Below are 72,089 nucleotides of genomic sequence, written 5' to 3'. Positions count from 1 at the left end.
AAGAACAGATGCCCTCAGGCGACCTACACACAGATGCGGGTCCAAATACAAAGCTGAACCCTGGGAGCTGTACAACAAAGAAGAGAAAGGGAAATTTCCCCCAGCAGCCTCAGAAGCAGTGGATTAAACCTCCACAAACAAATTGATGTACCTGCATCTGTTGATACCTGAATAGACAACGAATCATCCCAAATTCAGGAGGTGGACTTTGGCAGCAGGATATATTAATTTTTCCCCTTTCCCTTTTTTTGTGAGTGTATATGTGAATGCTTCTGGGTGAAATTTTGTGTGTATAGCTTTGCTTTCACCATTTGTCCTAGGATTCGGTCCGTCTGTTTTTTTTTTTTTTTTACTTAAAAAATTTTTTTTCTTAATAAATTTTTTCTTAATAATTTTTTCCTTATTTTTTATTTTAAAAAGTTTTTTCTTAATAACTTTTTTCTTATGTTTTATTTAAAAATTTTTTCTTAATAATTTTTTTCTTAATAATTTTTTTCTTATTTTTATTATAAAAAATTAATAAATTTATTTTTTAAAATTAAAAAAATTTCCTCATAAATTTTTTCTTAATTTTAAAAAATTTTTCATTATAATAGCTTTATTTTATTTTATTTTATTTTATTTTATCCGCTTTCTTTCTTTCTTTCTTTTTTTTTCTCCCTTTTATTCTGAGCCGTGTGGATGAAAGGCTCTTGGTGCTCCAGCCAGGCACCAGGGCTGTGCCTTTGAGGTGGGAGAGCAAACTTTAGGATACTGGTCCACAAGAGACTTCCCAGCACCACATAATACCAAACAGCGAAAATCTCTCAGAGATCTCCATCTCAACATCAAGACCCAGCTTCACTCAACGACCAGCAAGCTACAGTGCTGGACACCCTATGCCAAACAACTAGCAAGACAGGAACACAGCCCCATCCATTAGCAGAGAGGCTGACTAAAATCATAATAAGGCCACAGACACCCCAAAACACACCACCAGACGTGGACAAGCCCACCAGAAAGACAAGATCCAGCCTCATCCACCAGAACACAGGCACTAGTCCCCTCCACCAGGAAGCCTACACAACACACTGAACCAACCTCAGCAACTGGGGAGAGATACCAAAAACAACGGGAACTACGAACCTGCAGCCTGTGAAAAGGAGACCCAAAACACAGTAAAATAAGCAAAATGAGAAGACAGAAAAACACACAGCACATGAAGGAGCAGGGTCAAAACACACCAGAAGTAACAAATGAAGAGGAAATAGGCAGTCTACCTGAGAAAGAATTCAGAATAATGATAGAAAACATGATCCAAAATCTTGGATATAGATTGACAAAATGCAAGAAACATTTAACAAGGACGTAGAAGAACTAAAGAGGAACCAAGCAATGATGAAAAACACAATAAATGAAATTAAAAATACTCTACAAGGGATCAATAGCAGAATAACTGAGGCAGAAGAATGGGTAAGTGACCGGAAGATAAAATAGTGGAAATAACTACTGCAGAGCAGAATAAAGAAAAAAGAATGAAAAGAACTGAGGACAGTCTCGGAGACCTCTGGGACAACATTAAATGCACCAACATTCGAATTATAGGGGTCCCAGAAGAAGAAGAGAAAAAGAAAGGGACTGAGAAAATATTTGAAGAGATTATAGTTGAAAACTTCCCTAATATGGGAAAGGAAATAGTTAATCAAGTCCTGGAAGCACAGAGAGTCCCATACAGGATAAATCCAAGGAGAAACACGCCAAGACACATATTAATCAAACTATCAAAAATTGAATATAAAGAAAACATATTAAAAGCAGCAAGGGAAAAACAACAAATAACACACAAGGGAATCCCCATAAGGTTAACATCTGATCTTTCAGCAGAAACTCTGCAAGCCAGAAGGGAGTGGCAGGATATACTTAAAGTGATGAAGGAGAAAAACCTACAACCAAGGTTACTCTACCCAGCAAGGATCTCATTCAGATTTGATGGAGAAATTAAAACCTTTACAGACAAGCAAAAGCTGAGAGAGTTCAGCACCACCAAACCAGCTTTACAACAAATGCTAAAGGAACTTCTCTAGGCAAGAAACACAAGAGAAGGAAAACACCTACAATAACAAACCCAAAACATTTAAGAAAATGGGAATAGGAACATACATATCGATAATTACCTTGAATGTAAATGGATTAAATGCTCCCACCAAAAGACACAGACTGGCTGAATGGATACAAAAACAAGATCCGTATACATGCTGTCTACAAGAGACCCACTTCAGACTTAGGGACACATACAGACTGAAAGTGAGGGGATGGAAAAAGATATTCCATGCAAATGGAAATCAAAAGAAAGCTGGAGTAGCAATTCTCATATCAGACAAAATAGACTTTAAAATAAAGACTATTACAAGAGACAAAGAAGGACACTATACAATGATCAAGGGATCTATGCAAGAAGAAGGTATAACAATTGTAAATATTTATGCACCCAACATAGGAGCACATCAATACATAAGGCAAATACTAACAACCATAAAACAGGACATCGACAGCAACACAATCATAGTAGGGGACTTTAACACCCCACTTTCACCAATGGACAGATCATCCAAAATGAAAATAAATAAGGAAACACAAGCTTTAAATGATACATTAAACAAGATGGACTTAATTGATATTTATAGGACATTCCACCCAAAAACAACAGAATACACATTTTTCTCAAGCACTCATGGAACATTCTCCAGGATAGATCATATCTTGGGTCACAAGTCAAGCCTTGGTAAATTTAAGAAAATTGAAATCATATTAAGTATCTTTTCTGACCACAACGCTATGAGACTAGATATCAATTACAGGGAAAGATCTGTAAAAAATACAAACACATGGAAGGTACACAATACACTACTTAATAATGAAGTGATCACTGAAGAAATCAAAGAGGAAATCAAAAAATACCTAGAAACAAATGACAATGGAGACACGATGACCCAAAACCTACGGGATGCAGCAAAAGCAGTTCAAAGAGGGAAGTTTATAGCAGTACAAGCTTACCTCAAGAAACAGGAAACATCTCAAATAAACAACCTAACCTTGCACCTAAAGCAATTAGAGAAAGAAGAACAAAAAAACCCCAAAGCTAGCAGAAGGAAAGAAATCATAAATATTAGATCAGAAATAAATGAAAAAGAAATGAAGGAGACAATAGGAAAGATCAATAAAACTAAAAGCTGGTTCTTTGAGAAGATAAACAAAATTGATAAACCATTAGCTAGACTCATCAAGAGACACAGGAAGAAGACTCAAATCAATAGATTTAGAAATGAAAAAGGAGAAGTAACCACTGACACTGCAGAAATACAAACGATCATGAGAGATTACTACGAGCAACTCTATGCCAATAAAATGGACAACCTGGAAGAAATGGACAAATTCTTAGAAATGCACAACCTGCCAAGACTGAACCAGGAAGAAATAGAAAATATGAACAGACCAATCACAAGCACTGAAATTGAAACTGTGATTAAAAATCTTCCAACAAACAAAAGCCCAGGACCAGATGGCTTCACAGGCGAATTGTATCAAACATTTAGAGAAGAGCTAACACCTATCCTTCTCAAACTCTTCCAAAATATTGCAGAGGCAGAACACTCCCCAACTCCTTTTACGAGGCCACCACCACCCTGATACCAAAACCAGAAAAAGATGTCACAAAGAAAGAAAACTACGGCCAATATCACTGATGAACATAGATGCAAAAATCCTCAACAAAATACTAGCAAACAGAATCCAACAGCACATTAAAAGGATCATACACCATGATCAAGTGGGGTTTATCCCAGGAATGCAAGGATTCTTCAATATACGCAAATCAATCAATGTGATACACCATATTAACAAATTGAAGGAGAAAAACCATATGATCATCTCAATAGATGCAGAGAAAGCTTTTGACAAAATTGAACACCCATTTATTATAAAAGCCCTGCAGAAAGTAGGCATAGAGGGAACTTTCCTCAACATAATAAAGGCCATATATGACAAACCCACAGCCAACATTGTCCTCAATGGTGAAAAACTGAAACCATTTCCACTAAGATCAGGAACAAGACAAGGTTGCCCACTCTCACCACTATTATTCAACATAGTTATGGAAGTGTTAGCCACAGCAATCAGAGAAGACAAAGAAATAAAAGGAATCCAACTCGGAAAAGAAGAAGTAAAGCTGTCACTATTTGCAGATGACATGATACTATACATAGAGAATCCTAAAGATGCTACCAGAAAACTCCTAGAGCTAATCAATGAATTTGGTAAAGTAGCAGGATACAAAATTAATGCACAGAAATCTCTTGCATTCCTATATACTAATGATGAAAAATCTGAAAGTGAAACTAAGAAAACACTCCCGTTTACCATTGCAACAAAAAGAATAAAATATCTAGGAATAAACCTACCTAAGGAGACAAAAGACCTGTATGCAGAAACTTATAAGACACTGATGAAAGAAATTAAAGATGATACAAAGAGATGGAGAGATATACCATGTTCTTGGATTGGAAGAATCAACATTGTGAAAATGACTCTACTACCCAAAGCAATCTACATATGCAATGCAATCCCTATCAAACTACCACTGGCATTTTTCACAGAACTAGAACAAAAAATTTCACAATTTGTATGGAAACACAAAAGACCCCGAATAGCCAAAGCAATCTTGAGAACGAAAAATGGAGCTGGAGGAATCAGGCTCCCTGACTTCAGACTATATTACAAAGCTACAGTAATCAAGACAGTTTGGTACTGGCACAAAAACAGAAACATAGATCAATGGAACAGGATAGAAAGCCCAGAGATAAACCCACGCACATATGGTCACCTTATCTTTGATAAAGGAGGCAAGAATATACAGTGGAGAAAAGACTGCCTCTTCAATAAGTGGTGCTGGGAAAATTGGACAGCTACATGTAAAAGAATGAAATTAGAACACTCCCTAACACCATACACAAAAACAAACTCAAAATGGATTAAAGACCTAAATGTAAGGTCAGACAGTATCAAACTCTTAGAGGAAAACATAGGCAGAACACTCTGTGACATAAATCACAGCAAGATCCTTTTTGACCCAACTCCTAGAGAAATGGAAATAAAAACAAAAATAAACAAATGGGACCTAATTAAACTTAAAAGCTTTTGCACAGCAAAGGAAACCATAAACAAGACCAAAAGACAACCATCAGAATGGGAGAAAATATTTGCAAATGAAGCAACTGACAAAGGATTAATCTCCAAGATTTACAAGCAGCTCATGCAGCTCAATAACAAAAAAACAAACAACCCAATCCAAAAATGGGCAGAAGACCTAAATAGACATTTCTCCCAAGAAGATATACAGATTGCCAACAGACACATGAAAGAATGCTCAACATCATTAATCATTAGAGAAATGCAAATCAAAACTACAATGAGATATCATCTCACACCGGTCAGAATGGCCATCATCAAAAAATCTAGAAACAATAAATGCTGGAGAGGGTGTGGAGAAAAGGGAACACTCTTGCACTGTTGGTGGGAATGTAAATTGATACAGCCACTATGGAGAACAGTATGGAGGTTCCTTAAAAAACCTAAAATAGAATTACCATATGACCCAGCAATCCCACTACTGGGCATATACCCGGAGAAAACCATAATTCAAAAAGAGTCATGTACCAAAATGTTCATTGCAGCTCTATTTACAATAGCCAGGACATGGAAGCAACCTAAGTGTCCATATTCAGATGAATGGATAAAGAAGATGTGGCACATATATACAATGGACTATTACTCAGCCATAAAAAGAAATGAAATGGAGGTATTTGTAGTGAGATGGATGGAGTTAGAGTCTGCCATACAGAGTGAAGTAAGTCAGAAAGAGAAAAACAAATACAGTATGCTAACACCTATATATGGAATCTAAGGGAAAAAAAAAGGTCATGAAGAACCTAGTGGCAAGATGGGAATAAAGACACAGACCTACTAGAGAATGGACTTGAGGATATGGGGAGGGGGATGGGTAAGATGTGGCAGGGTGAGTGTCATGGACATATATACACTACCAAATGTAAAATAGATAGCTAGTGGGAAGCAGCTGCATAGCACAGGGAGATCAGCTCGGTGCTTTGTGACCACCTAGAAGGGTGGGATAGGGAGGGTGGGAGGGAGGGAGATGCCAGAAGGAAGAGATATGGGAACATATGTATATGTATAACTGATTCACTTTGTTATAAAGCAGAAACTAACACACCATTGTAAAGCAATTATACTCCAATAAAGATGTTAAAAAAAAAAAAAGAACAGTGCTAGGTTATCTCATATTCTTTATCAGTCAAGACTTACCATTTTACATATGTGAAAAGCGAAGTTAAAAGTGTTTTAGTATGGCTTCCCTGGTGGCGCAGTGGTTGAGAGTCTGCTTGCCAGTGCAGGGGACAAGGGTTTGAGCCCTGGTCCGGAAAGATCCACATGCCACGGAGCAACTAAGACCATGAGCCACAACTACTGAGCCTGCGCTCTAGAGCCCGTGAACCACAACTACTGAAGCCCACACACCTAGACCCCGTGCTCAGCAGCAAAGAGAAGCCACCACAATGAGAAGCCCAGCACGGTAACAAACAGTAGCCTCGCTCACCGCAACTAGAGAAAGCCCGTGCATAGCAAGGAAGACCCAACGCAGCCAAAAATAAATAAATAAATCTATTAAAAAAAAAAGAATAAAGATGTTAATCTGAGATCACAAAACGATCTTTTTGTTAAAGCTAAAAGCAATTTTGCTTTGATTAGTTGCAAATGCAAATATTACCCAACTTCTTTCTCCTTCTTTGATAGTTGTATAGAAATAAAACTAACATAAGAATGTAAGCCAAACCCACTACAAATGAAACTGCACTAGAGGCCCAGTATCTTCAGTGATTTCTAGATGATTTCTATGCTCAAACCTTCATTCTATCCTCTCTTCCTAAACAGAATTATTTTTGTTTTGTTTTGGTTTTTGGTTTTGAGTCACTTTTATTACACAAGGGATTCATATTCTTTATAGAGAAATCAAGTAATCAAATAATCCAAAAATAGATTAAAAAGCAGACATAATTCCACCTCTCAGATATATTATCACTGTATCTATTTTATAGCTTTCATATATATTTTTTTAACATCTTCATTGGAGTATAATTGCTTTACAATGTTGTGTTAGTCTCTGCTGTATAACAATGTATCAGCTATACGTATATATATGTCCCCATATCCCCTCCTTTTTGCATCTCCCTCCCACCCTCCCTATCCCACCCCTCTAGGTGGTCACAAAGCCCCAAGCTGATCTCCCTGTGCTATTTGGATGCTTCCCACTAGCTATCTAGTTTACATTTGGTACTGTATATATGTCCATGCCACTCTCTCACTTCGTCCCAGCTTCCCCTTCCCCCTCCCCATGTCCCTGAACAGAATTTTAAGAAGATAGCCAAGATAAAATGAGAAACTGATTTAGACTTAGGTCCCAAATTTACAGCTTCAATGATTTAGGAAAATTTCTTGACAGCTATACTGAGCCTCAGTTTTCACATTTGTAAAAGGGTGAGGATTAAAAAAACTGATACTTCTGGAAATGCCTGTCATTCTGATTGGATATTTTTAAAATGTTAACTGAAATTTAAATGTATAAATTATAAAAAGAAGATGACAAAAAGGCCTATTATCATTTTATTACCCAGATAAACCCTGGTGGTCCACTGATAGGAGAAGGGGCTTCTCTAAGTAGTTTTCTTCATCCTGATTTCTGGACACTCCCTTCTTTAATCTGCTTTTGGAGGCAGCGGGTGACATTTTGGCAAGTTTTATTCAATTTCTTTATGCCTTGATTTTAGGAAAGAAGAATGGTAGCTGTGCTGAGCTCTGCGAGGTCAGATAGAATTTTGGAGTATTCTTTATCTCTCTTGTAGACAGCCACTGTCATTTGGTAAGCCATAAGCCTTCCTTTGCTTTGAGTGTGGTTAGTGTGTTTGCTGGATTTCTAAAATATATTTTTAGTGTTTACTTGTTTAGATTGAAAAGATTGGGCTATATTTTCAAAAGTGTATCCCTTCATTTTGGAAGGCCTTTTAAGTTGTGATATTGCATGCAAGAGAGCTAACGGACTTCTGGACTCCATATTTTCATTTTTACCTTTTTTTTTTTTTCCTCAGACTTTGAACCAACAATGGCTAAGAATGAAAGGAACTCAGACCCAAATATTTTTTCCCTTGTAAAGCACAAAGAATATGGGAAAAAATGAATTGTTTTGCTCTCTTCCTCCTCCTTGTTGGTCAGTTACCTTAGTCGTCCACCTCACTTTGTATTTCTAGCCTGGCTTCAGAAAGACCTGAATTTGATGAACTACACACTGTTGGAGTAGTAGATTGCTAGAAGGAACCAAGATCCAGACAACCTTAAATGGCGGCTTCATGGAATTATATTCAAGAAGGATGGTCCAGCCAATTTCCTCACTTCCATTGTGAAAGGAGTTCCCTATTCCTAAGAAAATGGACCTATATCCGACTGACACAGAAGATGGAGATTTACCCCAGTGCATTTATACATGTATATATATTAAAATTATGTATATATATGTATATATATTTATATATATATAATGCCTAATGGAAATATCTCAGATGGTCTATTTTGTGTTTTTTCTTTAATTTTACTTATAAAATTGTGACCATTTTTTAACTCAAAATAGGAGAACCTTAAAAATTAATTAAAAAGACATTCTCAGTAGTCTAAGTGACTTGGCAGAGAAAATTGCTGAATGGTTAGATAACGGTGCTGGTATGCTTGGCTATTGTTACACTTTACATTTGAGTTTCTCTTCCTTGAAATTACAAGAACTATATGACTCAAGAGAAAGATTGATAATTAGGAATATTCTGCTTGCTTTTTATATAGCTGATTGAAGAACATTTTGATTAATTATTTGGAGGTCATAAGAAGGAACCTTCATGATCTAACTTTTGAACAAGCAGTGTTGCAACACAAAGCTATGGCTTCAAATTAAAAAGGAAATTTGAAATGACCTATTTCTTTTGGCATCTCAATCCAGATATCTGTCAGTAAAATGAGTCACTTTTCAGTCAAATGGGTGGTCAGCAATATAATTTTTTATTGGGAAGCTGAAAGACACCATTGCCAAACAGAGCATCTGCAGTGTTAACATCTATATTTGAGCATCTTTCGTTTTCCCAAGGGGTGCAGATGAGAAGAAGGAAGGCAGAGAAATGCACTTGAATAAAGCTTTTCAAGATGGATAGAACAGAGAGCATTCCCAGAGGCAGGTCAAGTTCAACCCAAGAACAACTCTCTCAGTGCTTTCACAACTAGTTAAAATACAAGACCAGTAGTAACTCAGCTCTCAAATCAGTGCTGAAATCAAGCAGAAGGTTGTTAACATTGATATGGTTAACATACATCAAATAGGATTACTGAATTTTCTGAATCCAAAAGTTCTCCACAGTGTTGACATTTCCTTACTGAACTCCCAAGATTGTTTGGTTTCAAAGGCTGTTGGGCTCAAGACGCATTTTGTTTTAAATTAAAAGTTCAGCTTTCAGTCTAATATGATTGAAACCCAGCTTGAGTGTGTTTTATAATGCACTGAACTGGAAAGACTATGGGCATTGTATGTGGGGAGGAGGTGATCAAAGAAATCAGTGAGACTTGATATGTCTTGTAATCTCATTTTATTTACCTTTTAGAACTCTTCCAAATATCAGAGGAAAGAAATCAATATCAATTTTCACCTGTCACGTTCCACACTTCAATTATTAATGAATGTCAAATTTGACCACAGTTTTCTGTACCACCTGCTCTGCAATAATATTTCTGAGCCTTTATTAAAAATGTAAAATTGTCATTGAATTTCCAAATATGATTCTGCAGTGGCTAATTCAGCTTGTTTTATTAATAAGCAAGTTCTGATGAGTAATACTAATTTAATACGCCTGCATGTAAGGTTAAAGTGTAAATTATTCCTGCCGAAGGTGATGAGATATGACTGCAATGTGGTGGTATGGCACTCACCTTCCTGAATGAAACCTGCGAGCACACAGTTCTTGGGAGAAACCAGTACTTCATATAGTAGCAAATCTGATATTATTTTGCATGTCTCCTGTAGCAGTGGAACGCACGCACACACACACACACACATGCACAAACATGATCATGGGTGAAAAAACACACATGCGCATCTTTGATGCTTACATTAATTTCTGAATATAGTTCTCCAGAAAGAAAAAGCTTTACTGATGATTTGTATTTTTATAGTTTATTATTTTATCCATACTAAAACACTTCATGAAATCACTTACTGTTTTGTTGTCCATGGAATCCTTTCAATTTTGAGATGCTAAATATAAATCGAAATAATTATTATAGTCATTGGCCATGAAAGACTAAGTTACAGAGAACCCGGTGACTGGAGGTCAGAGCTTCCCCGCAATTATTCTCTGCTCCAGAGGCCATTAGAATATCACTGTGTACCCACTTAAAGATACAATGCTGCTATTGAGAAACTAGCTCTCTTTTATTTCTACTAAAGGGAGAGAACAGTAGGGGACCTTGGCTGTGTGAGTGTATGAGACTTTCTCCGTTTTGTACAATAAGCCAAAAACTATACATGAAATAGCCTCGGGCCTTTTGTCTTTTGTACCCAGCTCTTTCCTGTATTGCTCCTGATCAATTTCATTAAAATCAACAAGAGTTGCTTGAACATTTTGACAGTTATGTTCCCCATACCCTGAAGCATTTTTAAAGGGTTACTGAGATAAAGCTATTTCAAAAAATACTCCCTCCAAATTTTTTCAGGGTGGCATCAATGAAAGTAACTTAGAGGAAAGAAACTAGACCTTGAGTTCCTGGCCTACGACGCTAAGGCCAGGCAAGCATAAACCTTCATAGCAAAACCTAAGTTTGCTCCCAGTTGAGAATTTGGTTTCCATGGTCTTATATAAAAAGTATATGGAGACTTTAATTCCCTATAAGCACTTTCCAAAGAGTAAATACAGTTCATCATTCATAAGAGATGATGAAAATTACAATTTTGTTGAATAGGTGGAATATATATTATATGTAATATATATATTTATTTTTAATATATATATAAAATATATAAATTTACTATTCAGAGTCCTAAAACATGGATTTTTCTTACTTACCAAGAATGAACAGTAACTTGATCTCTAAACACAATAAAGCACCTGGTCATAGCAGAATCATAACAGATATTTGATATCAGAATGAATTCACTATTCAGGTGTAAAGAGGGAATACCTTCAGTTCTCCTCTTTCTTGTACCCCATTATTGCATCCTGGACAGAGGGGATTTTCTTGATTTTAATCTAAAGGAGAAATGTTCACTTTTGTTAAGATGGAAATTGACAACCTCAGTAGGCAGAGGCACTGTTTTTATTTGGCTGAATTCAAGTTTCTAGAGATAATTCAAGGTGTAATAGGGTTTTCTCTGCCACTCCAAAATCTGAAAATGATAAGTATCTCACCCGAGTTTCAGGAAGGCCCATTACCTATTCTCTGGAAAGGATATTCAAAATACCATGCTTCATCAGTGTCTTCTTTGACTTATTCATCAATGGACAACTACTGAGTTAAGACAGTGTCTTATCCTTGCTTCAAAAAAATAAAAACAAAAAAACCCCACAAACACAAAAAAACTGTTAATGATGAAAAATTATTATGCCAGGCCTTGGTATGGCCTGACTTGGAAATTTAGTTTCAGAGGCTTTTGTGAACATACCAATGAAAGAGGACCTAGGTGTGTCTTGTTCCCACAGGCCGCCAATAAATATTTGCTTAATGGAGAAAAAATTAATATATAGTACAGGAGAGAACCTGACAGATGCTTAACATTATTGAGTGATAGCAATGCCCAAACTCATCTGTGATCAAACACTATGAAAGTATCTTCCTAAGGATTAACTTATTACAAATAAGAAGTGAAAATTCAATTATCGAGATACTTTCAGTTTCAGCTTTGATACGCAAAAAGCTTAGAAGTTGTCACTGTATCTTGTCCTTAAAGATAATACTGTACAAAATGATAATCAATGACTTTTCTCAGATGTGATTAATAAAACATGTAACTATGAAAGCATTTTAAAACTGTAATTATGTATGTGTATATATGTGTCTCTGAAATATCTGTGTCAAAGAAAACTGAGGCTATCAGTATAAACTCATTTAACTTCTATCTCTTCTTACCTTTATTTCCTCACAAACTTACCAGTATCCATCCAACTCGAAGGATACAAGTGATTTTTATATACTGTGCAAGGTTTTTTTTCTTATTCATATGTCCATGTTTCCCCAGTTCTCTAAATTATTATCTACATCTTCAGGATCTCCTTTATCGGTTCCTTCATTTCAACATATAAAATATGTCTTTCTCATTCTAAAAAATTCTTTTTTGCTAATTATTTTCTCTTTTCATCCAAACTCCTTCAGAGCAGCCTATTCCCACTGTCTTCAATAGCCCCGCCTGGCCCTCACAGGCAGCCCTACACCCTCAATTTATCGCCATCTGGCTTTCTTGTCCACCACTTCACTTAGCTGCTCTAAGGTCACTGGAGACCTAACTGCTCAAATCCAATGGACACTTACATTCTCTGAAGGATGACACTGTCATTTACTTCCTCCTTCTTGAAACTCTATCACCTCTCTCCTTCCCAGAATTCTTTCTCTGCTTATTACTTAAACGTTGTCAGTACTCACAATTCTCTGAAATCTCATCCATTTTCATGATTTTAATGACTGCTAAGTGCTGATGACATTCAAATTTTTATCTTTCCATGTCTTCACGTGCAGTTCCAGTTATCTACCAGTTAGTCTCCTGAATTCTACAGGTGCTTTAAAATTCAACATGTCCAGAACTAAAGTCTTTTCCCCAATTCAGTTCTTTATCCCCTATTTCCAATCTCAGTGATACCACCACGCAAACTTAGTCACACAGATGGGGGTTCAGCCTCTGCCTCCTACTTCTTCCTTACTTCCCAAGATCAAGTCTTGCTTGTAATTTCCTAAATACAATTAGAACTTATTTCCTCCCTTCATCTATTCCTTATTTCAGACTCCTTTCTTCTTGTTATTACCTGGTCTAGAAGTTACCAAATTGCTGTTTGCTGGAACCAGTTGTTACACACTTCTATTAAAAAAGGACTCTAGAATCAAATAGCTTTGAGGATGGCTGTGTACCATACGCCTGCTGTGACGATCCAGAATGAACATTAGCCTACAGCAGCCCCGAGAAGCTGTACAGTAAAGAAAGCTGATTACCTTTACTTAAGCTAAGTTTCCCCTTCTGCCAGCCTACAAACCTTTCAGTAGGTACAGGAGAGGATGTGGCAGTGTGAAAGTCCCACTCGAAAATAAAAAACACTGCTCCTCAGAAGAGTGGGGCATAATTGTCTCCAGGCTTCTTCAAATTCCTCATCCATACTGACGTCAGTGGTCTAAAATGCCACCTGAACTTGTCCTTTCCATTCTTAGCTATTTTCTGAGGAAACCAGCTCCACGCACATGGATGGCTAAGACCCGCTCTCCTCCTCCTCGCTGCCTCCTTTAGGGGCGCTTGCCACTGCCTGGTGACACTGCACTGATGCTCCAGAGCCTGTGCCTGTGGCCCCGTAACACACCCCTCGCACACTCACGGCTCTGGACTTCCGGTGTCCTCTCTGCCTTGAGTGTCCTTGCCCTTCACCAGCTGACTCACCAGTTTTTCACGAGTCCTTTAAGACTTAGCTTAGGGACTGCCTCTTTTGATAACTTTTCTTTGCCTCACAGCTCCCCCTCTTCTTCCACAAACACTGACGAAACGCCCTGAATATGCCCGTCACAGCATGTCACGTGCAGGATGAGACATCTGCTGTGCGTCTTCCCCTCTCACTCCACTGCTAAAGGGCCAACGCTACATCTTGCTCATTGTTTCGCTCCTCTAACACTCAATCCATGACTAACGAACTAACTAGTACTCTAGCAGTCCTCTTAGTAACAATCAGGCAGGACCTTTTAGAAGAAATCTGACACTCTAGCTTTTCTCTGATCTCACCTTTCAGTCTGATTGAACTAAAGACTTATCTGTACATTTTACCAGGGAGACATAATTTAATCCAGAGATATGTCATCACATACTCTTACATACTCTGCCATTTAAAAATTCTGCTCAGATGGGGGAAGGAGACAGGTGTGCTTTCTGACAGCCCCACTGTTGTGCACTTCTACTGCTCACTGCTCACTGGCTTCTCTCTCGGTGCCTTCCTTAAACCCTTCTTCTCTTAACAAGGAAACAGGATAACAAAGTAATTAAGAGCCTGGGTTCTGCCTATCTGTGAAACAGAAACATAACCAAGGACATAGAGAATAGACTGGTGGTTGCCAAGGGGGAGGGGGTGGGAGAAGGTTGGATTGGGAGTTTAGGATTAGCAGATGCAAATTCGTGTATATACAGGATGGATAAACAAAAAGGTCCTACATGGGACTTCCCTGGTGGTGCAGTGGTTAAGAATACGCCTGCCAATGCAGGAGACACGGGTTCGAGCCCTGGTCCGGGAAGATCCCACATGCCGCAGAGCAACTAAGCCCGTGTGCCACAACTACTGAGCCTGCGCTCTACAGCCTGTGAGTCACAATTACTGAAGCCCGTGTGCCACAACTACTGAAGTCCATGCACCTAGAGCCCGTGCTCCGCAACAAGAGAAGCCACCACAATGAGAAGCCCGCGCACCGCAAAGAAGAGTAGCCTCTGCTCACCGCAACTAGAGAAAGCCCGCATGTAACAACAAAGACCCAAAGCAGCCAAAAATAAAAAAAAATAAATGAATACATTTATTTTTTTTAAAGTGGATGTATTTTAAAAAACCCAAAAAGGTCCTACTGTAGAGCGCAGGGAACTATATTCAATATCCTGTCATAAACTGTAATGGAAAAGAATATGAAAAAGAATGTATATAAATGTATAACTGAGTCACTTTCCTGTACAGCAGTAATTAACACAACACTGTAATTCTACTATATGTCACTAGAAAATAAAATTGAAAAAAACTGCCGTAAAAATCATCACATAAAGGGGACTTCCCTGGTGGTCCAGTGGTTAAGACTTCACCTTCCAATGGATGGGGTGAGGGTTCGATCCCTGGTCGGAGAGCTAATTTCCCACATGCCTTGCGGCCAAAAAACCAAAACATAAAACAGAAGCAATACTGTAACAAATTCGATAAAGACTTTAAAAATAGTCAACATCAAAAAAAACTTAAAATAAAAATCACAAAAATCAGAAACAAATGAAACATAATAAAGTCCATACATTAAAAACAAGAGCATGGGTTCTGGTCACATCCCAGGTTACCACTTACTTATAGCTGTGTAATTTTGGGTAACTCACATAATGTCTCCTCATACTCCTCATCTATAAAATGGGGATGGTAATAGTTCCCTACCTCGTAGTGTTGCTGTAATCCATAAACACGGTTAAGTGCCTTGGTAAATGTTTGATGCTCTCTGGTTATTGTGAATTAAAATATGTCCATGGCTCCTGGACATACGATTTATAATAGTTTGACATTTAACCAAATGGTAAAACTATTCCATTTATTATTCCCATCTCTTTTTACCCCTTACACTGTTTTGTTGTTTATGTTTTCTCCCACCACAGAGTGTTAGGTCCAGGAGAGCAAAGGCTTTATTTTGTTCACTGCTGAAAGCAATAGCACCCAGAAAAGTACGGTACATATGAAACCCTCAGTAAACACTAGCTGAATGAATGGTGCAAAGTGTCACAAGGAAAAATACACCAAAACTTTCAATTTAATAAAAAGTATAGATAAATCTTTCTCTAATGGCTTCCAGTCAAGTATTTTAAAACACCATATGCTATAATAAAAACATAAGTCATTTATTAAAATTTGAAGGCAAACACATAATTTTAAAAGATTTTAAAAGATTTAGACCAATGTTAGGCGTGATGGAGTATGGGTGCTTTCTGGAAATTCACAATCAGATCCAAGAGTATCACTTTCAGAATGTTCTAGTAGATTGAGTTTACTTTTAGTTGTCTTTGATGAAACAGTCACTATTCTACTCTCTTTCTTAACAGAAATGTGTTTTTTCGAAGGCTCACTTCTAATTGGTTCATTAAGCAAAGAATTATTTTGCCCACTTCCTTTGCTTTTCTGCTTTACAGGTGAGTCAGAGCAGGAATGCAGGTCTTTCCCAGGTTGTTTCTTAGCAGAGTATTTTTTGGTTTATTCACCTGCTTTGCTTATTTTCTCTGAAGAAGACCTGCTATTTCTAGATAATTCCTCTTCTTTTCTTTGACTCCCAGTTCCAGAAATGACGTCTTCTGAAGGAAAACATGTTCTAGCAATGAAATCTTCAAAAGACTCCTGCCGCTGCTCTGTGACTGGGACCCCCAGGTTGTCTTTGGAAGTTTCTAAGGCCTCCTGAGTAGAGACTGGGACATGGAAGGATTTGAAGGCAAAGGAATCCCAGCATCACCTGTAATTTTCTGAAACTGGAGGGAAAGACAAAAGACAAGACAAAAATTCAGTGATGAACAAAGCCAACCATTAAAAAGTAGAGTTCAAAAAGTCAATGTTACTCTGTGATCTTATTATTAACACAGTCAATTGATTATTCAGAAGATTTCAGAGCCAGTTTTTTTCTAATTCTATCTTGCCAAGTGATTCTCAACTTAACCTAGCTATATCCAAGGCTATGTCCGCTACATTTTCAGACTTTGGTGATTGGGGTAATTATTACCCATTTCCTTTCCCTCACTAAAAATGAAACCCTACTCTGTAAGAAAATTAGTTTCTTTTCTATCCTCCAGGCGCATGTAAACAGTATATAGTTTGTGACCAGACTGTGTTCTCAAGCTGTCAGTTCCCAAGACCAGTCTGAGATTGGCTGAGGTGGGCGAAGGGGGCTCCAAGTAAGGCTAGAGGAAAAGCTGATATGTTTCCCCTCCCATTTCCATGACCAGGTGAGTCACTATAATATCTTACGTATTAGCTATGTCAAGATTACTTATTTTAAAAATTCTATCAGTACGTGTACCTTCATTAGTGTTCCCTCATTGTAAGCTGACTGCATACAAATAGAAACCTAGATAAACTATGAATAGAATAGACATTTATACAATTTAAAATTTGGAATAGTTTCTGTAATGTTTTCTTTCTTCATTAAGGAGAGTTTGCTTTAACTCATAAATTTTCTAAAGAACTTCCAGTTTTCTTATGTACAACAATACAGTATCATGAAATGGGCCCACATTTACTAATCTCAGATTTGGAGAGGACTCCACAGTCTTCTAGCTCCCGACCATGTGAACTATTAGAGACTGACCATTATTATTTTCTCTCTGACTTGGTCATTTCCTTTTTGCTAATCACTCTTAGAATCATTAAGTGCTGTCCTGTCCACTTACTTGGATAATTTGTGTTTGTACTGGGGCACTCTGCTTTGATTCTGATATTTCTTCTTCAAGTGCCTTCTTTTCTTCTTTAGGTGGACTACTAACAGTAGAATTCATCTGGGGACGACCTAGTAAATGAAAATCTGACTGATCTATACCAGCCATTGTGGCCAGCTGCCCAAGCCTGGACCAGAGGAGGAAAGGAGAAAAGACAAAGGTTATTATAATCACATAAGAGCAGTTTAGATTTCCCCAGACCTACAATCATGAAATACTTCTAAAATCTTAAAAGCCAACATCCTACTCCAGACTACAAGCCTCTCTCTCCCCCAAATTCTCAGCCCTTTCCAGATTCATCCTCTAGGAGACATCCCACTGTCTCACTAGCAGCTTCAACAAGTACCACGCACCTCGTCCACTGCCTGTCACACCTCCATTCCCACACTTCTTTACCACCTTTCCTCCAGTTTCCAAGAATGTGTTTGTTCCTTCCTTCCCAACACCAATTCATTCACTGACAAAACACCACTCCACCAACTATCAATCTCTACTTCCCTCTTTCAGCAAAATTGCTCCCAGTTGAGAACCACTGACCTATATCTTCCCTGAAGATTAATAATAATTTTTATGTCTAAGACAAAAATAACTTTAATTCAAACTTATCAAACAAGCAAAATAAATGAAAGATAGGAAAATTCTTATCCATTCCTGAATATTTTCAATGAAAACTGCCTTCAATTTAGTCTTTACAAAAAACTATACCTACTAATTACTCTGTCTACAGGTTACTCTTTTATAATGGGCTCCCCACTCTACCAAAGCAGGCTGCCCTATTTGCATTTCTTAAAAAATTTAATTCCTCATTTTAAAACGTCAACTATATTACCTACAGTTACACTAAATTTGGCTAAATACGGCCACGGAAGTGATGAAAATTGCTCCAGTTCCTCAGCAAAGTGCCATTATAGTCACAAAGAGAAGAACGCCATGAAGAGAAATGAACTAACCCAGCATCTTTAAGGAGATCCAAGAAAGCAATGAACTTCTGAAAAGAATTCTCAGTGCTGCCGAAAACACCTTCATCATCCAGGATCATGCTTGTCAATGAGTGGGCATGAAGGCCTTCAGACAAAGAGAAATTTATATTTTTTAACTGGGCATTTTCATGTTCCAGCTATAAAAGAAGACTGAAAATGTCTGACATGATTTTTTCTCATTGTCATCAAAAGTAGTCTTGTCTAGTTTCAAGGAACAAAACTAAAACACTCAAAATGTAATTAATCTGTAATTAACCTAACTCGCCACCAGTAAAGACAGAGACCATATCACATAATAACCAAAACCCCCAGGCACCCAACAAAGTTTCCTATATAACACTTAAGTGGTATATAAATAAACCAAAGATATCGTTTTATTAATGATCTTTCACAAAAGATCCCATTTCTAACTGGTTAAATTCATAATGGAGTCTCATTCCACATTAGAAAATTACCTGCTTTAAGTTTCCCTTAAATTAGAAAGTGAATTATAGAATCTGATTTGAGCAAAACATATTACAACTCTGCTGAATGTTAAGAATTAACTTTAGTGAGCAAACTGTCTAATGCTTACGTTTAAAAGTCCTAAATCATACCCAACCCAATTTATTAAATGTACGATCACCAATATTTCCTTTGGCTTCTTCAAAAAATTCACTCCCGTGCACTCTTCCCCTTCCGCTCACCACCTATGCACGTAAAACCCCCTATAAGCTCAACTCTAGTATTTCTCAGAAAGGCTGTTATGTTCATGATGCCCCTTTTGCCTTATATAAGCAGGTGCTCAACATTTATTGAATGAGTGTCCGCCAATCCAGTGGATGCACTTTGAAAAATTTCTCCCTACGCTCAACCTATCATAAAGTATATTTATATAGAACTTTTTAGATTATGCCCTGCTTTCATGCACATTACCTAATGAAATTCTTATAGTATATATATTTATCTTTCATTGCATTCTTAGAAGTTTTCCAATATCTTAAACTTATTTAAATGATTCACTTTCCTAATTCATTGCCAGGAGAGTCTCATCATGTCTTTTATGCTACTGTATATACAGTATATGCACAAAAAGTGCTTTCTTGAATCAAAGAATCATGAACAGAAAATAAGCTAATGTAATAAGAAAACACACACACACACATAAAACGAGATTTTCACATTTTTAAAAACATGCTTTCTGGAATATAGATCATATGATCACTAAATACCGGTAAATGCAAAAGTCCATATGATACAACCAATTTGCAACATATTACAGTTTTAAAGTTTACAAACTATGTGTGTATGGCTTAAAATCAAATCAAAATAAAACGAAAACACTCTCATAAGTATAAGAAATTGTTTGCCTCATTGACTCCTTTATCAGCCTTAAGTCTTATTACTCTTTCCTCCTTTAACTGCTTTAGGCACTCCTCCAGTTTTTCCTAAACAAACAGAGTAAATATTATAACTAATTCGTAGTATAATATCCAAAAGCCTTTCCAGCTATAAGACTCATCAGGATTTAAGGGGCAGAGCCAGAAGTGAACTCAGGTTTTAGTCTGCTACTGGTAATATCATACCATGCTAGTGAAATGAATTATCAAAATCTATCAAATTAGCATAGTAAAGATTTATTTAAATTCCACTTTTTCCAACATAAATTTGTGGCAGCCCACCATAAAAGGCATATGCGTATAACATAGCAAGTCAGAAATAAATAGTTAAGACCAAGAAAGAAAACTTCTATTTTTATTTGTGGGTCTCTTTATAGTAGGAAGTCCTATTAATGAACATGCTTAATATACCTGAATTGCATAATTGCAGATTCAAAAGCATTTTTTTTTAAAAGTAATCACTTTTAAAGCAATTTACAGTCAAGCACTGTTCCTGGAGTTCCCTGGGCATTAAATAATCTAATCATCAAAACCCTAAGAGGGGGGCTTCCCTGGTGGCGCAGTGGTTGAGAATCCGCCTGCCAGTGCAGGGGACACGGGTTCGAGCCCTGGTCCGGGAAGATCCCACGTGCTGCGGAGCAACCAAGCCCGTGCGCCACGACCACTGAGTCTATGCTCTAGAGCCCCCGTGTCACAACTACTGAAGCCTGCGTGCCTAGAGCCCGTGCTCCGCAACAAGAGAAACCACCGCAATGAGAAGCCCGCACACCACCACGAAGAGTAGCCCCTGCTCGACGCAACTAGAGAAAGCCCGTGAGCAGTATCAAACACCCAGCGCAGCCAAAAATAAATAAATAAAATAATTTATTTAAAAAAAAAAAACCTACGAGGAAAGAACAATCACTAACTCCATGTTATTTTACAGATGAGGGAAACGGAGGCAGAGAAGTAGAGTAAGTAGAGCAGCACAGCCGAGGTGACACCACTAAGTAGTAGAGCCACACTGTGGACTCAGGAAGCTGGGTGCCATTCCTGTTCACGGAGGTGGTAGTCTTCCCACTCACCAAGGTCAATCAAATAAAATGAACACTGATAAACTCTCTTAGGAGTTTTAGGAACTAAGACACTTCGGTCCTTGAAGTGGGGACACTGCTTGCAATAGACAGAATTCTAACAGAGCCCCTAAGACTCCTACTTACTGAAGTACACAAACCTTCCACTTAAACAATCAAACCCTAAATCTGGGTGCTGTAGTGAAGGGATTTTGCAGACGGAATTAAGATTCAAAATCAGTTGATTTTTTAAGATAGGGAGATTATTCTAGGTGGATGTGACCTACTCGGGCACCCCATGAAAAGGACTTGAACTCTTCCTGAATTGAAGTACAAAAGGGACAAGAGGGAGACTCTCCATTGCTGGCTCTGAAGAAGTCCAATGCTGCGGCAGGGAAGGCAAGCGAGAGGCCTCTAGGAGCTGAGACCGTCCCCCGACTGACAGCCAGCAAGGAAATGGGGACCTCTGTCCTGCAACTACAGAATCTGAATTATGCCAACAAGCCGAAGAAGCTTGGAGGCATTCTTTCCCAGAGCCTCTGGATGCTAACACAGCCAGACTGACACCTTGATTTCAGCTCTGTGACCCACACAAACTGTGGTGAACATCCAACGTTTGGGGCTCAATGTTTACACTTAAATTTCACGTGCTTTAACACTCTCAGGAGGGAACCCACATGTTCCCGTGCGTATCTGAGCAGGAAACCCAGTCACGCTGTGCCTGGACTTCTGACCTGCAGAACTGTGAGCTAGTCAAATAGGTATTGTTTTCAGTCAGTGAGAGTGTAGTAAAAGCATTAATATTCTACTCAACCTCCAGGTTCATGGACAAAATAAATGATTGTCATTGTTTTGGGCCACTGTTTCGGGGTGGTTTCTTATGCAGAGAAAAACAATCAGAATATCCATACTTATGAAAACAGTAAGGTATATTTATACATTTTAACTGCTTTGAACAATCATTTAAAGAATGAGGAACTCTATTATATGCCATCATTGGGAGAGGAACTGGTATCACTTTCTGGAGAGTAGCTTTTCGTACCTAACAACAATCCTACATCAGGAGTTTACACTAAGAAAATTAAAGATGTGGGCAAAGATTTATCTACCAACATGATGTCATAAGATTGTTTATAACCAAACCCTAGAAGAAAGCTAAGAGCCTCCAAATTGGGATTGGTTTCAATAAAAATAGCTCACCTTATGAAGGAACGTGCTGTGAAGCCACTAAGAAAAGAATGACAAGAGGTCTCAACCAGCGTTAATGAACGGGCTTCAGGAGTTCTACGTTCAAAATATATCTGTGCGTTTCTCCTGGGAGATGATGCACAAGCTTAATCAAATTCTCTGATGTAGAAGAGTATTTAGTGACATGGCAAAATATTTTTGATACTTTTTTAAGACAAAAGAGCAGATTAGGTGTGTGTACATGCAGAGGTGGCTTTTATTTCCTTCAATAAGTTGTTCACTGTTTTCGAAGATTTGCTTAATGAACATATATTTTTATATTCAGAACATGTTTAAAAAATTGAGAGTCTAAGAACTTCAAATTCTTTAATGTTTCATTACTAAAGCCAGTCAAGTTTTCAATGGGGAAAAAGGGAAAAAAATTGCAAAATTCCTCTACTTTTAGTATAATGGTTTAATCAATCTTCTAAAACTGATTTCAAAGAAATTCTAAGCAAATGAGCAAACAAACGAAAAACCCTCACCACAGTCAGAGGAAAGTAGACTAAAATTCCTGACTGGTTCTAAATAGCACATCAAAGTGCAATTACATGAAATAGTTTCTCCCTCTAATGGAGGGAATTAGAACACAGTGTGAAATTTTTGTGAAAAAGTTTACCCCTCTCCTACAAAGTATTAATAATTCATGTCCCTTACATGGAAATATGGAACCAAAAAAGTTAGAAAGTAAAATTGCTTGATATTCTATTACTTAAGTAAGACTAATGATAAGGCTTTGGAATAATTTTCCTTCCTGTCATCTGCTCTCCTTCCTCCCTTCTGTACACTGGCTAGGGTGATTTTTCTGGGACAAAGCTCCCATCATATTGGATATCAAATTTTATGTTCAACTTTTCTCCATTTAACATTGAAATCAATCATTTCTCATATAATCAGGGGATTCATAACCTTGTTTTTTTTTGTGGGCTACAAAATATTGCACTGAGTGGGTTTACTGGTTAACCATTTTACACATTTAAATTCTTGCCAACTTTTCAATATTATAAGACAAAATAACCGTTTTTATGCATGAAGGCTTTTTTCCATATTGAGAATAACATTCTTACAATAAATGCATAAGAATGAGTTTGAGATCAAAGCAAATGAATATTTTTAAGGCTCTGAGGTACCTATCTCCAAACCGCTTTCCAAAAGATTTCTGAGATTTTATACTGCCATCAGCGATGTATCACTTGGTATATAACCTCTACTATAACTGTTGGCTTACTTCCTCACCTAGAGTGCAAGTTATTTGAAGATAGGGGGTGTATTTTATTAAGTGTTTATCCCCAGCACCTGTGCCTAGCACAACGCAGACGGTCAATAAATAATTGCTTAATAAGGAAAATCCCTGCCAATACAAGATGTATGTGTGTGAAAGACAGTGTGTTTTTCTCTAACTGGATAGATGAAAACTTGTCATCTTGTTTAATGTGCAATTTTTTGGCTTATAATTAGTAATTAAATTTCTCTCTTATATTATATTGTAAAAATTCAGATTCTCTGAGGCAAATGGGCCTGGCACTACCCATTAGCTATATAACCTTGGACAAGTTCTTTAACTCTAGGCCTCAACTTCCTCATCTATAAAATGGAGATAAGCTCCCATATCACAGAGGATTACATGACTTAAAACACATATAAAATTAGAAGAGTGCTTGGTACACAGCATATGTTCAATTAATGCTGAATGAATGAACATGTGAACGCAAGCAGCAGTGAAGGGCTTAAAATAAAATAGTCTCATCCCACTCCCACATCCAGCACTCAAGAAGCGACTGATTCTGTACACAGGTTTTTAATTGTAAAATACGATATGTGTACTGAGAAGTGCACAGGACAAAACTGTCAATGTGACAAATAAAAAGAGAATACTTACATAACCACTACTCGAATCTGAAAGTATTGATACTTGTCAGCATCTCAAAAACCCCCCATATCGTTTTCTCATCACAAGCTCCTTCCCTCTTCCCAGTTAAACACCATCCTCATTTCTGAAAATCATTTCCTTTAACCTGCATGCATCCCTAACAAAAGAGTTTAGTTTTGTCAACATCTAACTTTATGTAGAGGATCATAGTATATGAAGTCTTTTATATCTTATTTCTTTCACTCAACATTGGTTTAAAAGATTCATCCACATTGCAGCCTGTAGCTGTAGTTCATTCAGTTTTATTGCTTGATAGTTTTCCCACTGTATGAATACACATAATTTATTTAATTTTTGACTCTTAATGGACATTTGGGTTGTTTTCAGTTTGTGCTAATGCAAATCATGGACAGAAATCCTGCTGTACCGGTTATTCTGGTGCATTTACACAGGGCGGGGGTGAGGGCTGCTGGGTCACAGGCTATTTATATACCTTCAGTTGATGGAGAGTGCTAAATGCTTTCCAAAGTAGTTGTGTCGATTTATACTCCAGTATAAGCAGGGTAGAAGATTCCCATAGTACTCCACGTCTACAATACCTGATACTACCAGACTTTATTTATGTATTTGTCAATCTGATTGGCATGTACTTTCATTGGTTTTGACTCACTTTTCTCTTATTACTTAATGAAGTCGTATACTTTTCTGTGTTTACTGGCTGTTTGGATTTCCTTTTTTATGAGGTTGACGTCAACTATTGTTATTTTTTATTCTTATTTTTTTAATTCTTATTTATTTATTTTTGGCTGTGTTGGGTCTTCGTTGCTGCGTGTAGGCTTTCTCTAGTTGCGGCGAGCGGGGGCTACACTTCATTGCAGTGGCTTCTCTTGTCGTGGAGCACAAGATCTAGGTGCGCAGGGTTCAGTAGCTGTGGCACGTGGGCTCAGTAGTTGTGGCTCACAGGCTCTAGAGCGCAGGCTCTGTACTTGTGGCGCACGGGCTTCGTTGCTCCGTGGCATGTGGGATCTTCCTGGACCAGGGCTCGAACCTGTGTCCCCTGCCATGGCAGGCAGATTCTTAACCACTGCGCCACCAGGGAGGTCCAACTATTGTTATTTTGAATTCTTCTCCATTTCCAAGTAATACTCTTACATGACTATTTTCTGACTAAATTTGAGGCATTATCTGTTCACTTTCTGATTTACTAAGTAAGGGTTTAGTTCCTTTACACTCTTTCCTATGTCCACACTGCTCAGTAAAGTTATGTCATCATTAGTTATTCCACTGCTCATGATCTCTTTGACTTTAGTGATATACTTAAAAACCTACATTGTTGATCCACTATAAACTCTCTCAACGTCACGCTTTGTAAAATGAGGACATTCATACCATCTTCCCTTTTTTCTACCTCCTGTCTACCTTCCAAACCTAGCTTTTACGTTGTCAAAGTTGAAATTTATATTCTGTTCTATGTGCAGTTAAGTCTTCTGTCATTTGAGAGTCAGTAGGGAGTAAGGTTTAAGAGAACAGGCAGAGAGCCTAAACTCAAAGCCTCGATCCAACCCTAAATTTGGTACAGCCTGGGCAAGTTCCTTCCCTGTCTTAGCATCCTTTTCTCAAATGTGGGAATGATATTAGCACCAACCTCATAAGGCTATTCAGAGGATTAAATGAGTTAATATATGCAAAAACACTTAGAGCCTAACATATACTAAGTACATACTAGTACACAATACATTTCAGTACATACCAAGTTAATACTAATACATACTAAGTATAGTTTAGGTTAGTTATTTGTTATTACAGGCAAGTTGACAATAAAAGCTGCAAACCAAGACAGTATTGCCATTATTACAATTAAATTAATATTGCCCACTGCAGATGTACTGTGACTCTGTGTATAGACTACACCTCATTCCATACTGTGTCAGTGTCACTGCCCTTGTGTAGGGTGACCACATACCCCAAGCCACTTTGGGCTGTTCCAGTTTATACCTGTTGTCCTGATGTTACAGCATTAGAGCACCTCCTTACACTATTGAAGTGTAAGGAGTTTGGACAAGTTCTGGTTTGGACAACAAATTAGATAGGTGGTCATTACCCCTGTGTGTCACTGAAAACGGGGGCATCTATAGTGTCAAGTTTAAGTGGATTCTTCTCTTCCTCATCAATAGTAGGTGAAAAATCAACCATAGTTTAGTTTGCTTCATGTTTATGTCAGTATAGCCTTTTCTCCTCTGGAGTTCAAGTTCCTTCTCCTCTTCCTCTCCCTCCTCCCTTCCAACAGTGCCTAATACCTAGTAAGTACAATATGCCTCAAGGTGTTTCTAAGCTCTCAATCACACAATCAATAGAAGCCTCTCCAATCTAGACTAGCTGCTCTCTGCACTGAATTCCCTATTACCTTCTTTCTTGGTTTATTGCCTCATTTTGCTGGATTATTTCTATAAATAGCTTAAGGTGTAGCACAGGAGGTAAATTTTTCAAATTTCTTTGTGTACAAAATATCTCATTCAGCCTCCACTTATGACTGATAGTTTGGCTGGATACAAAACCCTAGGGTGAAAATTATGTGCTGGAAAAATTTGGAGGTATCTTTCTAATACCTTCCAGCATCCATGGTGCTGATGACAACTATGATAAAGTCAGATTTTAAATTTTTTTTTTTTTAGGTGACCAGTATTTTTCTCTCTGGAATGGATGTATCCTCTCAGTATTTTATTCTATTTTTCTTTTAATTAATTAATTAATTTATTTTTCGCTGCATTGGGTATTCATTGCTGCACGGGCTTTCTCTAGTTGCAGTGAACGGGTGCTACTCTTCGTTGCGGTGCACGGGTTTCTCATTGCAGTGGCTTCTTCTGTTGCAGAGCACAGGCTCTAGGCGTGCAGGCTTCAGTAGTTAAGGCATGCGGGCACAGTAGTTGTGGCACATGGGCTTAGTTGTTCCGCGGCATGTGGGATCTTCCCGGACCAGGAATGGAACTCATGTCCCCTGCGTTGGCAGGCAGATTCTTAACCACTGTGCCACCAGGGAAGCCCAATGTATTTTAATTTATTTTTTCAGTATTTTAAAGTTTCACAATGAAGGGTGCCTAGGTATGAGTCTATTCTTGTTCATCTTGCTCAAAACTTGAGTGACTATTTTCAATCTGAGGCCTGATGTCTACTTTCAGCTGTGGGGAATTTTGTTGCCCTTTGACAGCTTCCCTCCATTTTTTGTCTGGGTCTGGAGTTTCTAATAGTAACATGTTGGATCTCCCAGATGCAGCCTCTCTAACATATTGCTATCACATTTTCCATGTGTCGTTCTTTTTTATATACTGAGAAATTTTTTAAATTCCTACTGAATTTATTTCAGCAACCATATTTTCATTTCCAAGACACCTCTCTTGCTTTCTGACCATTCTCTTTTTAATTAACACCCTAGTCTTATTTTATAGTTGCTAGCTCTTTTTAAACCTCTCTCAGGATACTAATTAGGGTTTTTTCTTAAATTATTTTGTTCCCTAAATTGTCCCCGGTCCTACCAAGATATGTTTTCACTCTTTTGCCCCCTCTCTCATGTTGTAAGCTTTACTCAACTATCAGGCAAATGACAGTTATTTTCTATTTAAGAATGAGCGCAGAAAGCTCCCTGAAGTCAACGATTGATTGGCTTCTTATGCAGGAAGAAGTGGGGAGTGACTGTAATAGGATCCCCCCCAAACACTCTTTTCTAGGGTGTAAAAACTCACACTAGCTGCCCTAGTTCTCCCCAGTTTCACTGTTTTCAAAATGAAACCATCTCATTTCAGGAGCTTGAGGGCGGGGCTGGGAATCCACCCCTCCAAACACAACCCTTCAATGAGCTCCCCTATTTCAGTCACACTTTTAACTAACTCCACCCTCTCTCCTACATGCGCATCAAAGCATGAAGCTACTTCTGCAGGTGGGGTCAGAATCCTCCTCAGTTGCAGGTGGTCCCTGTGCATATTCTAGGTGATGCTTTTCCTCTGTTCTACTGCTTCAGTTTCACACTCTTCCACTTGTCTTCCATCTTTCAAAACTATGTTGAAATCTCTTGACTGTTGTTGGCTTATGTACTTAAACACTTTGATACCATCCTTGTAGTGTCTTGTCAAAATGGAGAAGAGCTGCAAGGGTTCTCAGTGCATTCTGAATCTGCTATTCTGTGGTCCCAGTGTTTAAAGTTCTTGGTCTTCCCCAGTCTATCACTGCTTTTAGAAATACAGTCTCCTGTTCTACTCATGAAGGAAACGAATACAACACATCTAAAATGACAAGGAATGCGGGTTAGATGCTCTAGGGTCTTGTCGTACTCTGCAATTTACTAAGAAACCACTTACGTGCTACAAATTGTAGGTGCTCATTTATAAAACGAAAGGGGGTAACTCTACATGAACTATAGATTTCTCCTACTGTAACATTTCATAATTTTCTAAGTTTTCTTAAAATTTCTCTATATTATCATTAATTTTAATTAAAAACATAAAAATCTAACATTCTCTTTTGAAAATCAAAGAGTAATTACCATAGTCCTACAATAATGGGATAATTAGTTCTGAAACCTGTCAAGTTTCATGTTTCATACGAAAAGAGAGTCATATTAAATAATTTTTAAAAATTAAACATGGACTTTGTAGCACAAAGACAAGGTCCCCCCAAATGGTATTCCCTTATTTACTAGAAATGTTCAGCTCTGCATTAAAGTTGAAATAAAACAAATATATTATTTTTGAGGTGCAAAAGTTTCTTATGAAAATCAATTTTTCTTTTCTGTCCGTACAAACAAAAGTATGGAATCACATTATATGTCAGGTTTATGAGGGAATATAATGTAGCTTCTTGATGTTTTTTATTTTAGGAAAGGAGAATATTAACAACAAAACATTTTTCAACCTTACTTTTATTTAAAATGAGGCCATATTTTCCTCTTATAAAAAGAGAGTTCAACTAGAACTGTCAATTTTCTCATTTGTAAAACAAGAGCACTGAATCAGCTGACTATATTCATTCAGAACTCAATTTCTTTATCTTATGAGCACTAAGGTTCTCCCTAAATCGAATATCCTAAGGTTCTAAGGAAAGGAAACTATATTACTAACGACATGTTTTGATTTTTATTTCTTAGAGTTCAAATGTCCACCATTCACCTTGGTCTAAGCTTAAGGAACCATTCAAGGGGATACAATGCAGATGGGAGGAGAAAACAGAACCCTCACTCAAGCTGTGCAGTGTTGCAATCAGGCTTCCATTTGAAAAATAATCTCCTCTATAGCTTTAAAGTGATAACTTTGTACCTGCAATGCTTCTTGTTTCAAACTGATTTTCTCTGGCTCTTCCTGAACACTTTCTGAGGAATCTTTGACCTCTTCGATTTCTGAGGAGGAAGGACTCTCTACTATCACAGTCACAGGAAATTCTGATGGACCTGAGTGTCACAAGAAGAAGATAGGAAACCACAGAGTTGTTAAACTGAAGTGCAAAGAAAGAAGACAAGATTGTATAAAAGATAACACAACCCAGATACCAAATATCCACATATTAGAGGACATTTAACAAAAGTGATCTGAGGTATCATTATTTATAAATATCTCTCACTGCTCCTTAGTCTAAAACAGGCAATGACTAAGTAAAAGTACAGTAACTTATTTTTGCTATGTTACTGTACAGACCTCTGTTGTACATGGTTAGGATTAGTAATGGGAATTGCCCATGTTATTAAGTTTCTTTCACAGAAGCCAAGTGAAGAGCCAAGGTAAACATTTTTTCTCAGATCAACTTTATACTGCAAATGAAAATTTTATTCTTTACCATCAGACAAAAACAGTCTGGAAGAAAATGTAGCTTTTCGGAGGAAAATACATCAGTAAAGGGACTGATGAATAATCAGAAAGTCAACGTATCTAAGCTGTGAATAACAGACGTTTGAATTTTAAAAAATAAATCACATACACATACACAACTAAAACTGACCCATCAAAAATTTCATCTTCTCATCACCCTTAAGCCAAAACTAGGGTAACAGTAATACAATTCTCCTGTCAAGCTTCACTGCCACTGCAATGTTGTTCCATAGGACATTTCCAAACATTTAAAAACTGACCTGGCCACAACCCCATAAAAGTCTACCGATCATACAGAAGTGTGCTGGGATTATATAACTACGCAGAAGACAAGTCACTAGGACATCATTTTCACAACAAGCAGCAAAACTGCAGCATAGGAAATTCCCAACAGGAGAACGAGGCGCACACCCCTCCCTCTGGGCATGCAAGGGCAGGACTGACACCCAAGGTGCTCTTCTCTCAGTCTCAGCAGTGGTGCCTTTCACAGAGCAACTATGCAGTCTCCCAAGACCACTGGGAAGGAGAATCTGATACTGACAGTATTAGCTTGCCATGAGGCCATAAGCGAGGGAATGTGTGTGGCCTTGGTGACAGAGCAGAGGTTTGGGAGATGTTGCTTTTATTGGCTTTCAGATCAGGAAGTTGTACATATAGCCTGCAAACAACATTTCTTGAAAACATATGAACATTCTTGAGTATGACAGCTCCATGTGAGGGGTCAGAAATGGCAGTCAAGTTCATTTCACTGGGTAACAGCTGATTTGCGGACTGAAGAACAGGCTTCCTTGTTCACAGACATAACCACAAGGCTGCCAGTTGTGTGCGAAATCCACACAACTACACAGTTGCATTGGGAGTGCGACCAGACAAGTTTTACATGGATTTATTTCAGAGAAGGAAATGCTTCTTGTAAGGCTCTGTCAGTTTAAAAAGCAAAAAGAATGACCACCCACCTTTCCCAATTCGACCCCTACATATCATAAATATGATAGCTACATACCTGCAGCTGACTACATACATCACGAGTCTGATGAATGGAAAGCCCCTAAAAAGATATCAACAAAACGAAGTTAGATCTTGATGTAAATACATCACCAGTTAAATCCAGTTAATACAACTATTCAGTATTATGTACAGTATCCATACAGAATTGTGTACAGAAATAAATAAGCTCAAAAGAAGGACCTGGAGGGCTTTGCTACAGAGAAAACTGAACAGAATTCAGCCGACTGGCTTGGTGATAACTCTCTGAACTGCTGAGAGGCCCCTTCAGCTCCTATGTTCAGGATGGTTGAGATTTCAGTCTCACTTCTTTAAATGGTGATATTAATCGTTCTCTAATTTACCACTCTGTGTGATGAGGATGGACCTGAGATTAAGTGTCTCACCAAGAAGATAGGAAACCACAGAGTTGTTAAACTCAAGTGCCAAGACTAGGGATTCAACACTATAGTTTATGCAACAGAAATTCACATTACCATTTGCAAAAAATTAGTTGGTTGTCCAATAGGGATTATAAACATCCATTTAACATGAGCTACTGAACAGATACTTTACACAGTAACTCCTTCAAGTACATTTAAAATCAATTCTCTTTGTTTTCTGAAGCAATTGTTAACCCCCAATTTCATGAATACTACCAAGTAAGTCACTTGAAAATCATCTAGAGCAATCTATTTCACTTAGCAAGCCTAAAGCTATAATTCAACAATTTTATTTACTGTTCTATGACAAAAATTACTATGAACAGCTATCCCTCGGATAAGTAATCAGCTAAAGCTAGTTTGACTCACTAAATCTGATTTACTGAGTTAATAAGCCAGTTGATTTAGAATAGGTCTAATGCAGATTTCTCATCCATTCTGCATTAAACTACTTCCCATGCCTAAAATGTCTTTTCCCTTTCATATATATCCAAATTCCTACTTCTGTGCTGTAGGGCTTGGCTCAACTACACCTGCCTTTAGTGAAACTTTTCTCACCTGCACAATTGGAGATAATTTTAGTCTCCTCATGACTCCCACGGGGTTACCTCTGTTGTGACACTTGAGAAACAACTTGAAACTCCCAGTTACTTTTTGTTTTACTTCCTTAGAGGGCTCATTAGGCAGAAGCCATGTGTGAGTTATCTTTTTTCCTCTATAGAAAGCACCAGAGACAGCCCACGTAATAGAAGTTCCAAAATAAAGAATTCTGAACGACTGAAAAAGACAGGGAATGCAAACACATTATCTGTTGCTTTTTGCACGTTCTGCAGTACGCCACGGCAGGAAACCAGACACACCAAGTGGTAGAGGTTCAGGACCATAACATTCTTTACCAGCAGAGTGTTTCCTTCCATTACTTACAGGTTTCTTTGTGGCCAATCCTATGTTTGACAAAGCACGAAAGAAGGAATCAAGATGCACCAAAGGTCTACAGAGCAACTCTCAAACGTGTACAGTTTGAAAGGAAGCAAACAGGCACTGTACAATGATGCCAAGGCCATTAAAAAAAGGATCGTTTTGTAAAAAGGTTTTACATAATCCAGCATTTTTTAAAAATATAAGTTGTCTACAGTAACAAGTTATTTTAACTAAAACAAAAGTATTGAGATGTGCAGAAATGGAAAAATAAATTTTTAAAAAACTCAAAATATGATACATTTTATGTATCATACATAAACACTCAAGTTTATTGAATCTTAGAACACCTTTGGCATTTCTGAATCTCAAGGATAGCGAAACACAGGTACACCCATGACTTCTGCCAAACAGAATCTTCAGAATTAGACCAAAATTTCAATTTAAGATGAATTTTTCTATGTAAAAACAATAAAAGTTATAAGACTGCAAGTTGCTGGGTGGTAGGTGAGTCAATGTTACTCTCCTATAAGCCTGTCAACCTTCACTGCTCCTTTGATTTCATATAGAAAACACACAAAAAAACAAATGAAACCCACTGGATAAAAGAGTGAAATGTGGAGACTTATCCTATATTTCAGTAGTAAAGAGGCAAGTATCTTTATATGAAATATTTGGTTGCAAAAACTAGACCTATGTGTTAATATTTTATTTAGAACAAGCCATATATTAAAATTCACATTTAAATATTTAATTTGAATTTACTGAAAACAAACATCATAGGTTAAAATGGTTATATTTATCATTCAAATCTACTATATTTCATGTTATTTAATTTATTTATTTTAATAGATCTTTATTGGAGTATAATTGCTTCACAATTCTGCGTTAGTTTCTGTTGCACAACAAAGCGAATCAGCCATATGCATACACGTGTCCCCATATCCTCTCCCTCTTGAGCCTCCCTCCCACCTTCCCTATCCCACCCCTCTATGTCATCGCAAAGCACCGAGCTGATCTCCCTGTGCTATGCTGCTGCTTTCTACTACATTTTAGCAGCATTAGGATGGAGTGTAAAATAGAGTGTATGTGGTAATATAGGATAACTATTTCATAGAGTGTAGCTTATTGATAATCACCACATGATCCTGTGTCATTTAACATGCCTCTTAAAAATATATAGGAGCTCAGTTCATTTTGTGCTATTTTATTTTGTTTTTTAACTTAATTACCCTCCCAAAAAAATGTCTGTATGCATGTGGTTTGTATGTGTATACCCTTCCTTTACTTTCAGAAACTAATGCAAATACATTTGTATTAAAATTTTTTTTAATTACACTTTTTGTGTTAGGAGATAAAAAAAAAATTTCTAATAAAAGTTCCCATCTTTTTTAGACATACATAATTACAATATAAATGTGACACAATTCACACCATTATCTTACCCCTATACAAACCTGGATCTAAGTATATACCCAGCTATTGATTTGGCTTACCTCTATGTCTCCGAATAACTGAGGCAAATAAAAAAATAGCCCAAGAAATAAAATTACTCTTAAAATAGCTCAATCAGCTTGTATACTTCACTTACATTTCCACTTTGTTTAATCACGTTAAATAAAAAAATTTTTTTTAATTGTTTTATTCTCATTCCATGATGCCTTATTATATACCACCAGGTACTAATATTACAGAATTCCTAATATGTTTTACATATACATGTTTTATTTATATATATTTCCATTTCTAATATTATAGCAAAAGGCAACTCAGCTATTTTAAGAATGCTGTACATATCATATAAATTTTAATAATAATATGTAATTAGTGTGATACCCAAATCTTAACTTCTTTGTATGTACTATTTGATTATTAAAATATCACTGTCTTGAAATAACAATTGGCAGACAAATCATAAGCTTTTTTTTTTGACTTCATAAACACTCTTAACAACTTCTATTTAATACACTATTGTCCAAGCAAGTTGATTAATGGAGAATCAAAAACATACATCTTTAAGTAGAAAAAGAAAAGTTGTATTTATGAAGATGTTTACAATAGTTTATTTTAGGTTATTTCCAATTTTTCACCAATTTAAAAAATGGACCAACTCAATGAAACCTTCTGAATCCAATGTTAAAAAGTATAACAATGAATCATAAAATTTAAATTTAGTATGAAAAGATAAGAATGGCAAATTTTATTGAAGCTATGTGGAATTATGTTTATAGACAACAGGAAGAGAAAAATAAAAATGTAAACAATGCTTGATAGGATAATGGGATTAGAGATGGTCTTTTAAATTTTTCATTGTTATGCTAATACAATACCTTTATAAAACCTAAAAATCTTGAAACAACACATTTTAAAAAAATTGTGGTAAAATACACAAAACAGAAAATTTATCATTTCAACCATTTTAAAGTGGACAGTTCAGTGATATTATGTCAACAAATTTTTAAAACTTTCAGATGGCACCTGAGTAAAATATGTGCTGTCCATTGGTGATTTTAATATATCTGGTATATAACTAAAGTCACCAGAAAACTTTTTCTGGGAAATTGGCAGATCATAAACATAAAAAATTTATTTTGCTTTATATTAAACCTTATTGTTTTACTATTTCAAAATTCAAATTTACTCACAAGAAAGAGTCAGTTTCATATTAGATTTGGTTTAACAAATGCTGCTCCTGCTATTCATTCTTATCACCAAAAAAAAAAAAAAAGACTATTTGTGACTAACAATAATATGTTCCAGAAAATTAAAAGTTAAGGTCTCTTAGAAACAATACAAACGTTATCAGTAGAAGTGAAGTATAACAAATTTATATATTCAGGAAAATGTGAAACTTATACCATTGATTGTTAAAGGGTTTTGGTAACAAAATTCTAGGCTTAGTTGTAAAATCCTGGGTTAACTATCATTTGGAAATTTAAATATACATTACAGTAAACATTTAGAAAATGTTTTTCTAAAATGTTCCATCTAGGTCGATAAACTGGTCTGTAGAAGTCTTTTATAAGGATAATACATATTTCAAGTTTTTTTTTATCGTTGAGAGAAACAAGATATTATCTGATTCAAAAATTTAGGTAAGAATTCCTCAGAAAGAAGCAGGGAACAATGGGAAGGTTGGAACTGGGAAGAAATTTTGTTTCGTATAGCACAAAAGGTAATTCTTCATATAAAAAAAAAAATCATCCCTCAAAAGCACCACTACTAAAATTATCATCAAAGTGCACCCCAAATTTCAATTGCAAAGTATTAGAAGTAATCATCAACCAGGATGTATTTTCAAAATAATGAACTTTTTATGAAATTCAAACAATAATGTTGGTTAATATGGTTAATATTAACATCTCTTTAAATTCGTTTATTATATCTATATTCTATAAATTCTCATAAGTATCAAAATAATTCTAGGCCTCCTAATATGCATGCAGTTAATATTGGCTGTTTTAATTTTAGCACACCGGAAACATAAGGGGTATAAGTTCTAGTAGCATTAAAAACAAGTAAGAGTTACCAATTCTAATAGTAACTTTTCCTTTTCAACCACTTCCCAAAATTATAGTTCTCTTTTTCTGTCTAGCAGCTTTGGATGGTTCCTTCACGATGGAGAAGTTATCCACTAGTACTGAGACAGAAATGATAAATATGCCATTTCAGTTACAGGTAACTTATGAGGGTTTGATCTTAATTGGAAATTAAGATACTTTAAGTTAATAAAAGGTTTTCAATCTGCATTTCTGGGAACCTAAATTAAAGCATCACACAATATTTTCAAAAACAGAAAAGCCATTTGATTTGACTAAAAACTTAGTTTTAAGATGGCAGAAAGTACCTTGATAATTTTCTTTTAAGAAAGAGAGAAAAACAACAAGCCATTAAAGAGAAATTCTTCTGAGAGAACTAAAACACGTTATATACCTCTGACTTGGCACTCCTTCCATTCTGGAGACCTTTTTTGATAACTGCTTTCATCACAGAATGATCTAAAGTAAAATAAATTGAAATTAGAGTATTTATTTCCCAATGAGTGGCTATTTCCATTTAAAACCAAAAGCCAACTAATTATTGCTTTTCCCATAAAATTAAACATGAAATCTTCATTATGTAATTATACACTTATTTCCCCCTTTGTGTATTCTAATTTCTTCCTCAGAAACCTATGATGCCATCTTGCAGACTGCCCCCAGTGGCTACTATTTTGGCAGCAGCAAAGGTCAACTTTAAACATTTTGCATCTAAAGTGGCTTTGGATACCTCTGGATAGAAAGTACAGTCTGAGCACCGTCCAGACACTTAGATACCTAAAGGGCATCTAAGATATCAAACCAAAGTCCTGATATTCCCTCAAAAGCTGCTCCTCCCATCAGCCCCCTTTTTCTAAGTGATACTACCCAGTTGCACACATAATCATCAATGACTTGTCTCCTTGTTACTATTTCCATCATACCTCACATCTAATCTATCCACAATTCTTGTTAGCTACACTCTCAAAACACAACCTGAATTCAACCACTTTTCACTTGCTCCAAACTTCCAACCTAAGCTAAGCCATAAACATCTCTTATTTGGACCACTGTGACAGTCTACTAACTGGTCTCCCTGTTTCTCTTCTTTATCCCCCCCCAACCCCGAGTCTATTCTCTATACCAGGTCATCTTATTCAGATACTATTTGGATCATGCCTTTTTCCAGTTCAAAACCCTCTACTCATTTAGAATAATCCACATCTTTACTCTGGCCTTCAAGACTTTACAAGATCAGACCCCTGGCTAGTTCCTTGAACTCATGTCATACCACACTCTTCTTCACTCAGTACTCTGGCCACGTTGGCCTCCTTGCTTTTCCTTAAATACTCCACCCGCCTACATGCCTGCATACGCATTGCCTCCTTGTCCTGAAATGTGCTTACCCCAGATCTTCCATGGCTTCCTCCTCTCTTCATTCAGGTCTCCATTCAAATGCCACTTCTCCAGTGAAGCTGTCCGCTAACAAACCTATCCAATGGAGTCCTACCTGCCCCTCCCCACTCTCCTTACATTAAGATATCTTTGCACTTCCTACTATCTAAAATTATATTACTTATCTGTTTACTCATTTCTATCTGAACTCCTTCACTAGAATGTAAGCTCCATGAGGGCAAGACTTTTGCCTGTCTGGTTCACTGCTTTATCCCTACTGCCTGAGCGGTATCTGGCACACAGAAGGTATTAAAAAAATTACCTGTGAAACTGACAAATGAATAAAGTACTCCTTGCAAGAAATCACAGGTTGAACGAGAAGGAAATAATGTTCTTGGTGGAAGCAGGTTTAGTATCTAGGTTCACCTCTATTCAGAGTAGAGATAAGAACAATTTAAAGGTATAACTCACTTTAATTAGTACATTATCTGCTAAAAACATAAGGGAAGTGCAACACTAGAAAAGTACAGTTGACGCTTGAACAAATGGGTTTGAACCTCACGGGTCCATTGACACACGGATATTTTTCAATAAGTATGTACTATCGTCCTACACGATCCAAGGTTGGTTGAATCCACAGATGCAGAACCAATGACTATAAACTTATACCCAGATTTTCAACTGCGTAGGGGTCAGCACCCCTGACCCCCACGTTGTTCAAGGGACAACTGTATATGATGAGGAAAGTTAAACACATTAAGTTTTAAAAACTGTCAACACGTGAACAAACTTTTTGTTTTGCTATGTGTTAATCAATTAAAAAAAAAAAAAAGTGACCACATACCAACAAGTGGATTTTTTCTTATATCCAGAATGACCAGAGTTCTGTTGGTTTCAAGGGCCTTTAGTAAAGTCTTTGCTCCTTCACTGGTGAGGCCACACTGCTGCAGGTCAAGTGCTTTTGATGAAAGACAAAAGGTCACTTTTGAAGTCTATACAGATTTCACATATAGACAACACTCTTTTTCTCACGTGTGAAAGAGTCCTGCACAAGACCAGCCATGGCAGTTTTGTAATTTTGGGTATGGAAAAAAACAGAAACATATACGCACACACATAATGCATAATCCAATCTAAAAACCGCTTTTTCGATGTGCAATGATAACCCTGCCTTTAGTACCAAAAAATCATCCAACATACTTTACAATTATAGAACTGAAGAATAACTGTATATAACCTATGAGCAAAAAACATCACAAAATGAATCTCAGTTCGTAATTAGGAAGGGCAGCAGTGGCATGTAAACCTCACAAGCAAAAACTGGTGGAGCTCAGAAATGCACTGCATTCTTTTGATCATGATCTTGACCTTCAAATCACACTTTAAACTAGTTAAAAGGGGAAAACGAAAGAGAAGAAATGTAATGACTGTTAGTTTTAGTATAGAAAAGACAAGTCTAAGAGGATACAAATAATAACAAATTCAAACAAAGTGTGAATACACAATACATACTAAAAACCTATCATGAAAGTATGATGGTCAAGAACTCTCTCAGTAAAAGGTCAGACAAAAACTAGAACAAATGATCATTAATTCTAGTAGTTCTGGGGCTGAACAACCTACTCATTTAAACAAAACGGATCATCACAAAAGCACAGGTATTAAAACATATTACATGAAAGGCAACTATCATGAGTCATTTTTTAAGCATTGTGTAGAGCATCACATTAAAAAACTGGAGTCTTTCAAAACCCCATGACACACAGAAACTGAAAGTCAGACATATGGATCTGACAGGATAGGATACAACCGATACAAACTCTCACTACAGAAGAATAGACACAGGGTATAATTAACCAAGTAGCCAAATTAATACAAACAGCCAGTAAACCCACCAGTAAATCAAATGAATATAAAATAAAACAAAATGTGGTTATTCTCCTATCAGATTAAGATAAAGCCTTTAAAATGTGTACACCCTTTTGATCCAACAACTCTCTAAGTATTTAACCAAAAGAAATAGTCAGAGATATAGGCAAGGATACATATCAGAGTACTATTTGGAACTGAAAAACTGGACATAGCTTATATACAAGAATGGATAAGCTATGTGTACTGTGGCATATTCATATAATGGAACACTGAACAGTCACAAAAAATCATGCAGTAGATGCAAATTTACTGACTTGCTAAGATGCTCACACTAAATTAACTGAAAAAAGTTATGACATTTGGAGTAATCCCACTTGCATGAAAAAGGGAGAGGTACTCATTTCTGTAGTTTTACACTTTTTTAAAAGTGCTACAAGCAAGTGTTTGTGTGAGGCAGGCTTCACATCCACTGTTGCGGTGGACTACAAATTGGCATAGCATTTCTGGATGGTAATTTGGCAATGTGTATCAAAAGTCTTAAAAAGGCAGAAGCAAGAAGAACTACAATCCTGCAGCCTGTGGAATAAAAACCACATTCACAGAAAGATAGAAAAGATGAAAAGGCAGAGGGTTAGGTACCATATGAAGGAGCAAGCTAAAACCCCAGAAAAACAACTCAGTGAAGTGGAGATAGGCAACCTTACAGAAAAAGAATTCAGAATAATGATAGTGAAGATGATCGAGGACCTTGGAAAAAGAATGGAGGCAAAGATCGAGAAGATGCAAGAAATGTTTAACAAAGAACTAGAAGAATTAAAGAACAAACAAACAGAGATGAAAAATACAATAACTGAAATGAAAACAACACAAGAAGGAATCAATAGCAGAATAACTGAGGCAGAAGAACGGATAAGTGACCTGGAAGACAGAATGGTGGAATTCACTGTTGCAGAACAGAATAAAGGAAAAAGAAGGAAAAGAAATGAAGACAGCGTAACAGACCACTGGGACAACATTAAATGCAACAACATTCGCATTAGGGGTCCCAGAAGGAGGAGAGAGAGAGAAAGGACCAGAGAAAATATTTGAAGAGATTATAGTTGAAAACTTCCCTAACATGGGAAAGGAAATAGCCACCCACGTGCAGGAAGCGCAGCGAGTCCCATTCAGGATAAACCCAAGGAGAAACACGCTGAGACACATAATAATGAAATTGGCAAAAATTAAAGACAAAGAAAAATTACTGAAAGCAGTGAGGGAAAAACGAGAAAAAACATACAATGGAACTCCCTTAAGGTTAACAGCTGATTTCTCAGCAGAAACTCTACAAGCCAGAAGGGAGTGGCATGATATACTTAAAGCGAGAAAGGGAGGAACCTACAACCAAGATTACTCTACCCGGCAAGGATCTCATTCAGATTCGATGCAGAAATCAAAAGCTTTACAGACAAGCAAAAGCTAAGAGAATTCAGCACCACCAAACCAGCTCTACAACAAATGCTAAAGGAACTTCTCTAAGTGGGAAACACAAGAGAAGAAAAGGATCTACAAAAACAAACCCAAAACAATTAAGAAAATGGTCATAGGAACATACATATCGATAATTACCTTAAACGTGAATGGATTAAATGCTCCAACCAAAAGACACAGGCTTGCTGAATGGATACAAAAACAAGACACACAAATATGCTGTCTACAAGAGACCCACTTCAGACCCAGGGACACATACAGACTGAAAGTGAGGGGATGGAAAAAGATAGTCCATGCAAATGGAAATCAAAAGAAAGCTGGAGTAGCTATATCCATATCACATAAAATAGACTTTAAAATAAAGAATGTTACAAGAGACAAGGAAGGACACTACATAATGATCAAGGGATCAATCCAAGAAGAAGATATAACAATTATAAATATATATGCACCCAACATAGGAGCACTTCAATACATAAGGCAACTGCTAACAGCTATAACAGAGGAAATCGACAGTAACACAATAATAGTGGGGGACTTTAACACCTCACTTACACCAATGGACAGATCATCCAAAATGAAAATAAACAGGGAAACGTAAGCTCTAAATGACACAATAGACCAGATAGATTTAACTGATATTTATAGGAGATTCTATCCAAAAACTGCAGATTACACTTTCTTCTCAAGTGCGCATGGAACACTCTCCAGGATAGATCACATCTTGGGTCACAAATCAAGCCTCAGTAAAGTTAAGAAAATTGAAATCATATAAAGCATCTTTTCTGACCACAACGCTATGAGATTAGAAATCAATTACAGGGAAAAAAACACAAACATATGGAGGCTAAACAATACGCTACTAAATAACCAAGAGATCACTGAAGAAATCAAAGAGGAAATCAAAAAATACCTAGAGACAAATGAAAATGAAAACACAATGATCCAAAACCTACGGGATGCAGCAAAAGCAGTTCTAAGAGGGAAGTTTATAGCTATACAAGCCTACCTCAAGAAACAAGAAAAATCTCAAATAAACAATCTAACATTACACTTAAAGGAACTAGAGAAAGAAGAACACACAAAACACAAAGTTAGCAGGAGGAAAGAAATCATAAACATCAGAGCAGAAATAAGTGAAATAGAAACAAAGAAAACAATAGCAAAGATCAATAAAACTAAAAGCTGGTTCTTTGAGAAGATAAACAAAATTGATAAACCATTAGCCAGACTCATCAAGAAAAAGAGGGAGAGGACTCAAATCAATAAAATCAGAAATGAAAAAGGACAAGTTACAACAGACACCGCAGAAATACAGAGCATCCTAAGAGACTACTACAAGCAACTCTATGCCAATAAAATGGACAACCTGGAAGAAATGGACTAATTCTTAAAAAGGTATAACATTCCAAGACTAAACCAGGAAGAAACAGAAAATATGAACAGACAAATCACAAGTAATGGAATTGAAACTGTGATTAAAAATCTTCCAACAAACAAAAGTCCAGGACCAGATGGCTTCACAGGTGAAGTCTATCAAACATTTAGGGAAGAGCTGACACCCATCCTTCTCAAACTCTTCCAAACAATTGCAGAGGAAGGAACACTCCCAAACTCATTCTATGAGGCCACCATCACCCTGATACCAAAACCAGACAAAGATACTACAAAAAAAGAAAATTACAGACCAATATCACTGATGAATATAGATGCAAAAATCCTCAACAAAATACTAGCAAACAGAATCCAATAACACATTAAAAGGATCATACACCACGATCAAGTGGGAGTTATGCCAGGGATGCAAAGATTCTTCAATATACGCAAATCAATCAATGGGATACACCATATTAACAAATTGAAGAATAAAAATCATATGATCATCTCAATAGATGCAGAAAAAGCTTTTGACAAAATTCAAACACCAATTTATGATAAAAACTCTCCAGAAAGTGGGCATAGAGGGAACCTACCTCAACATAATAAAGGACATATACGACAAACCCACAGCAAACATCATTCTCAATGGTGAAAAACTGAAAGCATTTCCTCTAAGATCAGGAATGAGACAAGGATGTCCATTCTCACCACTATTATTCAACATAGTTTTGGAAGTCCTAGCCACGGCAATCAGAGAAGAAAAAGAAATAAAAGGAATACAAATTGGAAAAGAAGAAGTAAAACTGTCACTGTTTGCAGATGACATGATACTATACATAGAGAATCCTAAAGATGCCACCAGAAAACTACTAGAGCTAATCAATGAATTCGGTAAAGTTGCAGGATACAAAATTAATGCACAGAAATCTCTTGCATTCCTATACACTAATGATGAAAAAACTGAAAGAGCAATTATGGAAACACTCCCATTTACCACTGCAACCAAAAGAATAAAATAAGTAGGAATAAACCTACCTAAGGAGACAAAAGACCTGTATGCAGAAAACTATAAGACACTGATGAAACAAATTAAAGATGATACCAACAGATGGAGAGATACACCATGTTCTTGGATTGGAAGAATCAGTATCGTGAAAATGACTATACTATCCAAAGCAATCTACAGATTCAATGCAATCCCTATCAAATGACCAATGGCATTTTTTACGGAACTAAAACAAATCATCTTAAGATTTGTATGGAGACACAAAAGACCCCGAAGAGCCAAAGCAGTCTTGAGGGAAAAAAACAGAGCTGGAGGAATCACACTCCCTTACTTCAGACTATACTACAAAGCTACAGTAATCAAGACAATATGGTACTGGCACAAAAACAGAAACATAGATCAATGAAACAAGATAGAAAGCCCAGAGATAAACCCACACACCTATGGTCAACTAATCTATGACAAAGGAGGCAAAGATAGACAATGGAGAAAAGACAGTCTCTTCAATAAGTGGTGTTGGGAAAACTGGACAGCTACATGTAAAAGAATGAAATTAGAACACTCCCTAACACCATACACAAAAATAAACTGAAAATGGATTAGAGACCTAAATGTAAGACCTGACACTATAAAACTCTTAGAGGAAAACATAGGAAGAACACTCTTTGACATAAATCACAGCAAGATCTTTTTTGATCCACCTCCTAGAGTAATGGAAATAAAAACAAAAATAAACAAATGGGACCTAATGAAACTTCGAAGCTTTTGCACAGCAAAGGAAACCTTAAACAAGATGAAAAGACTATCCTCAGAATGGGAGAAAATATTTGCAAACGAATCAACGGACAAAGGATTAATCTCCAAAATAGATAAACAGCTCATGCAGCTCAATATTAAAGAAACAAACAACCCAATCCAAAAATGGGCAGAAGACCTAAATAGACATTTCTCCAAAGAAGACATACAGATGGCCAAGAAGCACATGAAAAGCGGCTCAACATCACTAATTATTAGAGAAATGCAAATCAAAACTACAATGAGGTATCACCTCACACCAGTTAGAATGGGCATCATCAGAAAATCTACAAACAACAAATGCTGGAGAGGGTGTGGACGAAAGGGAACCCTCTTACACTGTTGGTGGGAATGTAAATTGATACAGCCACTATGGAGAACAGTATGGAGGTTCCTTAAAAAACTAAATATAGAATTACCATATGATCCAGCAATCCCACTACTGGGCATATACCCAGAGAATACCATAATTCAAAAAGACACATGCACCCCAATGTTCATTGCAGCGCTATTTACAATAGCCAGGGCATGGAAGCAACCTAAATGCCCATCAAGAGACGAATAGATAAAGAAGTTGTGGTACATATATTCAATGGAATATTACTCAGCCATAAAAAGGAACGAAACTGAGTCACTTGTTGAGACGTGGATGGATCTACAGACTGTCATACAGAGTGAAGGAAGTCAGAAAGAGAAAAACGAATATCGTATATTAATGCATGTATGTGGAACCTAGAAAAATGGTACAGATGAACTGGTTTGCAGGATAGAAGTTGAGACACAGATGTAGAGAACAAACGTATGGACACCAAGGGGGGAAAACCACGGTGGGGTGGGGATGGTGGTGTGCTGAATTGGGCGAATGGGATTGACATGTATACACTGATGTGTATAAAATTGATGACTAATAAGAACCTGCAGTATTAAAAAAAAAGTCTTAAAAATATGTCACATTTAGTCATTCCACTTCTAGGACCTTATTCTACAGAAGTAATCCCAATGGACACAGAGATATATATATACAACGTATTCACATCGTTTCTGACAGGGAAAAGCAAACTGTAAATCTAATGGCAAAGAATTGATTAAACTATGGGACATCAATATGATGGAATACTACATGATATATCATTAAGTGAAAAAGCAGGAATATGAAATAGCAAGTATACTACAATTCTATTTTTGTAATCCCTAAGTGTACAAATATATTTATAGAAAAATAAAAGACTGAAAGTATATACACCAAAATGAACAGTGATTATGTCTGTGTATTAAGATTATAGGTAATTGCTCTCTTGTTACTCTGTATTTTCTGTAAAGAATATATGCAACTCTTAGAGAAAGTTTAAAAGCAAAATAAAAGCCAACAGTAAAATGAGGCTTTAAAAGAAATCCTATCACAATAGTATCATGCCAAAAGCTAAGCATATATCATATTAAAAATTCAATATTTTCAATTTTAGAATTTACCTCTGAGCCATAAATCTTCACTAAGAGATTCTGCCAAAGCACTTGCACCCAGGTCACCAATGAGCGTGCTGCAATTCAGAGTGATGCGCCTCAAATCAGCCATACAGTCAAGATCAGGTCTCCTGGAATGAAGACTCTCAGCCCAGGTTTCTTCATGCCTTCTGGTAGTCTGATACTTCAAAGATTTAATGGGATGAAATTACGATGCTTGAATAAGGAAACAGGGTGTGCCTACTGAGTATGGCTTATTATGTCAGAGATTTACACACACACATATCAAGCATATATGCCAGGAGAATCAACCTGAGAAATTAAACAGTCAGTTCTGGTTTATGAGTCCAGTGACCCAGATTCTAGTCGGTCAGTGATTAGATTCCAGCCACTGGATGACCTGCTTTTGAACAGTTATGTAAAGTTGGACAACTCAATTACAGTCTATGAATTATTTTCCTTATCTTCTAAGTCAGGGAACTGGTTCTAAATTCTATCATTGCTGAGGCTCTAAATTTCATCATTCTGTCCTCCAATGGTCTCCAAACACCTGACTGGGCAACCTCTAAGAAAACTTTTTAATATGCATCTTATTTTTTAGCAAATTATATACATGAAGTTCTATACATATAATGTATGTACATTATAAACTACACAGATATTTTTTAAATGATACAAAGCTAAATAGGTTCTAATATTTTCTTTTCCTAACTCCTAAGGCATTATTTTATTTATTTTAAAAAAATATTTATTTATTTGTTTGTTTGTTTGGCTGTGCCGGGTCTTTAGTTGCAGCATATTTAGTTGCAGCCGGATCTTTTAGTTGTGGCATGTGGGCTCTTAGTTACGGCAGGCACGTGGGATCTAGTTCCTTGAGCAGGGATCGAACCCAGGCCCCCTTCATTGGGAACGCAGAGTCTTAACTACTGGACCGCCAGGGAAGTCCCAGGCATTATTTTAAAAACTATATTTACAAAATGGATCTCACATGCTACCTAGGGTATGCACACAAACTTTAGAGGCCTGGACTATGCAGAGCCAGTTTGATGTGCCTTGGGAAAATAATGTTTGACATTTAACCACAAGTCTTGTCTTAAAGACATTCAATTCTTTATATTCATAAAATAAATTTGGGTAACAGGGAACACTGACTTTAAATGGAAAAAGTCTTATTACATTCTTGAAAAAATAAAAGACTGAAAGTGCCTTTGATACTCTAAAAGGAAAATCATTAGTGTCATTTTTCTATTAACAATAACTTATAAAAGCTCCAAGCAGAAATAACACCAATCACTTACACAGTGCTTAGTATGTGCCAGGCACTATTTATACAAATGAGTTCATTTAAACCTCATAATGAGGCATAGACGTTAAGTGATTTGCCCATGTTCAAATGCTATGAAAAGGGAGAAAGGGAATTTGAACCTAGGCCATTTGGCTTTGGCACCCAAGTTCTTGACTGTTTTCTACCCCAGGGGTTAATGGACTTGCCCTGTATAGGCTCAAAGAATTTTTCAATTTTTCAAATCTAAATCTAAACATTTCCAGCTTTCTGGGCTTTACAGCTTCTGGTGTAACTACTCTGCCCCGCTGGTGTAGGGTGGAAGTAGCCACAACTACCATGTAAACAGGGGGTGCGACTATGTTCCAAAAACACTTTCTTTACAAAACCAGGCGACGGGCTGGATCTGGCCCACCAGCCATAGTTTACCTATCCCTGATCTGCACCATCAAACTATTAAAAAGGCTTCATGTCAAATTATTAAATAACTTTAGGCCTAAATACAGTCATTATAACCACTGTAAAGTTGTTAAGGCATTATTTTAAAAACTGTATTTACAAATTGCTGATGTAGTGATTTTTATGACTTTATAAATTACAGCAGCTAATAAACACTTGATTCATTTAAGTCTTGAAGACTATAATGGCATACTCTCTTCACAGTATCACAATCAAAGTTTTCAGTAACTAAAAATACATAAAAGTATTATTATGTATTATATATTAAATCTCTTATTTCTAAAATTAAGTGTACTATCTTTACTAAATGGTAGAATCTCAAACTGAAAACTGGTCATATTCTTTCAACAAAACGAAAGCTGCACTCACATGTATTAAAAGACAAAAATTAACTGTCATATGTATCAATATGTTAATGTGCTTCAATCACATGTTTTCATGGAAGTTTAAACATAAAATCACCTTTAAGATCTTGAACATGTGATCTGCTCCCTGCTATTTCAAATTACAGCCCATGAAGTCTACTGTCTTAAGATTGATAGAGTTCCTTATACCTTGACAAATAACTGAAAGGAAAAAAAAACACACACACACACAATAAGATGAAGAGCCTATACATTTGTCAGTCTTAACTTATTTGCTTTTCTTGAGTCAACTGGAGGTTTATAGCCACATTCTTAAAATCATTAACTACAATCTTCCCAAACAGGTAATTGATGAACAGATGCATTCTAAAACTTGTCAGTAACAAAGCGTTATTCCACTTTACATCAACAGTTTAATTCTTTTTAGATACTAAAACTGAATACACTGAATACTGGAAACTTTATTCCCAACTGCTCAGTAAAGTACTACGTACCTTTTGAGACATAGGAAAAAAAAGAAAAACCTAAAAAGCATAAGACTCCTCCTATTTTCATTTCCAATGATACATCCCAACCTTGATGATCAATCAGCGATTTAAATGTCAACTATAAACCCAGTATGTTATGAGGCGCTATGCAGTATACTAGAGCAATATGAGAGAAAGAACCTCAAACCTTCTGTTCCCTCAAATTGAAAGGCAGGCTTCCTGACCCCTGCAGACCACTACTGGACACAGGGAACGCACACTAATGTTTCAGGACCCTAATCAACAGTCACCTGCTTTGTGATTACTTCCATGACACACCCTCACCAACACCACTGAGTTTGCTGCTCCTACGGGACATTACATATATTTCCTTTTTTAACACATACCACAATGCATTATAATTATGACTACAGATAGATGTTCTAAAAATTTAAAGAGAATGATGACTTTTTTGCTCTTTACATCTTGCTATTTCCCTTCCCATAATATTTCTTGAAGAGAAACCATAAAAATATAAACAAACACAAAACCAAGAAAATAGGCAAAATGTGTGGTTTGTGGCCTAACACAAACTTAAGTAAAATAAGTTCTGACACTATCCAGCATGACAAACTTCCATGGTACAAATGAGAATGGACCAAGGTTTGAGCAGGTACAGGAGACAATCCAGGCATGAACAACACCAAGAAAAGGTAGACAGGATGCAACGTAGGGTGAAGGAAATCACGAGACCAGTCTGATGGGAAGAGACTTAAACAAGACTGAAACTCACTTTCTAAACCTCCATCTCCAGTTGGACAATTCGCAAGACACAGGTGCACAAAAGTGGCCAATTTATTCAATCCCTTTAATGGGGAGAACAAGTTTAAAATTCCATTGCTTTAGTTTGCCCCGAAAGCAACTATCAAATGTTGGCAGGACACGATGAGGGCTTACCTTTGTTAACATAGTTAAGTCTCTCTCTCTCAGAACTAGCCCATTTAGCTCCAGGTTCCTTAGCGCACCCGACGCACTTACACAGCAATTAATAGCTTTACACAAGTGGAAGGTCACATCTTTATTTCTTTTTTTTTTTAAATTTTTATTTATTTGTTTATTTTTATGTCTGTGTTGAGTCTTCGTTTCTGTGCGAGGGCTTTCTCTAGTTGCGGCAAGCGGGGGCCACTCTTCATCGCGGTGCGCGGGCCTCTCACTATTGCGGCCTCTCTTGTTGTGGAGCACAGGCTCCAGACGCGCAGGCTCAGTAGTTGTGGCTCACGGGCCCAGTTGCTCTGCGGCATGTGGGATCATCCCAGACCAGGGCTCGAACCTGTGTGCCCTGCACTGGCAGGCAGATTCTCAACCACTGCGCCACCAGGGAAGCCCCCACATCTTTATTTCTTGTCTCAGGAACACGACTTCTGTAAACTTTATTTCTCTCAGAACCTAAAGCAAAATTATTGTAAAATGAGTGATTTAAACCATACATTTTATCATCATTAAAAAGTGTCTTACACTGATGAAAGAAATTAAAGATGATACAAATAGATGGATAGATATACCATGTTCCTGGATTGGAAGAATCAACATTGTGAAAATGACTCTACTACCCAAAGCAATCTACAGATTCAATGCAATCCCTATCAAACTACCACTGGCATTTTTCACAGAACTAGAACAAAAAATTTCACAATTTGTATGGAAACACAAAAGACCCCGAATAGCCAAAGCAATCTTGAGAACGAAAAATGGAGCTGGGGGAATCAGGCTCCCTGACTTCAGACTATATTACAAAGCTTCAGTAATCAAGACAGTTTGGTACTGGCACAAAAACAGAAATATAGATCAATGGAACAGGATAGAAAGCCCAGAGATAAACCCACACACATATGGTCACCTTATCTTTGATAAAGGAGGCAAGCATATACAGTGGAGAAAAGACAGCCTCTTCAATAAGTGGTGCTGGGAAAATTGGACAGGTACATGTAAAAGTATGAAATTAGAACACTCCCTGACACCATGCACAAAAATAAACTCAAAATGGATTAAAGACCTAAGTGTAAGGCCAGACACTATCAAACTCTTAGAGGAAAACATAGGCAGAACACTCTATGACATACATCACAGCAAGATTCTTTTTGACCCAGCTCCCAGAGAAATGGAAATAAGAACACAAATAAACAAATGGGACCTAATGAAACTTAAAAGCTTTTGCACAGCAAAGGAAACCATAAACAAGACCAAAAGACAACCATCAGAATGGGAGAAAATATTTGCAAATGAAGCAACTGACAAAGGATTAATCTCCAAGATTTACAAGCAGCTCATGCAGCTCAATAACAAAAAAACCAACAACCCAATCCAAAAATGGGCAGAAGACCTAAATAGACATTTCTCCAAAGAAGATATACAGATGGACTACAGACACATGAAAGAATGCTCAACATCATTAATCATTAGAGAAATGCAAATCAAAACTACAATGAGATATCATCTCACACCGGTCAGAATGGCCATCATCAAAAAATCTAGAAACAATAAATGCTGGAGAGGGTGTGGAGGAAAGGGAACACTCTTGCACTGTTGGTGGGAATGTAAATTGATACAGTCACTATGGAGAACAGTATGGAGGTTCCTGAAAAAACTACAAATAGAACTACCATACGACCCAGCAATCCCACTACTGGGCATATACCCTGAGAAAACCATAGGTCAAAAAGAGTCATGTACCAAAATGTTCATTGCAGCTCTATTTACAATAGCCAGGACATGGAAGCAACCTAAATGTCCATCGACAGATGAATGGATAAAGAAGATGTGGCACATATATACAATGGAATATTACTCAGCCATAAAAAGAAATGAAATGGAGGTATTTGTAATGAGGTGGATGGAGTTAGAGTCTGTCATACAGAGTGAAGTAAGTCAGAAAGAGAAAAACAAATACAGTATGCTAACACATATATACGGAATCTAAGGGAAAAAAAAAAAAAAGGCCATGAAGAACCTAGTGGCAAGACGGGAATAAAGACATAGACCTACTAGAGAATGGACTTGAGGATATGGGGAGGGGGTGGGGTGAGATGTGACAGTGTAAGAGAGTGTCATGGACATATATACACTACCAAATGTAAAAGAGATAACTAGTGGGAAGCAGCCGCATAGCACAGGGAGATCAGCTCGGTGCTTTGTGACCACCTAGAGGGGTGGGATGGGGAGGGTGGGAGGGAGGGAGATGCAAGAGGGAAGAGAAATGGGAACATATTGTATATGTATAACTGATTCACTTTGTTATAAAGCAGAAGCTAACACACCATTGTAAGGCAATTATACTTCAATAAAGATGTTTAAAAAAAAAAGTGTCTTAAAAAAAAAAAAAGTATCTGCTCTGTGCTAAGGATTAGAAATGACTCCTGCCCTTAAAGCCTTCTTTAAGGAGGGACATGTGTAAACTCAAAATTTCAATCACATGAGATAAAGAAACATAACCTTTATGCCCAGAGGTTCATTTGGAGGCAAAATGTTATATCAAAGTGATGGCTCCATGATAACCCTAAAGTTGAATCTAGAAAGATGAGGGTATGCAGAGTTGGAGTAGGAGGTGCCTTAACTGCAGAGGTAGCACCTGTGCAAAGAAACTCAAGGCTGACACCTGCTGGGCACAGTAAATACTGCAGGTGGCAATGACTAAAGGCCAGGGGTCCAAGTGTGAGAAGAGGTAGAAATGAAAATAGAGATGTTGGCTGAAGCAAGCCTGGGAGAGAGCATGGCTTGTATCCCACAGGTGATGAGCCCTGGGGCTACCACTGGCTGAGTAAGGGTGCCTCCGCTGATTAGAAAAAGGTGCCCCACTGCTGAAGGACCGATTACATAAAGGAAGTGATCACAAAAAGCTCCCCTTCCTCAGGGTCAAAGAGCCCCATGAGGCTTGGCCAAGCACAGTCCAGGCTACACGCCTCTGTGCAGAGTACACGCTGGGTGGCTAGTATGCACTAACTCTGTGTGGGCAAGCCATTAGCAGCATTATTTTAGGCGTATCCTTTTATGTTAGAAGATTAATCGATCCGAGCAGGCAGAGGAAGTTAGAGGAACTGAGCCCAGGGGCCACGAAATCACCCAGGACCTTCTGCCATAGTCCAGGCAAAATGTAATATGGATGAAGAAGCAAATTTAGGAGGAGGCCAAAATCTACAAGTTGGACCCACTGGATGCAAGACATAAAGAAAGTTCAGTGAAGGAACTCTGAAGAGAATGGGCTCTGCAGTAAATTTTTCTTAAATTCAAAGTAAAATATTAGGCAAAATTAAGTACAGTGGCCTTTAAGGTCCCTTCCAGCTATAATTTCTTTTGATTTCTACGTTATTACTCTGTTTAAGTAAAGTCCCTTCAGAGATATAGAACAGTTCCTACACCTGAATGGTATGCAAAGAATAATCTGACTTCTCTTCACCAGGGGATGAGTTGAACTGCCCTTGCAGAAGAGATAACAGATGGTGTGAACCCCAGATCTTAGAAGAGGGGCCAGGCACACGATAAGTATTCAGCTTTTTGAAAACAAATGAACAATCATTTCCTCTCCTAGATCTTCACACCATTCCTCTGCTGGCTACTTTCTCTCAGCTTATAAACATCCTCAAATATACCCACTTAAAAAACTCTCAGACCTATGATTCTTCGAATCTTCTTGTGGATAACCTAAGTCTCTACCATGCCTTCAAACACCTGTCCTCCCAAAAAGCCCAGATCTGCACCTTGGGCCCAGACCCATCTACCAGGCCCCTCTAAAGCACTAAAGATGAAGTAAGATCCTCTCCCCACCCCCAATCCCTTCCTACTGTGCTCTGTATCTCACAAAAAGATGCAGCTGTAAACTGTCACCCACGCTTGCTGCCCTCCCTTTTCTAACTGGTCACCAGGCCACACCCATTCTGTCTCTGATCTCCAAAATCCAGTCCAACCTTTTATAACTTAAGTGGGACCCTTAGATTACAATTCACCCTGCACCCAATCAACTGCCTTCCACATGGAGGTCCGAGTGAGCCTCTAAACCAGAAGTCCATCTCATTGTTCTTCAGGGTTTCCCACAGCCTTCAGGATAAACATCCAAACTTCTGACAGGACAAACAAGGCCCCTTTCTGTTCGGCCCCACTAGGTTTCCAGTATCAACTCTCATTTCTTTCCCAAACTCTGAATTCCAGTCCGTACCTTAGTTTTGCCATATTTTCTTATATTTCTCAAACTCTGACACACACTTCTCCCTTCTGCTACCCCAGGAGCTTCTACACATCCTTAGAAAGGATGGCACCTGCTCCAAGAAGCCTACCCTGAACTTTCCCTTCTAAGATTCTGTGCTCTGCAAATGGGAAAGGTGGGGGGGGAGGGATAAATTAGGAGTTTGGGATTAACATATACACACGACTATATATAAAATAGGTAATCAACAAGGACCTACTGCATAGCACAAGGAACTCTACTCCATATCCTATAACAACCTGTATGGGAAAACAATCTGAAAAAGAATGGATATATGTATCACTGAATCACTTAACTAACACAATATTGTAAATCAACTATCCTCCAATATAAAATAAAAATTAAATTAAAAAAAAAAAGATTCTGTGCTCTGTAGCACCAGAGCTCACTTCTTCCAGAGCGCTGACTACTGTGCTTGTGTTTACCTGCCGCCCAGTAGAAGGGAAGATTACCTAGGGCAGAAGCATCGTCTCCAGCAGACCTTGGTTCTGACAACTCATTCAAGTGCCAGGATACTTTACACACATAACCTGCTTAATTAATTCTAAGAACCCACAGAAAGAGTGGTTTTTAATGTCATTTTGCAAGTGTGGGGATTGCAGTTCAAATGTAACCTGCCCAGGCCACAGAGAGCATAAGCCCTGGAATTCAAACCCTAAGCTGCCTTTACACTGGTGCTCTTCCCACTACATGATACGACTATTGAAAAAATACTTTTTTTTTCCTGAGCCCTGTTTTAATGGAAAGGAAATGAAGCGGGGATATATCCATTTCCTAATCGCTTTGGTGTGTACCAGGCAAAGTCATTCAACAGACCAGGTAACAGCTGTGCAAAAATTAACGATGCTCCAAAGTGCGCTAAGTGTTCTACATTGTAGAGCCTACAAGCATTAACAGAGTGAGTCCTTGTAACCGCCACAAAGAGTGGGTCCTGTTAAGCCCATGCTACAGATGAAAACACTGAGACCTAGAAGCCTTAAGGCATTTGGCCGGGGTCACCGAGCTGGCAGGAGCCCTAGGCCGCACGCCCCATCTAGTGCACGCACACCCGGGCACTGGGCACTGGTTCTAGTGCCCACCCTCCACCTTGCACCATCCAAAACCCCGCTTCGCAGCACCCACACGAGAGCCCCTGGAAGCGGGAACTACAAACCTGTCTTGCCAAGCTGCGGCTGGAAGAAGCTCTGGATACAGATCAGGGGTAGAGGGTGCTCAGGAGCGGTGCCCAGTCCACCCGGCGGAGACGGTTGGCGTTAAGTCCAGCAGGCCCTCCCACAGGAAAGCGCGCACGGCGGGCAGAGGCAACAAGTCCTGCAGCGCAAACAGGTCCTCACAGTGCGAGAAGTCGGCCGCGCTGTCCCGGCGCAGCTTCACCGAGGGATCACGGCCCGAGCGCGGCCTCGGGGACGCTGGCTGCGGACACGATGCCGACACTCGCCTGGGGGCCCCAGCTCGCCTCCCTGCCCCTCGGGCACCCACCGCCCAGCAACTGCGGCCCCGCCGCGTGCACAGGACCGGCGTCGCAGCCAGAAGACATACGGCCACGGACCCCAGCTAGGCCGGCCCCTCCAGGCCGCTCTCCTGCGCCGCCCCCATCGCTGGCTGTTGGCACCAGCATCGAAGCCCTCCGCCCCGCAGGGCTGCGGTTTAAGCCTCCGGGCGGGTCCATGGGGGCGGGGCTAGAGGACGTCTGCTCGCTCGCCGTGCCTCCGCACGCAGCCCCGACTCCCATGGGGACCTGGCCTGAGGAGCAGGGGCGGGAACATAGAGACTAAGGCAGCGCGAAAGGTAAGAGGTGTGGAGAATTTGGGGTTTCCAAAAAGCGTTTGCTGACTCATCCAAACAAAAGTGAGACCTGGTTGTATCAACTCATTTTAAAAGTAGTTAAACTCCCGCTAAGTGTCTGTGCTCGCACTGCCCAGGAGAGAGCGTGCACTCCGTGAGGGACACATGAAAGGCTGAGTGAACATCTGCCTGTGGTCCGTTACCTGGTGCACGAGTGTGTGAATTTCTGTGAGGAGTTCTCAATTTCTGTAGTTTCTGCTGACTTGACACGGTGGTTGGCAAATGGTGACGTGTTCCATGCATTCAGGACATGATCATGGTTACTAATAACCACTTTGTTTTGTACTGACAACTCCACAGAGAATTTACTACTGAATATCCACTTTACAGAAGAGAAACTGAGGCGTAGGAAGTGAAGTGACTGAGTAAGAGGAAGGACTCAGGCAATTGGTGTTAGTAAATTAACCCTTCAAGGAGGCCGTTAGACCGCGGTGGCTCTAGTGATGCGGCCCCCTCCGTAAACCAACCAAAATCTAAGCCTGTCAACGCCTCACGGTGACGAACACCGTTGAGGACAACCAGTCACAAACCACCAACTAGGCTTTAAAGCTATAGCAAATCAATCTTTTCCTTGCTTTGCTTCTGCCCTTTTAAAGTAAAAATCTCTGCAGCTCCTGTGGCTGGAGTGCTCCTCACCACTTCCGCTTTGGTGGTGCCTGAGTTGAATCTATTTTTGCTCACATAAAGTCTTAAAATTTTAAATATGCCTCAGTTTGTCTTTTAAGATTGGCCTTAGAAGTTGGATTTGTGTCCAGTTTCTAGAACAGTGGTCGTCCTCTGGTCAGGCCTTAGGCGTTACGTGCACAACGTTCCTCTTCTACCACCACCTTCTGGATACCTCCACCCACTACCAGCAATCGCGCATCAGATCCCCTAGATGTGGTCAGCAATGGGTTTTACATGCAGCGTGCTCACATTATAACATCGCAGACACTCCTCCGTCCTCCAGCCAGCGTGTGAGGTGAACCATTACCATTCCCGTTGAAGAGCCTGCTGTAACCACTTTCCCAAACACAGCCACTCTCCAGCTGACCCTGGGTAACCACTCATCTGAACTTGGTCTCCACCACTGCCGTGGATGTCTTTATATTTAGGCTACATTTTTAAGTATTCTTAAACAGCATATAGTATTCTACTATGTTTTCTCTTGTTACTTGCTTTATTTAGTGTTATCTTTGCTTGGTTCATCCATGCTGACACGTAAAGATCTGTGTAGTTCATGTACTTTCCTCGCTATGTAGGATTCCCATGTAGGGAAATACAATAATTTATATGTGTATTTTCCTGTTGATAGACATTTAAATTGTTTCCAATTTTCAGTATGATTTCTGTTTGAAAAAATTTTTATATAATTTTTAAAGGTTACTTTACATTTACAGTTATTGCAAAATTTTGGCTATACTCCCTGTGTTCTACAACACATCCTTGAGCCTATCGTACACCCAGTAGTTTACATCTCTCACTTCCCCACCCCTGTATTGCCCCCTCCTCCCCCTCCACACTGGCAACCATTAGTTTGTTCTCTATATCTGTGAGTCTCCTTCTATTTTTTTTTAATTAATTAATTTATTTATTTATTTATGACTGTGTTGAGTCTTTGTTTCTGTGCGAGGGCTCTCTCTAGTTGCGGCAAGTGGGGACCACTCTTCATCGCGGTGCGTGGGCCTCTCACCATCACGGCCTTTCTTGTTGCGGAGCACAGGCTCCAGACGTGCAGGCTCAGTAATTGTGGCTCACGGGCCCAGTTGCTCCGTGGCATGTGGGATCTTCCCAGACCAGGGCTCGAACCCGTGTCCCCTGCATTGGCAGGCAGATTCTCAACCACTGCGCCACCAGGGAAGCCCCATAGTGCCTCTTTTAAATGAACACTTACTATGTGCCAACACTCTGGAGTTTTACGTATATTTCTTAACTTATTCTTCCTCTTATCATTTCCTTTAATAGATGAAGCAACAAGTTGACAAATGTCTTGATAAGCTAGTAACTGCAGTTTAAAACTTAATATCACCCCAGAGCTCTGGGGAAGCACATGAGTAGTAGAGAGGGTGCCATCTTGGGCTGGCCTGGTCTGGAGGTTCTCCCTTCATCCCCCCATGAGGGAAGCTCAGGTTTTCCCTGGTTCTTGACCAAACCTGGTGATGTCGCAGGCCTGGCTGCATGTGCAGTAGTTTGCACCAAGGCTCCAAGGCAGGGGGTGAGGTGGAGAGCGATGAATCCCCACCTGGTTTCTCTTCAGAGAGAGAAGGTTATGGCCCTTTCCTGGATGTCTGCTTCTGGGTGTCTCCTTCTTTTTTATTATATTCAGTAGTTTTTTGTATTTTTTAGATTCCATATATAGGTGATATCCTACAGTATTTGTTTTTGTTTGACTTATTTCACTTAGCATAATGCCCTCCAAGTCCATCTATTTTGCTGCAAATGGCAAAATTTCATTCTTTTTTATGGCTGCATAGTATGCCATTGGTTATATGTACCACATCTTCTTTATCCATTCATCTCTTGATGACACTTAGGTTGCTTCCATAACTTGGCAATTGTAAATACTGCTGCTCCGAACATTGGGGTGCATGTATCTTTTCAAATTAGTGTTTTTGTTTTTTTCGGATATATACCCAGGAGTGGAGTTGCGGAGTCATATGGTAGTTCTATTTTTAGTTTTTTGAGAACCCTCCATACTGTTTTCCACAGTGGCTGCACCAATTTACATTCCTACCAACTGTTCCAGGGTTCCCTTTTCTCTACATCCTTGCCCACATTTGTTGTTTGTGCTCTTCTTGATGATAGCCATTCCGACAGGAGTGAGGTGATACCTCAGTGTAGTTTTGATTTGCATTTCCTTGATGATTAGCAGTGTCGAGCATCTTTTCATGTGCCTGTTGGTCATCTGCATTTCCTCTTTGGAAAAATGTTGGTTCAGTTCTTCTGCCCATGTTTTAATCAGATTGTTAGTTTTTTTGATGTTGTGTTTTATGAGCTGTTTCTGTGTGTTGGCTATTAATCCCTTATTGGTCCTATCCATTGCAAATATTTTCTCCCATTCAGTGGGTTGTCTTTTCATTTTGTTGATTGTTTCCTTTGCTTGCAAAAGCTTTTAAGTTTCATTAGGTCTCATTTGTTTATTTTTGCTTTTATTTCCTTTACGTTAAGAGATGGATCAAAAAAATATTGCTGTGATTTATGTCAAAGAGTGTTCTGCCTAATGTTATCTTCTAGGAGTTTTATAGTATCCAGTCTTACATTTAGCTCTTTAATCCATTTTGAGTTTATTTTTGTATATGGCATTAGAGAATGTCCTAATTTCATTCTTTTACATGTAGCTGTCCAGTTTTCCCAGCACCACTTATTGAAGAGACAGTCTTTTCTTCATTGCATAATCTTGCCCTCTTTGTCATATATTGCTATTAATGCATGGGTTTATTTCTGGCTTTCTATCCTGTTCCATTGATCTATATGTCTGTTTTTGTGCCAGGACCATACTGTTTTCATAACTGTAGCTTTGTAGTATAGTCTGGAGTCAGACAGCATGGTTCCTCCAGCTCTGTTCTTCTTTCTCAAGATTGCTTTATCTATTCGGCATCTTTGGTGCTTCCATACAAATTCAAAAGTTTTTTGGTTCTGGTCCTGTGAAAAGTGCCATTGGCATTTTGATAAGGATTGCATTGAATCTGTAGATTGCCTTGGGTAGTACGGTCATGTTAACAGTATTGATTCTTCCAATCCAAGAACATGGAATATCTTTCCATCTGTTTGTGTTACCTTCAATTTATTTTACGAGTGTCTTATAGTTTTTGGAGTTCAGGTCTTTTGCCTCCTTAGGTAGGTTTTTTCCTAGGTATTTTATTCTTTTTAATGCAATGGTAAGTGGGATTGTTTCCTTAATTTCTCTTTCTGATAGTTCATTGTTAGTGTATAGAAGTTCCACAGAGTTCTGAGTGTTAATTTTGTAACCTGCAACTCTACTAAGTTCATTGTTGAGCTCTAGTAATTTTCTGGTGGCTCTTTGGGATTTTCTTTGTGTAATATCATGGGATCTGCAAATAGGGACAGTTTTACTTCTTCCTTTCCAATTTGGATTCCTTTTATTTCTTTTTCTTCTCTGATTGCTGCAGCTGGGACTTCCAAAACTATGTTGAATGTAAGTGGTGAGAGTGGGAATCCTTGTCAGTATGATTTCTGTGTCACTACGTCCATTTTTTTTAGTCTCCAGCATGACTTAGTGTAGTCGTCTCCTGTCTAATTAAAGCTCCCTCTTCTGCGTTTTCCATCAAGCCACTTGATTTTTTTATGCCTCTCTACTTCCTTCTTCTCAGTCTCACTCTTGGGTGTCTCTTGCTTACCCAGTTTCAATGTAGGTGTTCTTTAGTTTCCCATCCTCAGCATCCACCCCTTTGGACATTTCACAGTTTCTCTGGGTGATCTTATTTCCTGTTCAGGCTTAACTTCCCCCTCCAGGGTGATGTCTTCTAAGAAAGATAACGCTCTCCATACATCAAACTGCCTCCTGGAAAGCTGCATATTTCTCATTGTCCTCAGCATCAGATCTGTGTTCCTTAGCTTGGCATATAAGCTCCTTCACGATTGGACTACCTCTTTTGTCTTACTTCTGGCTTCATTCCTTCCTGAATGTCTTCTCTAGACATGTGAACCAGCTTATAGTTTCTGATGTTCTATCATTCCTGCCTGGGCCTTTACAGATGCTGCTTCTTTACTTAAGACCCTCCTCTTCTGCTTGCTCTACAGTGAGCTGACATCCGCTTGTTTCCCAGCCTCAGGTTGGGGGCCAGCTTCCCTGGGAGGCCTTCTTTCCCTAACCCTCATCTCTCCTCCCCTGCTTGTTTAGTGCCTCACTACTCTGCTCCCTGACATCCCTGTATCATAATACTTACTGTCTCCAGCGATAAGCATCTTTTTAGATAGTTTTCCTTCCATGGACTATAAGCCCTTTGAAGGCAGGGACCGTGTTTCATTCATCCTTATATTCCCTATGCCTAGCACAGTGTTGGTGCACAGGAAGTGCTGATTAATGACTCCTGGAACTTTCTCGTCTATTCTGCATATAAGTCATTACTAGCACCTTGTGGCTACTGCCCACAGATGAAGCTCAGGGAAGCTTTATCGTATTAATTAATCATGTAACAGATTAACTTAAAATGTGTTCTCCTCGAGCTTACCTATTTTCTGTCTGGCAGTCAAGGCTTGCCTGATCATCTCTTCCCTCCTTACATTTAATTATGGCTTAATAGTGGCTTTGGTTCTCCTTTCAGCATCTGGTGTGTTCTAGCTTCCCTGAACATGGTGAGCAAAAGATGCCTCCCCACAGCACCTCTGGGACCCTCTGACAAGCCAGGTGCATGCCTGGCCCAAGACAAGATGCCTGGGCTTCCCTGCAGGTACCTGACCTGGGAGGGACATGGCTAATGGGCAGTACAAGATGCGGGCTCTCCTCCTTCTGGTCTCTGGTGAGTGTAAGTTTGACTAGAATACAGTGTATCATTTTACCTCTGATTCCCTGTAGTTGACTGCTGGTCCATCACGACAACATTATACCCAGACTGCCAAGCCGTTTTACCTTCCCATGGAACCTCACTGCAGACGCATTCTGCTCATCTCTAACATTCATCTTCTCTGGACCTGCTTTCAGAGCAATGTGTTTTGTTAGATCCAGTCACAGAGCTATGTCAACAACATAGGCTGTCTTATTTTAACAGACGTGTGGTCCCCATTTCTTTTTTCTACTCCCTTACTTATGGCTGTTAACAATTACTCTTTCTCCACTCTTTTCATGTCCCACTAGACTCTGTTGTGTGTCCTTGCTCTCTCACCTGAAGAGGATACCTCTTCTTTCACCAGGAAAGTAAGGGTTCAGACACACACATCCTCGTCTTCTTTCTGCTAACTCTGGCTGCCTTCCAATCCATGTTCCATGACGCAGACACCACCATCTCCTCTTCAAATCCTTCTGTGACTTTCCATTGCTCTTAGGATAAAGACAAACCTCCTCACAGTGGTCTAAAATGTGGAGTCACAGGCTGGCTTCCGGTGGAGAACTGTTGCCGTTCTGTAAGATAAGGAGCTTGCTTCAGAATGTAAATCATATGTCCACTAGATATAGTGTTTAGTTTAACAGGCAAGACTTTCTTGATGAAAGAAGCAGTGTGTTGACTTGCATTCTAGAGCAAGCTTCTCATCTTGTTGTGCACTGGCACTCTGGGTGTCCTAGTCTGCAGGGCAGGACATCCCCTGGGCATGATGGAGCATGATCTCTGCAGCCTCGTCTTGCACCTCCTTCCTTTCATTCTCAATCATCCAGCCCACAGTGGCCTCCTTTCAGGCCTGCATACTTACAACGGCACATTGCCCATGCTTCCCCTCTGCATGAAATGTCCTTCTGTTTAGTTTGCCACTGATTAATGCCTCCTCATCCTTCTCATCTCTTCTCATGTGTCACTTTGTCAAGAAAGTATCCCCTTACCTACTCAACTCATCACATCCCCCTACCGTAGCTCACATAACACCAGGTACCTCTCGCTTATAGCCTTCATCACATTTCACAGCCAGTTTTAGATAGGTGTTTACCATATGGTCCGTGAGGAAGAGATCATGACTGTTTTGCTTACTCTTTTTTTTTTCACACACACACGCTGTATTTTATTTTTACAAGAGATAAATAGACTGACACCAAGCATTGTACATGGATGACCACAACAAAAGCAACAATGATTGCAATTACCAAACATGAAACACACTCATACTATGTCATAATATTGACATTCAGTCCAGTAATCCTCCACTGTAACAGCTCCTTTACTTTGCAGTGAAAATTGATTTGTATATTCTTTGCCTCTGAGTCCTTGTGGGATTTTTTTTTTTAATTCAAACAGAAAGTCACAAAAATTATACTCATCCTCATCAGTTCACTCAGTCCCATGTAATTAATTTTTTTTTCATCTTGACCTTTTGTTAGCACTTTTATGAGTTCATCAGTTTTTCATTAGAGTTCTGAAAATGCTTATTCATTCAGTTCAGCAGTACAGTCAGTTACCAGAAACCTGTACTTGTCAGAGTCTTTTCCGTGAATTTCTTGAAGATGAAACCCTTTTATAGGAACATATTTGCAAAAGCATCAGAGTACACCCAGAACTGTCTGTAAATGACAAAAGACTTAAAAATGACCACGGTTAAAGATTTGATGAAAGTTCATAATAATGCAGTTGAAAAGAAAATTAGTTATTTCTGAGATATACATTTTAAAGTAATAACTAGGATTATGACTTATAACATTATACCAGAACATATAAGATTTTTAGAAATTTCATGTAATGTCTGAAACATTTATATTAACATATTTCCATACCAATAACCCAATGAAAGTTTAGTATTAGTGGTTCTGTTTGTTTGTTTTCTTATACTGCAAGTTCTTATTAGTCATCAATTTTATACACATCAGTGTATACATGTCAATCCCAATCGCCCAATTCAGCACACCACCATCCCCACCCCACTGCAGTTTCCCCCCCTTGGTGTCCATATGTCTGTTCTCTACATCTGTGTCTCAATTTCTGCCCTGCAAACCGGCTCATCTGTACCATTTTTCTAGGTTCCACATACATGCGTTAATATATGATATTTGTTTTTCTCTTTCTGACTTCCTTCACTCTCTATGACAGTCTCTAGATCCATCCACGTCTCAACAAATGACTCAATTTCGTTCCTTTTTATGGCTGAGTAATATTCCATTGTATATATACCACAACTTCTTTATCCATTTGTCTGTTGATGGGCATTTAGGTTGCTTCCATGCCCTGGCTATTGTAAATAGCGCTGCAGTGAACATTGGGGTGCATGTGTCTTTTTGAATTATGGTTTTCTCTGGGTATATGCCCAGTAGTGGGATTGCTGGGTCATATGGTAATTCTATTTTTAGTTTTTTAAGGAACCTCCATATTGTTCTCCATAGTGTCTGTATCAATTTACATTCCTACCAACAGTGCAAGAGGGTTCCCTTTTCTCCACACCCTCTCCAGCATGTGTTGTTTGTAGATTTTCTGATGATGCCCATTCTAACTGGTGTGAGGTGATACCTCATTGTAGTTTTGATTTTCATTTCTCTAATAATTAGTGATGTTGAGCATCTTTTCATGTGCTTCGTGGCTGTCTGTATGTCTTCTTTGGAGAAATGTCTATTTAGGTCTTCTGCCCATTTTTGGATTAGAGTGTTTGTTTCTTTAATATTGAGCTGAATGAGCTGTTTATATATTTTGGAGATTAATCCTCTGTCCGTTGATTTGTTTGCAAATATTTTCTCCCATTCTGTGGGTTGTCTTTTCGTCTTGTTTATGGTTTCCTTTGCTGTGCAAAAGCTTTGAAGTTTCATTAGGTCCCATTTGTTTATTTTTGTTTTTATTTCCATTACTCTAGGAGGTGGATCAAAAAAGATCTTGCTGTGACTTATGTCAAAGAGTGTTCTTCCTATGTTTTCCTCTAAGAGTTTTATAGTGTCAAGTCTTACATTTAGGTCTCTAATCCATTTTCAGTTTATTTTTGTGTATGGTGTTAGGGAGTGTTCTAATTTCATTCTTTTACATGTAGCTGTCCAGTTTTCCCAGCATCACTTATTGAAGAGACTGTCTTTTCTCCATTGTATATCTTTGCCTCCTTTGTCATAGATTAGTTGACCATAGGTGCGTGGGTTTATCTCTGGGCTTTCTATCTTGTTCCATTGATCTATGTTTCTGTTTTTGTGCCAGTACCATATTATCTTGATTACTGTAGCTTTGTAGTATAGTCTGAAGTCAGGGAGTCTGATTCCTCCAGCTCCGTCCTTTTCCCTCAAGACTGCTTTGGCTATTCGGGGTCTTTTATGTCTCCATACAAATTTTAAGATGATTTGTTCTAGCTCCTTAAAAAATGCCATTGGTAATTTGATAGGGATTGCATTGAATCTGTAGATTGCTTTGGGTAATATAGTCATTTTCACGATATTGATTCTTCCAATCCAAGAACATGGTGTATCTCTCCATCTGTTGGTATCATCTTTAATTTCTTTCATCAGTGTCTTATAGTTTTCTGCATACAGGTCTTTTGTCTCCCTAGGTAGGTTTATTCCTAGGTATTTTATTCTTTTTGTTGCAGTGGTAAATGGGAGTGTTTCCATAATTTTTCTTTCAGATTTTTCATCATTAGTGTATAGGAATGCAAGAGATATCTGTGCATTAGTTTTGTATCCTGCAACTTTACCATATTCATTAATTAGCTCTAGCAGTTTTCTGGTGGCAGTTTTAGGATTCTCTATGTATAGTATCATGTCATCTGCAAACAGTGACAGTTTTACTTCTTCTTTTCCAATTTGTATTCCTTTTATTTCTTTTTCTTCTCTGATTGCCGTGGCTAGGACTTCCAGAACTATGTTGAATAATAGTGGTGAGAGTGGACATCCTTGTCTCGTTCCTGATCTTAGAGGAAATGCTTTCAGTTTTTCACCATTGAGAATGATGTTTGCTGTGGGTTTGTCATATATGGCCTTTATTATGTTGAAGTAGGTTCCCTCTATGCCCACTTTCTGGAGAGTTTTTATCATAAATGGGTGTTGAATTTTGTCAAAAGCTTTTTCTGCATCTATTGAGATGATCATATGGTTTTTATTCTTCAATTTGTTAATATGGTGTATCCCATTGATTGATTTGCGTATATTGAAGAATCCTTGCATCCCTGGGATAAATCCCACTTGATCGTGGTGTATGATCCTTTTAATGTGTTGTTGGATTCTGTTTGCTAGTATTTTGTTGAGGATTTTTGCATCTATATTCATCAGTGATATTGGTCTGTAATTTTCTTTTTTTGTAGTATCTTTGTCTGGTTTTGGTATCAGGGTGATGGTGGCCTCATAGAATGAGTTTGGGAGTGTTCCTTCCTCTGCAATTGTTTGGAAGAGTTTGAGAAGGATAGGTGTTAGCTCTTCTCTAAATGTTTGATAGAATTCACCTGTAAAGCCATCTGGTGCTGGACTTTTGTTTCTTGGAAGATTTTTAATCACAGTTTCAATTTCATTACTTGTGATTGGTCTGTTCATATTTTCTATTTCTTCCTGGTTCAGTCTTGGAAGGTTATACCTTTCTAAGAATTTATCCATTTCTTCCAGGTTGTCCATTTTATTGGCATAGAGTTGCTTGTAGTAGTCTCTTAGGATGCTTTGTATTTCTGCCATGTCTGTTGTAACTTGTCCTTTTTCATTTCTGATTTTATTGATTTGAGTCCTCTCCCTCTTTTTCTTGATGAGTCTGGCTAATGGCTTATCAATTTTGTTTATCTTCTCAAAGAACCAGCTTTTAGTTTTATTGATCTTTGCTATTGTTTTCTTTGTTTCTATTTCACTTATTTCTGCTCTGATGTTTATGATTTCTTTCCTCCTGCTAACTTTGTGTTTTGTTTGTTCTTCTTTCTCTAGTTCCTTTAAGTGTAATGTTAGATTATTTGAGATTTTTCTTGTTTCTTGAGGTAGGCTTGTATAGCCATAAACTTCCGTCTTAGAAATGCTTTTGCTGCATCCCATAGATTTTGGATTGTCATGTTTTCACTGTCATTTGTCTCTATGTTTTTTTTGATTTCCTCTTTGATTTCTTCAGTGATCTCTTGGTTATTTAGTAGCGTATTGTTTAGCCTCCATGTGTTTGTGTTTTTTATGTTTTTTTCCCTGTAATTGATTTCTAATCTAATAGCATTGTAGTCAGAAAAGATGCTTGATATGATTTCAGTTTTCTTAAATTTACTGAGGCTTGATTTGTGACCCAAGATGTGATCTATCCTGGAGAATGTTCCATGGGCACTTGAGAAGAAAGTTTAATCTGCTGTTTTTGGATGGAATGTCTTATAAATATCAATTAAATCTATCTGGTCTGTTGTGTCATTTAAAGCTTGTGTTTCCTTATTAATTTTCTGTTTGGATGATCTGTCCATTGGTGTAAGTGAGGTGTTAAAGTCCCCCACTATTATGGCGTTACTGTCGATTTCCTCTTTTAGAGCTGTTAGCAGTTGCCTTATGTATTGAGGTGCTCCTATGTTGGATGCATATATATTTATAATTGTTATATCTTCTTCTTGGATTGATCCCTTGATCATTATGTAGTGTCCTTCCTTGTCTCTTGTAACATTCTTTATTTTAAAGTCTATTTTATCTGATATGAGTATTGCTACTCCAGCTTTCTTTTGACTTCCATTTGCATGGAATATCTTTTTCCATCCCCTCACTTTCAGTCTGTATGTGTCCCTAGGTCTGAAGTGGGTCTCTTGTAGACAGCCTATGTATGGGTCTTGTTTATGTATCCATTAATCCAGTCTATGTCTTTTGGTGGTAGCATTTAATCCATTTACATTTAAGGTAATTATCAATATGTATGTTCCTATTACCATTTTCTGAATTGTTTTTGGTTTTTTATTGTAGGTCTTCTCCTTCTCTTCTGTTTCCTGCCTAGAGAAGTTCCTTTAGCATTTGTTGTAAAGCTTATTTGGTGGTTCTGAATTCCTTAGCTTTTGCTTGTCTGTAAAGCTTTTGATTTCTCCATCGAATCTGAATGTGATCTTTGCTGGGTAGAGTAATCTTGGTTGTAGGTTCTTCCCTTTTGTCACTTTAAGTATATCATGCCACTGCCTTCTGGCTTGTAGAGTTTCTGCTGCGAAATCAGCCGTTAACCTTATGGGAGTTCCCCCTGTATGTTATTTGTCATTTTTCCCTTGTTGCTTTCAGTAATTTTTCTTTGTTTTTAATTTTTGCCAATTTGATTACTATGTGTCCTGGTGTGTTTCTCCTTGGGTTTATCCTGTATGGGACTCTCTGCACTTCCTGGACTTGGGTGGCTTTTTCCTTTCCCATGTTAGGGATGTTTTTGACTATAATCTCTTCAAATATTTTCTTGGGTCCTTTCTCTCTCTCTTCTCCTTCTGGTACCCCTATAATGTGACTGTTGTTGTGTTTAATGTTGTCCCAGAGGTCTCTTAGGCTGTCTTCATTGCTTTTCATTCTTTTTTCTTTATTCTGTTCCGCAGCAGTGAATTCCACCATTCTGTCTTCCAGGTCACTTATCCGTTCTTCTGCCTCAGTTATTCTGCTATTGATTCCTTCTAGTGTATTTTTCATTTCAGTTATTTTATTGTTCGTCTGTTTGTTTGTTATTTAATTCTTCTAGATCTTTGTTAAACATTTCTTGCATCTTCTCGGTCTCTGCCTCCATTGTTTTTCTGAGGTCCTGGATCATCTTCACTATCATTATTCTGAATTCTTTTTCTGGAAGATTGCCTATCTCCATTTCATTTAGTTGTTTTTCTGGGGTTTTATCTTGTTCCTTCATCTGGTACATAGCCCTCTGCCTTTTCATCTTGTCTGTATTCCTCTGAATGTGGTTTTTGTTCCACAGACTGCAGGATTGTAGTTTTTCTTGCTTCTGGTGTCTGCCCTCTGCCCCCATATAACTTATGAAACTAAGCAAAATGAAGACTCAAAATTCATTTCAAATAATGAAATGAAAATATAATGTGGAATGGAACTGGGAAAATACCTGGTTTAAACTCTGGAAAGTACTAACTATACAATTCTGGATAAGTTGCTTAATCTTGCTTAGTCTAATTTAATGCCCATCTCACAGGATGTTATGATGATTAATTTAATATCTTTGTATAACATACAGTGTTATGTAATTTCTTCTTGTTGTTCTTCTTGAGTAAATTCATATCTTTAAGCAACTCAATTTAAAAAGTAGTTACTGGGGCTTCCCTGGTGGCGCAGTGGTTGAGAATCTGCCTGCCAATGCAGGGGACACGGGTTCGAGCCCTGGTCTGGGAAGATCCCATATGTCGTGGAGCAGCTGGGCCCGTGAGCCACAATTACTGAGCCTGCACGTCTGGAGCCTGTGCTCCGCAACAAGAGAGGCCGTGACAGTGAGAGGCCCGTGCACCGTGATGAAGAGTGGCCCCCGCTTGCCGCAACTAGAGAAAGCCCTCGCACAGAAACGAAGACCCAACACAGACATAAATAAATAAGTAAACAAATACTTAAAAAAAAAAAAGTAGTTACTTACTTGCTTAAATTACTTTTACCTTCTATTATCAGCTGAATTGTGTCCTGCTCAAGTTAATATGTGGAAGTCTTAACCCCCAATACCTCATAATATGACTGTATTTGGAGATAAGGCCCTTAAATAGGTAATTGAGGTAAAATGAGGTGAAATGGGTGGGCTCTAGTCCAATATGACTGGTGTCCTTATAAAAAGAAAATATTAGGACACAGACATTCACAGAGAGAACAAAGTGAGTATTAGTAATCACAATAACTTCCTGAATGCATGGAACACGTCACCATTTGCCAACAACCGTGTCAAGTAAGCAGAAACTACAGAACTTGAGAGCTCTCCGCAGAAATTCACACACCCACGCACCAGGTAACGGTCCACAGGCAGACATTCACTCAGTCTTTCATGTGTCCCTCACGGAGTGCACGCTCTCTCCTGGGCAGTGTGAGCACAGACACTTATCGGGAGTTTAAACTACTTTTAAAATGCGTTGATACAACCATATCTCACTTTTGTTTGGATCAGTCAGCAAACGCTTTTTGGAAACCCCAAATTCTCCACACCACCTAACTTTCACGCTGCCCTAGTCTAGAAGCTCCGGCCCCTGCTCCTCAGGCCGGGTGCCCATGGGAGGCGGGGCTGCATGCTGAAGCACGGCAAGTGCGCTGATGTCCTCGAGCCCCGCCCCCACGGGGCTGCCTGCAGGCTTAAACCGCATCCCCGTGGTGCAGAGGGTGATGAGGTCCGTGCCACTGCCGGTGATGCGGCATGGCAGGCGGCATGGGAGCGCGGCTTGGAGGGGCCGGCCTAGCTGGGGCCTGTGGCCCTATGTCTTCTGGCTGTGACGCTGGTCCTGTGCACGATGCGGAGCCACAGCGGCCGGGCAGTGGGCGCCCGAGAGGCCGGGAGGCGAGCCGGTGTCCCCAGATGGGTCTGGGCATCGTGTCCACAGCTAGCGTCCCCGAGGCCACTCTTGGGCCATGATCCACTGGGTGAAGCTGCCCCGCGACAACACGGCCGACTGCTTCTCCGCTGTGAGTACCTGTGTGCTGCAGGACTCGCTGCCTCTGCCCGCTGTGCGTGCTTCCCTGCAGGAGGACCTGCTGGACTTCAACGCCGACCGCCTCCGCGTGGTGGATTGGGCGCCACTGCTGAGCCCCCTCTGCCCCTGATCTGTATCCAGAGCTTCTTCCAGCCACGGCTTGTCAAGACAGGTTTGTAGTTCCCGCTTCCAGGGGCTCTGGTGTCGATGTTGGGAAGCAGGGTTTTTGATGGTGCAAGGTGGAGGGTAGGCACTAGAACAGGTGCCCAGTGCCCGGGTGTGCGTGCACTAGACAGAGCGTGCCGCCTAGGAGTCCTACCAGCTCGGTGACCCCGGCGGAGAGCCTTGAGGCTTCTAAGTTTCAGTGTTCTCATCTGTAGCATGGGCTTAACAGGACCCGCTCTCTGTGGCGGTTACAAGGACTCACTGTGTCAATGCTTGTAGACTCTACAATGTAGAACACTTAGCACAGTTTGGAGCATCGTTAATTGTTGCACAGACGTTACCTGGTCTGTTGAATGACTTTGTCTGGTACACACCAAAACGATTGGGAAATTGGTATATCCCAGCTTCATTTTCTTTCCATTAAAACAGGGCTCAGGAAAAAAAAAATTTGTTTTCAACACTCGAATCATATAGTGGAAAGAGCACCAGTGTGAAGGCAGCTTAGGGTTTGAATTCCAGGGCTTATGCTCTCTGTGGCCTGGGCAGGTTACTTTTGAACTACAATCCCCACACTTGTAAAATGACATGAAAAACCACTCTTTCTGTGGGTTCTTAGAATTAATTAAGCAGGTTATGTGTGTAAAGTATCCTGGCACTTGAATGAGTTGTCAGAACCAAGGGCTGCTGGAGACGATGCTTCTGCCCTAGGTAATCTTCCCTTCTACTGGGCGGCAGGTAAACACAAGCACAGTAGTCAGTGCTCTGGAAAAAGTGAGTTCTGGTGCTACAGAGCACAGAATCTTTTTTTTTAATTTAATTTTTATTTTATATTGGAGTATAGATGATTTACAATATTGTGTTAGTTTCAGGTGTACAGCAAAATTATTCCGTTATACATATATCAATTCTTTTTCAGATTCTTTTCCCATACAGGTTGTTATAGGATATGGAGTAGAGTTCCCTGTGCTATGCAGTAGGTCCTTGTTGATTATCTATTTTATATATAGCAGTGTGTATATCTTAATCCCAAACTCCTAATTTATCCCTCCCCCCATCTTTCCCCTTTGCAGAGCACAGAATCTTGGAAAGGAAAGTTCAGAGTAGGCTTCTTGGAGGAGGTGCCATTCTTTCTAAGGATATGTAGAAGCTCCTGGTGTTACAGGAGGGAGCAGTGTGTGTCAAAGTTTGCGAAATATAAGAAAATATAGCAAAACTAAGGTACAGGACTGGAACTCAGGGTTTGGGAAAGAAATGCGAGTTGATACTGGAAACCTAGTGGGACCCAACAGAAAGGGGCCTTGTTTGTCCTGTCAGAAGTTTGGATGTTTATCCTGAAGGCTGTGGGAAACCCTGAAGAACAATGAGATGGACTTCTGGTTTAGAGGCTCACTCGGACCTCCATGTGGAAGGCAGTTGATTGGGTGCAGGGTGAATTGTAATCTAAGGGTCCCACTTAAGTTATAAAAGGTTGGACTGGATTTTGGAGATCAGAGACAGAATGGGTGTGGCCTGGTGACCAGTTAGAAAAGGGAGGGCAGCAAGTGTGAGTGACAGTTTACAGCTGCATCTTTTTGTGAGGTACAGAGCACAGTAGGAAGGGATTGGGGGTGGGGAGAGGATCTTACTTCATCTTCAGTGCTTTAGAGGGGCCTGGTAGACAGGTCTGGGCCCAAGGTACAGATCTGAGCTTTTTGGGAGGACAGGTGTTTGAAGGCATGGTAGAGACTTAGGTTATCCACAAGAAGATTCGAAGAATCATAGGTCTGAGAGTTTTTTAAGTGGGTATATTTGAGGATGTTTATAAGCTGAGAGAAAGTAGCCAGCAGAGGAATGGTGTGAAGATCTAGGAGAGGAAATGATTGTTCATTTGTTTTCAAAAAGCTGAATACTTATCGTGTGCCTGGCCCTTTTCTAGGATCTGGGGTTCACACCATCTGTTATCTCTTCTGCAAGGGCAGTTCAACTCATCCCCTGGTGAAGAGAAGTCAAATTATTCTTTGCATCCCATTCAGGTGTAAGAACTGTTCTGTACCTCTGAAGGGACTTTACTTAACAAGAGTAGTAAGTTAGAAATCAAAAGAAATTATAGCTGGAAGGGAACTTAAAGGCCACTGTACTTAATTTTGCCTAATATTTTATATTGATTGTAAGAAAAATTTATTGTAGAGCCCATTCTCTTCAGAGTTCCTTCACTGAACTTTCTTTATGTTTGCATCCAGTGGGTCTATCTTGTAAATTTTGGCCTCCTCCTAAATTTGCTTCTTCATCCATATTACATTTTGCCCGGACTATGGCAGAAACTCCTGGGTGGTTTCGTGGCTCCTGGGCTCAGTTCCTCTAAGTTCATCTGCCTACTCGGGTTGAGTGATCTTCTAACATAAAAAGATATGCTTAAAGTAATGCTGCTAATGGCTTGCGCACACAGAGTTAGTGCATACTAGCCGCCCAACGTGTGCTCTGCACAGAGGCGTGTAGCCTGAACTGTGCTTGGCCAAGGCTCATAGGGCTCTTTGGCCCTGAGGAAGGGGAGCTTTTTGTGATCACTCCCTTTATCTAATCAGTCCCTCAGCAGCAGGGTTCCTTTTTCTAATCAGCGGAGGCACCCTTACTGAGCCAGTGGTAGCCCCAGGCCTCACACCTGTGGGATACAAGCCATGCTGTCTCCCAGGCTTGCTTCAGCCAACATCTCTATTTTCATTTCTACCTCTTCTCACACTTGGACCCCTGGTCTTTAGTCATCCTCACCTGCAGTATTTACAGTGCCCAGCAGGTGTCAGTCTTGAGTGTCTTTGCACAGGTGCTTCCTCTGCATTTAATGCACCTCTTACTCCACTTCTGCATAGCCTCAGCTTTTTAGATTCAGCTTCAGGGTTATCATGAAGCCGTCACTTAGATACAACTTTTTGCCTCCAAAGGATCCTCTGTGCATAAAGGTTATGTTTCTTTATCTCATGTGATTGAAATTTTCAGTTTACACATGTCCCTCCTTAATGCAGGCTTTAAGGGCAGGAGTCGTTTCTAATCCTTAC

General features: G+C 38.7%; 1 pseudogene; it reads right to left on the bottom strand.

The window, feature by feature from the left end:
• Positions 1-15,995: 15,995 nt before the first annotated feature.
• LOC137758354 (centrosomal protein of 78 kDa-like) lies at positions 15,996-54,682 on the bottom strand (annotated as a pseudogene).
• Between the last annotated feature and the right edge of the window lie 17,407 nt (positions 54,683-72,089).

The sequence above is a fragment of the Eschrichtius robustus genome, unplaced genomic scaffold (assembly GCF_028021215.1).
Source record: "Eschrichtius robustus isolate mEscRob2 unplaced genomic scaffold, mEscRob2.pri scaffold_81, whole genome shotgun sequence".
Classification (NCBI taxonomy): domain Eukaryota; kingdom Metazoa; phylum Chordata; class Mammalia; order Artiodactyla; family Eschrichtiidae; genus Eschrichtius; species Eschrichtius robustus.
The sequence above is the reverse complement of the archived record's forward strand: the minus strand, read 5'-3'. Positions and strand labels throughout refer to the sequence as shown.